Here is a 72,089-nt window from a genome sequence, read left to right on the forward strand (position 1 = left end):
TGTTTCTTCTGGATCATTTGAAAGTTTGAACTAGTTTGGAGGACTGGAAGATTTGTAGAAAAAACAGAGCCCACTATATCTAAAGGATTTGGAAATTTGATGAAAAGAGCTAATTATATATAACCTAACTGGAAAGAAATGAGAAGAAATGTCTGCAAAAGATTCTAAACAGAGTAATATTTTAAAGTCACTACAATAAAATAAAATAAAATAAAATAAAATAAAATAAAATAAAATAAAATAAAATAAAATAAAATGGCGGTCAGAAAAAAGGGTACACGGACAGCAAACACACATGACGGAATGATTTAAGTTGAATCTGAAAAACTGAATAAGAAATCTACTACACTTTGGAATACTCTCCTATGGGCCCAATGGGAGTCCATTTTTAAAAGTAACATGAGAATAGAGAAAATTTATTTTCAGGAACCAACTACTTATCTCCAGTTTCGCCTTTAGTTTTGCATCGTGTTAAGTAGAACAGTGCACCTGGACTAGTATCATACTAGCAGGAGTTGAAGTCTCAGCTCTGCCGCTTACTAGATGTGTGATCTTTAGTAAATTCAGAAAGCCACAATTACTCTATATATTGGCAAATTGAGCGCTAATAAAAAATACAAAAAAAAAAAGCAAAAAAAAAAAAAAAAGAAAAAGAAAAAGAAAGAAAGCAAGCAAGCTACATTTACCAATGGGGATAACGGCACCTACCTCACTGGGTTGTTGTGAGGCTCAGAGGAGGTAAGGGCTGTGAAAGTGCTTTGCAAATACTAAGTAAAAGCCTGTACTAGTGAAGTAGTCTAATCCTTTTCTTTAGCGGAGCCAAACTAATATAACCGTAAAGCAGCAGCTTATATTATATTCTTCTGAAACTTAACAATTTCCAAGTAGGGTTAGCATTAGAAAGTTATTTCATCAAGGAACAGACTGTGGGAAAGTTAAGGCTGCATAGTCGTGAAGATTATGTGCTTATCAGTGGCCTGGTTTAATGGATATGCTACTTGTCGTGTACTGTCGCCCTTGAAAGACCCCGCTAATTTTCTGGAGGTAAATTTGGAGTAAATGTATTCAATTAACTTCTCCAAGAACATTTTTTGGCTGGTAACTCTTAATTGTGTTGATCACCAGATCTTTCTCTCGTACGTTTCAAAATCATGGTCACTCCTTAATCTCTTTTTCTCTATAAGGAAAAACTTTTTAGATTTTGTCATCGAAAGTGCTGAAAAAGAAAAATTGGCATATATATTATGATGTATTGAGCCAAAACAAAAAATAGGAAAAACTAGGTGAAAAAAGGAACTTGAAATTTCTTTGTTCGATTTAATTGGGTTAATGAGACAACTGTTAAAATGGTTATATCATGTGTTGTGGATTTTTAAAAAGTATTGAATAGAATATAAATGATTCTCTTGGTGGGCATGCAGAGCATAATCCTTTGAATTTATTCTGGTTCGGTGTTGAATGTCTTTACTTCGTATATCTGTCTTTTGCACTTACTTATTATGACAAGTTTCTGAATTCTTACATCACCTTGATTTATCTTATGTGAATTTTGTTATGAAATTTGGTAAATGAACATCAATCTGTTTAATTTCTTCTGAAAATCCCAGACCCTTTCCCCACCACAGCAGTAGGTTCAGATTCAAACTGCCTTTTTAATTGTTAGACCCTTCTTTATTATGTAACAGATATATTTTGCATGTAAAGGAAAAAAAAACTGTTAATTTTTTTAACATCCTAATCATAGTGTGTGGAGAGATGTTTTGTGGTCACCTACAAAGGTTTTCTAGTTTTCAAGTGAATATAGTCTGTTAATCCATTTATAGCCAAGACTGAGAATGTTATAATATCAATCTTTTCACATAATAACCAGTGGGTTGTGTGAAATACTATGTGACTATAATTTCACATTAAAATAGGTAAAACACAAACAGTTTAAATTAATTTTTATGTTACATTTGGCTTTGGAAATAAGATGGGATCAATCTAGGTTTAGAAAAACAAGTGGAACCACTAGAGGAAGTACGCCAGATTGGTTGTGATTATTTCTCCCAAATCATTAAAAATAACATATACTTAAAACATTTTTTTTTGTTTTTACCCCATTCTTCACCACCTCATGTATGATTGAAATAATCACATCTAATTATTCTAGATGATGATACTAAATGGTCCTTTTCTAACTTATTGACATGGTTTTGAATAGAACATTTTTTTTTTTTTGACTACCTCCTTAAAGAGACTCCAGGTGCCAAATGTGTATACATGTTACATTATGCTTATCAGTGGGAGAACTCTTGATTTTTTTTCTTAAATAAAGAGTAAAAGATGAAAAGATAACATGAAATGGACAACAGAATATAAACTGAATGAGTAGAAATACAGTTAAAGAAATACAGTAAAGGAAAAAAGAAAAAGTTAAAAAAAAAAATCGGGTCCCAGAAAATCACTTTAGGATACAATAGACAATATAATACAGTAAAAAAGAAAGCATAGGGATTAAAGTCCTGAAGATAAATGGGAAAAAATAACGAGCTGTATTTTAGGCAAGGCATGAATAAAACAAAGTTTATAAGAAAACAAGATTTATTGTAAAAATCAAGAAAAGTGTGAAGCTATTTGCAATACCTTAAGGATGACTGAAATCCAAAAATATACAGGAAGAGGTATACAAAAGCAAAACCATGAAAAAACATTTTAAATTTTATTATATATTGTCGCAATGATCTCTATTTTTGAAAAAAGGCAATAATTGGATTAGCACCTAGCACGAAGTAAGGTTTCCAGGACTAATTTAAATCCATAGGGTTTACCTATTTAAACTAATGCCATCAGAGTGGAAGAGGAAACTCTTAAAGACATTATCTAGAGGTAAAGACCCAATCACCAGACATATTTGAAAGGTAACTTTCTTACAGCAGCAGCAATCCTAAAGCCTTTTATAGAACCTAATAGCGGTTAAGCAGCATTCCTGCTGCTGCTGGAGGAGTTATAGCCAATAACGGTGTATTGACATTTATATGGTTATGATGCTCTGACCTGAACTTGCTTAACTAGCGCCCTGGTAATCGCCAAGTGTTTCACATTTACTGTAATGCCCAGATAAAAATAGCAAAGTTGATTAAATAAAGTTAAATGTTAATATAAAATAATAAAGTTAAGTACTTCATATAAGGTTGTTCCTGGCCATTTGTTTTCCTCACTGAGTAAGTGAATGCAATTTATGAAAAAGTAGTCCTTCATATTATTTCCCTAAAGTTAGGCAGCATGAATAATTAGCCTTTACAAAGCAGTTATTAAAGCTTCACTCGCCTTGTAAATCAGGTGAAAATGAGGAGCAAGAGGAGAAAGTGAGATTGTTTTCAGACCGCTGTTTCTGTGCATTTTAAACTACTAGGTCTCCAGGCTTTTGTATGATTATTGTAACATATTAGATAAGGAAATTCGATTTATTTAAAACCCCCTTTTAAACATTTTCATCCTCTTCAACGACCAAAGACTCAGTACAAAGTTGAATATTTACTTACAGTTCCATTAAGTTTTCCTCTAAATCAGGCATTTCCCTCACTCTCTTATATTGTGATAATAAAGGTACTAATGGATGCTTTCATTGATGGGCCCCCTACTTAAGGAAAATGAAAACTAAAAATGATTCTGGTTCTTTAAAAGTTTATCCCTATGGCACCATCGTGTAAGCATACATATGGGACAGTAAAAATGGAAGACGACACATTAAATGACATTATTATAAAATGCAATACTCTTGGAATGATCCCTTATTAAATTAGGCTCTATGATCTGAGATGAATTTCCCCGATCCCTAATCCATCACTGGAGAAATATTAAAAGATAGGTCTCAACTGGTATTAGAATCGCACTCAGTCTCTACTTTCATTATTTTGAATTAGGGTGCTACTGGGGGAAAGCCTCTTAATGAGAATTAGAGTGATTCACTGGCCTTCTTTTGGATTTTGACAAGTAAAATATTAACTCTTCAGTCACAGCTGTCTGAATTAAAATACTTGGCAGCTGCAGATGCACAAATTAAATTGGCCTTTATGTTTCCATATTGCTGACCTCCTTAGAGGCAAAAACATCAAACCCAACAATAACAAAAAAGTCACAGTGTGTCATTTCTTGGAAGAAAATATATTTATTGAAGTTTTTATGTTTGCCTCGGTTTTAACATATAATTGAACAACTCTAGGACCTTTTTGAAGTGGAGTTTTGTTTTAATTATAAATTACGTAAACTTCAGCCACACATCAGTTAGTCTAAGCCATTAACCAGGTGTTAAAATAATCAGCGGAGTTATTTGGGTTTTTTTTTACCTGTTTAAATCCCGTTAATGAGATCTGTGAGCTGAATATCAGAGTAAATATTTGAGTTCAGCTTCAGGAAGTTTAAACAAATGTTTCCTTGGAAATATATACAAAGATTTATCCCTCCCTTCTGTCCAGCAATAGATTGAACTGAAGATGCGGAATTAATTTAGTGGGATAGACGAACCTCAATCGGTTTTTCTCCTAAACGTGGTGTTTATCTTTTTCTAAATATGGTGTTTAAATATAAACCTTACCTTAAAACCAAACAAATAAACACAGCCTAGATGCAAAAAAGGTCATTGACACCTGTGTCTTACTCAATGGAGTTAGTGATTTGAGTAAATACTTACTCAACATAGTAATTTATACAGTAATTCTAAGGATGATGAAAAACATGTGGTCTGTCATCACACCCTGGTTTCTGATTCCTCGGCCTCTCCGTAGTCACTGCAACATCATCTTCCACTCCTCTCTAATTACTGCTCATTGATCTGAACTTGTGATTGGTTGAGCAATGATTTGAGATGGACATTGATGAATGAATCTCACCCATCTTGCTTTACACCTCCGGTAGTGTGATGAACTCGGGGACACGTGTGGTGAATCTAGGTTTCCCCTAAAACTGAGAACAAAGAGGGTCAGGAAATCCCTCCCCACCTGCCTCCCCACGAGGCCCAGTGTATGAGGACGCACTGTCCTTGTGAGAAGTTAGGAGAACCTCAGGATTCGATGAACTGTAGTTCTGGAGACAGAGCGACGTTGACATGCCCCCTGAATCACGCCTCTACATCTCGGGGCAGGTGTGGACCAAATGCTGAATTACGGATCCTCTAATTAGTTTTACTTGTGTACACTGTTCCGTAGGCACAGACGTGTGCATCGGTCCAAGGGTACCGGTTCATCGGGAAGGATGCTAGGCAGGATACTAAGCGATGGAATTCAATGTTATTAGTTCATTCCTCAGTGCATTTAGGATCTTACCAAAACTTCTTCTTCTTTTTTTTTTTTTTTTTTTTTTACCAAAACTTCTTATTGGATTTTTTAGAGGTGATATCTTAAAATGTCTATTTTCAAAATAAATAAATAAATAAATAAGTAAAATAAAATCTCTATTTTCATTTTAATTATTTTGACTAAATTATAACTGCTTTTTACTATGCTTAAAAGGAAACATTGCCAAGCAGAATGCTTTTTTTTTTTTTAAAAAATGTAAGTATATAAATGTATACTTACAATAGACCAACATATTTAAAGTCTTAGTATTTGTATTCTTTTGGGGAACAAAATAGGATAAGCCAACAGTGTCTTGGGAACATTTCTGAATATACATTAGTGAAAAATATGTACTTCAAATGGATTGTTCTTAAGTTTATAAGAGAAAAAATAACTCTTTCGGTAGAAGATATAAAAAGTGAATTTGTATTGTATGTGATTATTGAGATGGTGTGTTGTTGCATAAAAATATAAAGTTGTTAGTATCACTGTATGTGTCTTGCTTTGTTTCAAGTTTCATTTTAGCCTGGGAATATGTATATTTAAAACATTTGGTATACGGGAACGCCTGGGTGGCTCAGTGGTTGAGCGTCTGCCTTGGGCCCAGGGCGTGCCCCGGGGATCCCGGGATCCAGTCCCGTCGGGCTCCCCGCAGGGAGCCTGCTTCTCCCTCTGCCCGTGTCTCTGCCTCTCTGTGTGTGTCTGTCATGAACAAATAAATAAAATAAAATAACACAAGTTTGGTATCCCCTGAAATCTTAGGTCTCACTTCCTTGTAATCACTTACGTCCAGTCATCGTGTAAAATAACCTGTTGCATTGAGAACGCATCCTTAAAATTATTGCTCAGTTGTTCCCAAAATACGGATGGGCCTCGCGGGTTTATCGGCAATTCTCATCCCATCATTAGTGAAAACTCGGAATACTGCTCGGATGAAAAAATCATTGCCCCAGTTCAAAGGAGAATGTGGCTCTGCAGAAATAGGTTAACGTACAGGAGCCTGTGTCCAGATGGCATCACAGTCTACAGCCAACACCATTAGGCCCAACCACAACCACGACCGCCCCTAGTCAGCGGCCTGTCTGCGGGGCCCTCGGTAGTGGAGCATCCTACAGACAGATCACCGAGGCGGGAGGCTCAGTCTGTGAATTAGTTCTACCAGAACTACTTAATGCATCTTTTCTGGAATTAAATGTGCATGGAAGGCTGCCATAGGGCAAGCCACAAGGTGGTTTAATTTCTTTTTTAGAACACATTAGTAGAACTCGATAAAGGGTCAAGTAATTTCATCCAAGTTGCCACTAGTTAGTTAAGAGAAAATGACAGTACTTGAGGCTGACATTGTTACATTTCCACAAATATATTTTATAAAATAGCAGTTTAAAATTTCATTTTTTTGCAGAAAGACTGATTGCCTAAGGAATACTTCTTAGCTTTAAAAGATTACCTCGCCTGTAGCTAAATAGGGCATTTTGATTAATATTTGCTATTTTGAGAGTGGGTTGAGGTCTGAAATGAGATGGTTACTTTGCAGGCAGGAGTGACTTTGGTTCCAAGGCTCCCCCAGTTTCCAGGGAGGCTGCACCGGGAGTAATTTCAGCGAATTGCGAGCGGACAGTGACTCCGCAGGGAGCCCTGGCAATCACGGCGGAAACAATGTTTACATCGATCAGCTGTCACGGTGATTTATGGCTTCATTTTGCTGTAATGGAGAATTAGTGGAAAGATTATCAGGGACTCAACACTTTGGCTTGTTACCCATGTCCAGACGAGCAATTTGTCTCCCTGAAGCAGCGAAATACTTGTGACAGCTCCAACACTTGCTCTAATTCAATCAAGAGAAAATGTTGGAATTAATTTGTTACAAGAAAATTTAAATATGTTCAGCAAACAGTAACCGCAGAGCAGAAGGCTGATTTATTGTGCTCGGCAAGATATCGATCCACTTCGATCTGGCCCATGTTGAGGTTTTAATGTGTAATAATTTCCAATTTAAAGCTCCTTTTCAAGATCACGGGTTTAAAGAGAGGGCAGGCTGGGTCTCAAGACCTGATTAGGAGCCTGTTGCGAGGGCTTTGTCAAAAGCCTGTTTGAATGTAAATTCCTGGTTATCTTCTGCGCTATCTTTAATATTCTTGACGTGGGTTTTATTGTGTGTCAAACCTCGGCCGGCTGCCTGCCCCCCGCTAACGAAGCATCCTGGGGAATGAACCTCAGGCCCCGCGCGACATCTCCAGACGCCGAAGCATTACACGTCGGAGAAGAAGGTCCCGCAGCCTCCCCGTGCCCTGCCCGCAGCCCCGGCGAGCGAGCGGGAGGCCCGCGGACGCGCGTGGGACCTGCGTGTGGCTTCTCGGTTTGCAGGCCCAGGCCCGGCGGGCGCCAAGTGCATTTGCTGCTTTCCGACTTGCCACCCCCCGCCCCGCTTCCCCCCTGCACCCCTGCTCCCCTCCTGCTCCCCCGCTCTTCCTACCTCTGCTCCCCTCCTGCTCCCCTGCTCTCCTTCTCCCCGCCCCCCCAGCTCCCCTGCTCCCCCTCCCCCTGCTCCCCTCCTGCTTCCCCACTCTCCCTCCCCCTGCTCCCCTCCTGCTCCCCTGCTCTCCTTCTCCCCGCCCCCCCCCCCGAGCTCCCCTGCTCCCTCTCCTCCCTGCTCCCCTCCTGCCACCCCCCCACTCACCCCTGCCCCCCAGCAACCCCCTCAGCTTCCCTGATCTCCCTCCCCCCTGCTCCCTTCCTGCTTCCCTGCTCTCCCTCCCCCCTGCTCCCCTCCTGCTTCCCTGCTCTCCCAACCCCCTGCTCCCCTAGCTCCCCGCTGCTTTCCCCAGCTCCCCCGCCCCCTCCCTCCCAGCTTCCCGCTCTCCCTCCCCCTGCTCCCCTCCTGCTCCCCTGCTCTCCCTACCCCTGCTCCCCTCATACTCCCCTGCTCTCCCTCCCCCTGCTCCCCCCGTGCTCCCCTGCTCTCACTCCCTCCCTGCCCCCCTCCCCCCTCAGCTTCCCCCGCTCTCCCTCCCCCCTGCTCCCCTAGCTTCCCGCTGCTTCCCCCAGCTCCCCTGCCCCCTCCCTCCCAGCTTCCCCGCTCTCCCTCCTCCCTGCTCCCCTCCTGCCACCCCCCCTCCCCCTGCCCCCAGCTCTCCCCATCTTCCCCGCTCTCCGTCCTCCCCGTGCCCCCCTGCGCTCCCTACTCCTCCGCCTCCCCCTCTCTCCCTCACCCCTGCTCCCACTTGCTCCCCCCCTGCTCCCCAGTTCCTCCCTCCCCCTACTTTCCCCCATCCCCCCGCCCGGCCTGGGGGGGGGGGCGGGCTCTGCACGCGGGCAGTTGCAGCCTTTATTTATTATTTATCTTTATTTTTTTATTTTTTATTTTTTTTATTTTTATCATTCCCCCCCCCCCCCCCCCCCGCTGTGCATCCTCTAGCTGAGCCCAAGCTGCGCGGGGCTCGCGTCCTCGTTAAGGTTCGGTCCACCCGGATGGAGCCGCGGCCTCCCACCCCCGGGTCGGCGCAGGGTCGGTGCAGGGCGCAGGGCGCAGGGCGGGCGTGGCTCACCTTGCCTTTTTTCATTTGTTTAAGATTTATTTATTTATTCATGAGAGAGAGACCCAGAGAGAGGCAGAGACGCAGGCGGAGGGAGAAGCAGGCTCCGTGCGGGACGGACGCGGGACTCGATCCCGGGACCGGGTCACGGCCTGGGCGGAGGCGCGCTGACCCCGGGGCGGGGTCCCTGCCTGCTGGTCTTTCCGTCCATTGCTTTATTGATGTGCGACTGACTGTAGCGTTGTGGGAGCCTCGGGGTGCGACGCGAGGGACGTGAGGGCCACCACCGCGCCCGGGGGCCGCCTTGGTGCGCGGCACAGTCCCCTCGTGTTGAGCTTGCGGCGGCCTGGGACACGGGCTCCACCTGCGCACTGCCCGCCCCGGCCTGCACCGCCCTGCGCCCACCCTGCACCCACCCTGTGGCCACCCTGCAACAACCTGCACGCGCCCTGCACCCACCCTGCGCCTGCTCGGCCTGCGCCCACCCTGCACTTCCCCGGCCTGCCCAGCCTGCGCCCACTCTGCACCCACCCTGCACCCACCCTGTGCCTGCCCAGCCTGCGCCCACTCTGCACCCACCCTGCACCCACCCTGCGCCTGCCCGGCCTGCCCAGCCTGCGCCCACTCTGCACCCACCCTGCACCCACCCTGCGCCTGCCCGGCCTGCCCAGCCTGCGCCCACTCTGCACCCACCCTGCACCCACCCTGTGCCTGCCCGGCCTGCCCAGCCTGCGCCCACTCTGCACCCACCCTGCACCCACCCTGCGCCTGCCCGGCCTGCGCCCACCCTGCACTTCCCCGGCCTGCCCAGCCTGTGCCCACTCTGCACCAACCCTGCACCCACCCTGTGCCTGCCCGGCCTGCCCAGCCTGCGCCCACTCTGCACCCACCCTGCACCCACCCTGCGCCTGCCCAGCCTGCGCCCACTCTGCACCCACCCTGCACCCACCCTGCGCCTGCCCGGCCTGCCCAGCCTGCGCCCACTCTGCGCCCACCCTGCGCCCATCCTGCGCCCACCCTGCGCCTGCCCGGCCTGTCCAGCCTGCACCCCCTCTGCACCCACCCTGCGCCCACCCTGTGCCCACCCTGCGCCTGCCCGGCCTGCCCAGCCTGCGCCCACCCTGCGCCCACCCTGCGCCCATCCTGCGCCCACCCTGCGCCTGCCCGGCCTGTCCAGCCTGCACCCCCTCTGCACCCACCCTGCGCCCACCCTGTGCCCACCCTGCTCCTGCCCGGCCTGCCCGGCCCAACACAAGGGGAAACGTGGCTGCTCTTTTTCCGTCTCATGGTTTTACTGCTACAAGCAGCACCCTTAGCTGCTGTCCCCGTGGTTCAGTATTTGACTCCAATATGCGTATTTTGGGGCCAGGGAGCAAGAATGCAATGCTTAGCCTACAACCACCCAAAGTGAGGTTCTTGGGCCTTCGCTTAGCCGGCCTCTGGGGACAGATCTAGGTGGCAGCCACCCGCGGGGACCCAGCCTACTCACCGAGGGGGCAGCTGCACACGTCCTGCCCTCCCAGGAAGGCCCCACCTGACCCTCCCCTCCGCTGGATCAGGGTTGCCACCGCGGACCGTAAGTACAGCAGAAGCAGCTCTTCTGAAATATCTGGACGTTGAAATGTTTCCTTGAGACGTTTGAGGTTGAACCACAGAGAAATACACGGATGTCCTCCCGCGGAGTGGGAGTTGGCCTGGGCGCCCAGCCGAGACCGGCTGCAGAGCCCCGCAGGCCCGCAGGCCTCGGGCAGCACACCCGGGGTTCCTGTGCTCGTGGGCCCGCGGGAAATCCACCCATTTTCTTATTTGCTAACTTGGAGCTGTGACCCGGGGAATACCTCAGAAAATGAGTATTTAGAGGTCGCGCCTCATCATGACTAAGTCAAATGAGGAAGTGCCCAGTACATCCTGGTGGCCGGGGAATATTTGTCGAATGAATGAATGAAGAAGTGAATTTGACTTTTGGTGAGTCGATGTGCTTCCAGTTCTTTGTTTCCCCTCATTTTGTCTTCTCACTTTTATTTTCCTAGTCGCCCATAGGCATTTCTTTCCTTTTTTCCCTTTAATATGGAGAAAGCTTTGTGAGGCAGTAAGAGCATCTCACTAGTAGGTGCACAAAAAGAGAAGTTAATGCCCAGTGAGAGAGGGCTCTAACCCATTCCTGGCTTAGTGAGGCTCCAATAACTCTCACCTACGAGTGTCTAAACCTGGGCTTCTATTTCTGGTAGTAAAGCCATGAAAAAGCCCGGTTTCCTAAATTCTGGAATTCTGTTAACGGAGTTTCTGTGAAACGATGGTTTCCTGGCACACGTTCTACATCCCACGTCGTGTGTTGTCTGTTGTTGCTGGACTTCCTGCTTGTCTCAGGTCCAACGACTGTCCCTTTGTGAGGCATAAACCCCCACCCTGTGGAAGGTTAACAGCCCCTGCCAGTGATGACCCTACGCTCAGTGACAAAACCACGTTATTACAATTTGGAAATCCATTGACTGGCACAGATACTAAGTTTAAAAATGGTGAGACCTTTTTTTTTTTTTGATGGAATATAAAGTTAGAATTAATTAATGGAAGTTTTCCCCGAAGTACTAAAAAATCTAGAAATTCCTACAATATAATAAAAGCAAATGGATGAGAAAGACAGTCATGCTGTTTAGGCCTGTGATACAATTATTTGACATTCAGAGGTTGTTAAGGGAATCATTTGAACATAGCACATTACTTATATTTATATGCTTAGAATGTTTTATTGTTGACATTTTCCAAAAGCATTATATTCCATTAATAAGCATGATACAAAAGATTTACTAATTCTCGAGTTATGACCTCATGACAGTCACTGGCTACTTTTAACCGCCTAGTAAATCAACAGGGAAACACGAATCGTTTAATGACATGAGTTTTGTAGTAAATTTGCAAACGCTAAGCTGCATGCCGGGTGATACCCGCAGCTGTGAGCGGGTTTGTGTCTCCTTAGACGGTGACTGTCGCTTTGTTGAGGAGGTTGCTATGTTTTGGGTAGAAGTACTTCGTTTTCAAGCTAGTAGCTTTTGTTTCCTGGTTGAAATTTCGAACCAACACTCGGGCTCAGGAAAGTCTCCTCCACCTGAGCAAACTGAACTTGAGGATCATTAAAGGAGGAAGAGAAGGCCGCGGGCCAGCCCTGAAGGTGCGTGCGCTGCGCTGGGGGAGGATGCGGGAGAGGTGTGTGCCCTGCGAGCCAAGCGCAGCGACAGGATGCAGGCCTGCTCCGGCCTCGGGGCGCTTCCCTCGGGGGTGCCCGCGCCCCCTGCCTGCCTGGCTGTGCCACCCCCGCCGGGGCCACCCTCTCCCTCCAGCCCGCACACCTGTGGCCGTGCAGAGCGCTCGCGTGCCCCCGAAGGCTTGCAGGTTCGTGCAAATTCTTGCCTTAGTTCCCGATGCTAAAGAGGGATCGATAAGCTGTTTTTGTTCCTGATTATGACACAGTTCATAGGCTGTGCATTCCGAGGTGAGAGGGGCTTTAGGGGATTATTTTGTCTAAACCCTGTCTCAAATGTAGGATCCCACTGTCAATACCATAAAAGATGCTTATCACCTGATTTTACCGCAGAAAGTTGAATTTATGGATGACGTGGTTCTGTGTTTTGCTGTAGCTGTTCCAGCAATAAACTTGTCTAGAAAAAGGCCGTCACCTACTAGGGATCAAGTTGTGTCAGTCGGGCTCGATGCTGAGCACAGGCTCTGCTTCAGGTTCTCGCTCTTCCTCTCCCCCCCCACCCCTCCGCACTCTCTCAAGTAAATAGATACATTGATTAATTAATAAAATAAATCTCAGACGGTCTCAAGGTGATCCTTCATCTTAGGGGTCAAGTCTAGCGTGTGCCGCGTACAACTTTGTATTCCAGGCCTATTCATTTATCTCTTTATGGAGAGAATGTAATTTATCATATAAATCCTGGAACGAAAGGTTTAGTCTTTCAAATTTAAGCTAAATGAAGCCTCTTGTAAAATGTGAAATTGAGAGAAAGAGGATTATTTTATGGACCAGAAGGAGAATGACAAGGGAAAGAAAGAAGAGTGTTCTAGTAGGAGCGAGGCTAATGCCACCTTATTTAAAGAGTTTCTCCTGGGTGTTAGCTGTGTCGTCAGAGGTACCTTCTGACAGCTTGTCACTTCTTTTGGGTGGGCCGAGGGGCCACAAGGAGGCTGTCAGGAGGACCCCACAGCGAACAAAGCAGAAGTAAAGGAGGGCAATGTCTGCATAAAAGGGCAAAAACATGGTATTTGCTTTGAATCTGCAAACTTAGGCCCACCCAAGGCTGATTTCAAATGTCACTTAAGGACGTACACAATTATGTGCATATTTTAAAAATTAGATTCTGGGTTTTATAGACGTGTTACTTCACTGACTGTAACAAAAGGAGAGCTTTTTCAAGGCTTTTATTCTAATAAGATTTTGGAAGCCAAACTATTGCTAGTCTATGTTATCATGGTGGTGCGAGATAAAAAAAGTAGATTACAAAGCCTAAAGAAAACATTTCTAGAACCACCAAGCAAGCTGCACCCTGATTACATGCACTGAATATTGTTCTTGGCAAGAAAAAAAAAAAAAAAGAAAAGAAAGAAAGAAAACAATGAATAAACATTTATAAGTTTCCTCTTCCTCTTTTTTTTGAGCATATGAAACACTGATCTAGTTCTAAATACAGATCTCTCCAAAAAGGCGTCCTCGAGGTACTAACACTTGCCCCCATGCCTCCTCTCCATTTGTTTCCCCTATTCTCTCCCCCCTGGGGCTTGACCAACTGCGACAGTCTCTGGCTCATCCTCCCCGTGTTTCTTTTTAAACAAAGGAGGGGACACATGTTAATTTTCTTATTTCCCCTTGATTTTTATAAAAGGTGTCATATCGTAGGGACTCTCACAATATATCCTAGAAGAATCCACCACCTCAGGTTATAGAGCTTTTCCTCATTCTTTTTAGTGCTCCCACGTGTGGACGGACCTAGGCGGGTTGACTCTGTCTTTCTCCCACGTGTGAACCGTTAGGTTGCTTTTGAGTGAAAGTTATTTAGTTTTTTATTTAGTTTCTCCTTTGGATTTTGAATTTGGCAGTGGATTTGAGCAGAACGTAAAAATAGATCCTGTCCTTCAAACCTGGTGACGCAACACATGTCACGAGCGATTTCACTTTTGTCCTCGTCTTACTTTGCTGAAGATTCCATCATAGAGCTATTGTTACGTTTCTCTTGCTTTTTAGGAGCTGTTGTGACTTCTGTGGGGATATCTGGCTGTTAGTGTGCTGGAACCTGCAGACTGGAGGAGGAGGAGGGGGAGGAGGAGGAGGGAGGAGGGGGAGGAGGCCTTGGTGATCGTTGTGAGAATCCACACAGACTAAATTTATGTGATATTGTGTTTGTAAACCAACGCCCAGCTGGCTGCCTGGAGTTCGAGTTGACTGTTTTCATTTCAGGTATTTTTCACATATGGAAAATGCAGCTTTCCTTTGGTCTGAAAAAATGTTAGGCTTGTTTATGGGGACAGTTGCCAGCCTGTTATTTCAGAACCTTTAGGGATGAGCAGAACGGAGTAGAAATTCCACGTACAATTCACCTTATGAAATAGTTAACTTAGCAGCAGGGCTGTCGCTACGCGCATCTCCCAACTGTAAAGCTACCGGGTAGGCAAAGACGGAGATGGCCCTTCTCAGGTTCGTATTGGGTCTTCAGACTAAATATTAATTAATATTTGTGTGAAGATATCTAAAGTATTTAGATATTTAAATATCTAAATATTTAAAGAAAAAATATGCGTTGCTATTTGAATATAACTAAGTCACGCCACAGGGGCACCGGGGTGGCGCAGGTGGCTGAGCAGCCGACTCTTGATTTCGGATCAGGTCGTGATCTCAGGGGCCTGGGATCGAGCTTCTCGCTGGGCCCTCTGCTCAGTGGGGAGTCGCTTGAGGATTCTCCCTCTCTCCATCCCTCTGCCCCTCCCCCTGCTTGTTCTCTCTCCCTCTTTAAAATAAATCAATAAATCTTTAAAAAAAAAAGTCATGCCACAGAGAGGGAAACCAATACACAATGTAAGCAATGAAAAAGAAACTGTAAATTTGAAGATTGTGATGCACCAGGAAGTATGTCCAACAGGAAGGGTGCTGTCAGGATGAATGCAGGTGGTGAGGAAGATCCTCCTGAAGCACAGAAAATGCGGGGTCTTCGGTCTGAGCCAGAGGGCTGCCTACATGCGGGCTGTGGGGAAGGTCTGTCTTCTGCAGAGACAGAAACAATTCATGAGGATTACGGTGTTTGTGACTTACTATGAAAGGTTTTGCTGCAATATGCATTCTGATTTTACCAGTTAGCCTCCATGGAGCCTGGCATGCAGTCAAAAGGGGGTCCTTGGTTGTGTTTTTGAGTATCTGCTCCCTGCGAAGGTATAAAATTGTCATTTTCTTGTGCGCTGATGAAGCAGGGTTCTGGAAATTGGAAACTGAGGGCCAGTTCCTGATGACACAACCACCTCCTCCCCCCACAAAAGCCAAGTTAGTTTGCATACTTTTGTTACCAATACATAATACATTGAAGTTAGAATGTGAAGCCCCCAATGAGATTAAATTCATCAACTTATTTTCTTTAAACCTCAGTGTTTTGGTGTCTCCAAACAAGGCGCTTTCCATTTAATTTTTTTAATTTATTTTTAACTTCTATGGTAAAAATTTCCAACCACATATAAAAGTAGAGAGAATCGTATGATGGAATGAATCTGAAAGGCTCATTAACTCCGTTTCAATAATTATCCAATATTTGGCCAGTCTTTTTTCACCTGTTTCCCCATAACCAGGCCCCACAACTTTCTGTTTGATTCTGATATTTTAAAACAAATCCCAGACATTATATCATTTAATGTGTAAACACTTCAGTGTCACTAATAGCGAGGATTCCTCCTCACACTTAGCACCATTGCTACATCTAACAGAATAGCCATCATCTACTACCAATTTCACACTTAAGTTTTACCATTTGTCCCAAAAAGTTCCTGCTGTTGCTTTGTTTGAATCAAGACAAAAAAAAAAGGCTCATAGGTGCCCCTAAAAACAGAGACTTAAATAGATATTTGTATACTCATGTCCATAGAGTACTATTCCCGATTCCAAAAGGTAGAAACAACCCAAGATTCCATAGACAGATGAGGAGAGAAAACAAAATGTGGCATGCACATACAACGGAATGTTATTTAATCTTAAAAAGGGAGCAGGGGCACCTGGGTGGCTCAGTGGTTGAGAGCCTCTGCCTCCGGCTCAGATCGTGATCCCGAGATCCTGGGTTCGAGTCCCATGTCGAGTCCCCACAGGGAGCCTGCTTCTCCCTCTGCCTGTGTCTCTGCCTCTCTCTGTGTCTCATGAATAAACAAATAAGATCTTTAAAAAAAAAAGGGAGGAGATTCTGACATAGGCTCCAGCATGGATGAGCTTTGAGGACATTATGCTAGGTGGTATAAGTCAGCTACAAAAGGACAAATACTATATGACTCCGGTTCCAGAGGTCCCTAGCATCGCCAAATTCACAGAGTCAGAAAGCAGAATAATGGTTACCAGGGGGCTGGGGGAGGTGGAACGGGGAGGTATTGTTTAAGGAGTACAGGGTTTCAGTTTGGATGATGAAAAAGTCCTACAGATGGACAATGGTGATAGTTGCAACACAATATGGATGTATTAATGCCACTGAACTGTGTACTTAAAAATGGTAAAAAATGGCTCTGTTTATGTCTATATTATCACAGTAAAAAGTTAGCTTCAATCATTTTTCAGTTTCCACTTTTAGAGATTTTTCCCCCCCTTTTTGATTTTTTTCATTATAAAACAATTGCATATTCCAAAGTGAAAGTTATCAAGCAAGTTTCTTTCATAATAACCAAGACATACCTCTTGCTCTCACGCCAGTCTCCACCCTGTTCCTTTGATTGCCATAGAAATAAGCATTATATTATAATTCATTGTTTTTGGTTTGTTCTACTATTGTTTCTTTTTGAAAATATATGGAAATAGCTACCTGTATAGATATTTGTGACTTTTTTTAGTGTAAAAATGGCAATACTCTGCAAACACTGCTCTGGACTTTGTGTTTTTCACACAAGGCCACTGAAAAACTAAGATTAGAGAAACTAGAATTACAAGTCACAAGGGAAGGCTTGGCTTCTCTGAGACAATCGTGGGAAAGGACTTATTTCTTCTGGAAATTTAAATACTCATCTTAGAAGCTTCAATGAGGAGAACCCTGGGTGGCTCAGCGGTTGGCACCTGCCTTGGGCTCAGGGCGTGGTCCTGGAGTCCTGGGATCGAGTCCCGCATCGGGCTCCCTGCATGGAGCCTGCTTCTCCCTCTGCTTGTGTCTCTGCCTCTCTCTCTCTCTCTCTCTCTCTGTGTGTTTCTCATGAATAAATAAATGAAAGCTTTTTTTTAAAAAAGAGGTATTTTAAAAGAAAAAAGAAGCTTCAGTGAAATCAGAGCACAAAAATAGGCCTTTAAGATCATATCCATGGAAATTTATATAGATCTTAATTAGTCTTTTTTAATTGTTTCATAGTACCCTTGTATGGAGACAGAAAACGGGGGAAAGGAAAGGAAGCTATGTATTGAGTGCTAGTTATTAGCTGTTGTTCTGTGAATATTCATGTGTTTATTTTATGTAATCTTTATGAAAAGCTCTTTGATGTAATATTACTCCTATTTCATAGATGAAGAAATAAGCTTGGAGAGATTGGAAAACTTGTCAAAGTTCCCTTAGTAAGAAAATGGAGTAGGGACTTGAACTTGGGGTCTGAATTAACTCGATAACGTATAGCCGTCGCTCTCCGCAGCTGGAGCCAGGCAAATCTTGGTTTAGAGGGTAATGGGAGCAGGCCGCAGCCCGGAGACTCCGTGGCGTCGGTAGAAACCTGCGCGCCGAGGGAATGCAGCACCTAGGTCACAGCACTAGCAGGCTGCCTCCAGGTCTTGGAGGGTTTGTCGTCAGAGAAGTCTGTTGACAGGTAGCAAGGACTACTGTCCTGGGCTTATTTTTTTTTTTTTTTAATTTTTTTTTTTTTTTAATTTATTTATGATAGTCACAGAGAGAGAGAGAGGCAGAGACATAGGCAGAGGGAGAAGCAGGCTCCATGCACCGGGAGCCCGACGTGGGATTCGATCCCGGGTCTCCAGGATCGTGCCCTGGGCCAAAGGCCCACGCCAAACCGCTGCGCCACCCAGGGATCCCTGTCCTGGGCTTAGACCCGGGTGCTGTTTTGGTGCTGGGAAGGAGACTGGCGGGGACAACGGGCCCAGACGGCAGCTCAGCCTATTTGTTAGAGCCAAGGTCATCTCAGAGTGCAGTGAGCCACGACGGCGGAAAGCTGAGTCCTCCCCCTTGGCCTGGACTGGAGCCGCTCACGTCACTTCCACGCGGGGTCAGTGGCAGCCTGAGGGGCCGGTGGATAGAGGAGAGATGGACAGGCTGGGCCCTGGCACCCAGTAAGGATCCTGCTGACTCTGACAGGTACCCGGCACCAGTGTTCTCCGGCTCTTCAAACCTGGAGTCCGAATCTAGTGCCCCGGGTTTAGAGTAGACACTGGCTAGCTCTCCAGGGATACAGGAAGGGCTACTGTGATTATATTAGGGTTCTTCAGAGAATCAGAGCCAATGGAATATGTGGCCAGACAGACAGACAGACAGACAGATATTTATTAAAAGGATTTGGCTCACACAATGATGGAGGCTGTCAATCCAGAATCTGCAGGGCGTGCTGGCGGCCTGGAGACCCGGGAGAGCCGATGTTCCCGTGTGAGTCTGCTCCCGGAGAGCCAGGAGGAGCTGATGGGCAGACCAGGTCCAAAGCTGGTCTCCTGGAGAATTCTCTCTTGCTTGGGGCTGCTTGGGCTTTTTCTTCAATTCAGGCCTCGAGCTGCATGAGGCCCACCTACACGATGGGCGCAACTTGCCGTCCTCAAAGTCCAGCCATTTATTTATTTATTTAACAATTCGATAAAAAGATTTATTTATTTATTTATTTATGATAGATGTAGAGAGAGAAAGAGGCAGAGACACAGGAGGAGGGAGAAGCAGGCTCCACACCAGGAGCCCGACGCAGAACTCGTTCCCGGGACTCCAGGATCGCGTCCTGAGTCGAAGGCAGGCACCAAACCGCTGAGCCACCCAGGGATCCCCAAGTCCACCCATTTAAACATTAATTTCATCTAAAACATGCTCAACAGAAACACCCAGAATAACGTTTGACCCAATATCCGGGCATCTCGTGGTCTAGCCAAGTTGACATATAAAACCAAGCATCGCAGTGATCTTGGTAAAGTGGATTCATTCCATCAGGCAGGATAAAATGAAAAAAGGGTTTAAAATCAATGAGGAGATGCTGATCCCCAAATCATAATCCCAGAATGTTGGCGCTGAAGGGACACTGGAGATGATTTATTTTAGCTGTTTATTTGCAGATGAGAAAACAAAGGCCCAGGGTGATTAGACGGATTTTGCCCAAGATCCCACACTCATTCATTAAATTAAATAAAGAAAAGAAATACTGATTGAGCCTCTTCCGTGTGTCAGGGGCGGTGCTAGGCGCTGGTCAGACAGTGGTGACCAAGACAGACACTGTCCCGCCTTTACAGAGGGTTTTTGATGAAAGGTCACTTACGCTGAGGTTTTGGGGTGGGTAGGAGTCAATCAGGGGTCACAGATCAGGGACGAGATGAGGGAATCACTTTTCACACATAAGGACCTGAGTGGGCAGGAGTCGAGTAACTTTGAAGAGCCGAGAGAAGTTCAGAATAAATTGAAAGAGGCAGTTAAAAGACTTGAAGACGCTGTTTACATTGCACTTTCCCCTAAAGATGGTCATTTTTCCCCCACAGCTATTTCTTTTTTTTTTTTTCCTTTTTTCTTTTTTTGCTATTTCTTTTTCAAAGTGCTTAGCAGTCTGAGCAGACCCGGTCTCCTGGCCCAGGACAGCAGGTGTCACCACGCCATCCGGTGACTCGGGGAACTAAGGCATCCAACACCCCAATACCTGGCCCAGGGCCACGGAAAAATTAAGATTAGGGAAACTGGGATCGAAAGTCACAAGGGAAGGCTTGGCTTCTCCGAGGCCATCGTGGGAAAGGAACTTGCTCCTGGAAATGTAACTAGTCCCCTCCGAAGCGTCAGAGTCAGAGTGGGAATCAGGCCTTCTCCCGGCCCCAGCCGCGGTGGTTCAGGGGTGGCTGTGACGCTGATCCCTGGACCGCGTGCGGCTCGGCAGGAGTCCCAGGGCTGAGTGCCCGTCGCCCTCGCAGTGGCCCTCGGTGACCTGCCGGGCCCGAGCGTGGGCTGGGGCCGCCCTGTGGCCCCAGGTGCCCCGATGGGCTCCGCCGCCGGCAAACGGGCTGCCCTGGGTGATTCACCGGGACGGAGGCTCCGCTGCAGGTGTCTGGTTCCCCGCCCGTCCCTCCGACTCTCATTTACCTGTGGGTTCTCTGAATGTGTTGAGAACATTTACCTTTTATAATTCTTTAATTTTTAATAGTCCTGTGATCGTCGCTTAATTACGCTTTAAGAGAGCCTACGGAAGAGAGCGAGCCCGGGGCTTACTGGCAGGCGCTCGGGTCTTCAGCACGTCTGACGAGCCAGAGACATAAAGACACGGGAAGACGTTGACGTCTTCTGGAAGATGAACCACATGTAATGGGCTTGGGCTTTGCTCGTGCTGGGAAAAGGGATGATTTTTCAAAACCACAAGATGTTCAGATGTCATTCAAATGTGCCCGTTACAGCTAATGCGTGTCTGTGATCGCTCTGAGCCACTTTTCAGTTTTCACCAATTCATTTTCGAATATGGGGTGGGAAGCTCTGCCCATCCTGTTGGTGTGAGTGGAAGGACGGTAGGCCTCGGGGAAGCAGAGACCTTGGTTCGGGTCCCGGCACGAGAGTCTCCTGGACATACGATCGTCCACGTGTCACTTAACCTCTCTGATCTCAGTTTCTTTATAAGCTTAGTGGGGATAACATTTTCCTCCCCGGAGATTTCTTGTGGGTTAAATGTAATGTGAAAGCCCCTGACACGACCCCACCCCTCCTTGCCAGTTCTTCTAATACTTTCCCTGGAAGTTTTCTCACTCAAGTCTCAAGCCTGAGAGTAGCTAAAATGTATAAAAATGTGGTGATTTGTTCACTTCTTATAATTATATTTAAGCATCGCATTTTATTTTTTTTAGGACTTAGAAAACGACACAGGAATTATTAAAGCAAGGCATCTATATCATCTTTTCAGTGTTTTGAAATGATTTCATGTTTCACATTAAAGGCAATTTGGAGGGCAGCAAATAGGCCACAATTAGAGAAAATTGAAGTGGATCATAACTTATTTAATATTCCTTTTTAGGCTAAGAGTCAAGTACAAGTGAGTTCTCGTGTATTTTTATCCAAACCACATTCAGAACTCGACTCGTATCTTCCTGCTAACTTCTATTATCTGTACTTGATATTCACATCCACAAACCCTTCTCTTGCTCTTTTTCCAAGTGAAACTAATTCAGAATCTTAAGGGGTGTCCTTGTTGAAACTGCAGAGCAACGATTTCCAACGTGGAGTGAACGGTTCAGATGGCTTATTGACATACGTAAGAGAAGAACCGAAATGCAATGGTAATGATAAGAGAAGGATTCCTTATATGTTTCAGAACTTCGTGTTACTCAAGATGTACTCATATATTATTTAATTGCTCCTTACAATGACTCCGAGAGGTTCTTCCACAGTAAAAAAAAAAAAAAAAAAAAGTAAAGGGTGAAAGCCACCAAGCTTGTATAATTCTGATGCCCAAACCAGGCAAGATAATGCAAGAAAAGAAAATTGTAACCCCTTCCATCTATGAATATAGATGCAGAGATCCTAAATAATGATTTTAAATTATTTTTTACTTTCTCACTGAAGCACAACTTATAGAGATGTATATAATCTTAAGTGCACAGCTCAATGAATTTTTATATCCGTGGACACCAGTGTAGCCCCAGATCAGGATATGAAACAGTTCTAGAACCCATCAGTTACCCCGTACAATCTTAGTTAATACAAATGGAACCATAGTATATATATTTTTTTGTTTCTAGCCTCTTCTGCTCCACATTAGGTCTATGAGATTCATGCATGTTGTTGTCTATGCAGTCGTTTTTCTCATCGCTCTGTATTTTTCCATTGTATGGTGGTACCACCATTTATTCATTCTACTTCAGTGTGTATTTGGGTTATTTTAAGTTTTGGGCTCTTATGGACAAAGCATCTATGAATATTCTTCTAAATATGTTTTATAAGTATTCATTTATTTGGGGGTGTGAACCCATAAATGGAGCTGCTGAGTCATTGAGCAATTTCCTAAAGTAGTTCAACCAATTTACACTCCCCACTATTGTATGAGAGTGTATACAGTTGCCCCACATCCTCCTCTCACAATATCTTGGAATTGTCAGTCCTTTTAGTTTTAGTAATTATGGTGGAGTAATAGTGTCTCATTTTGACTTTATTCTGCTTTTCCCCAATGATTAATGATGGTTAATATAGTTGAACTTCTTTTATATGCTCATTAGCTGTTTGGATATTCTCTTTTATGAAGTGCTTGTTCAAATCTTTGCACATTTAAGAAATTGAGTTGTCTTTTTCGCATTGATTTGTAGGAGTATTTTTGTTGGGGGGATACTTATCCTTTATTGGATATATGGATTGGGAATATATTTTCCCAGTCTACGATTTGCCCTTTTACTCTCTTAATGGTGTCTTTTGATGAACAGAAGTTCTTAATTATAATGAAGTCCAATTTATCAATCTTTTCTTTTATGATTAGTGCTTGTGGGTATTGTTGGGGAGATCTTTTCCTACTCCAGAGTAATGAAGATATTCTTTTATATTATCTTTTAAAAGTTTTATTGTTTTATCTCTCACATTTAGGTTCTATGATCCATCTTAATTTTTTTGCATGTGTGAGGTAGAGGTTAGGGTTTACCTTTTCCAAGTGGATATTTAACTGACTCCTCACCGTCTACTGAAAAGACTATTCTTTTCCTGCTGAAATTCAACGGTGCCTCTGTTTGTAAGTCAGGTAACTGTATATGTGTGGGTTTGTTTCTGGACCCTGTTCTGTTTTGGCCAAGACATTTATCTTTGCACCGTCTTTTACTTTTTTCATTGTTTTAGCTTTACAAAAACTCATGATACATGATAGTATAAGCCCTCCAGTTTCTTCAAGATTGCTTGGTTATTTTAGGTCCTTTGTATTTTCACATAAAGTTTAGAATCAGCTTCTCAATTTCTTTTTTTTTTTTTAATTTTTTTTTTATTTATGATAGTCACACAGAGAGAGAGAGAGAGAGGCAGAGACACAGGCAGAGGGAGAAGCAGGCTCCATGCACTGGGAGCCTGACGTGGGATTCGATCCCGGGTCTCCAGGATCGCGCCCTGGGCCAAAGGCAGGCGCCAAACCGCTGCGCCACCCAGGGATCCCAGCTTCTCAATTTCTAAAAAAAAACCAACCAAACAAACAAAACAACAACAACAAAAAATGCCTTCCTGGCATTTTGATTGAGATTGCATTACATTCTATGACAAGTTAGGGAGAATTGACATCTCACCATTTTCTTTCTTTTTCTTTAGTATTTTTTAAATTAAATTTTTTTTTTAGTAATCTCTACACCCATGTGGGGCTTGAACTCACAACCCTGAGATCAAGAGTCCAATACTCCTCTGACTGAGCCAACCAGGTGCCCCTCACAATTTTCTTTAAGTAGAAAAGTGTTTTGATAAAGTCTAACCCCTATTCACGATAATATATTTTTTTAAACAAAGGAGAGAAACATATGGAAGCATAAATGTCTAGGACTATAGAAGTTAACCTTAAAAATGAAGTACGGAGGAGACTTTTTCCCAGCCAGATGTTAAAGCATACTACAAAGCCGTAATAATAAATAAGGTATGGTATCGATCTAAGAGTAGACAGATCAACTACTGGAACGGAAGAGGCAGCACAAAGACCAAGTGCAATAGGAAAAGGGGCAAAAGATATGAGCAAACATTTTATAGAAGAGGAAACCCCAAAAGGCTTACAAGGATTACATACAAGTGATGCTCAAGGTCCCCGTCAGGCACGTGCACTCCGCGGGCCGGCCGTGGGGTCCTGCACACCCGGTGCAGAGCGCTTCCCCCAGAACAGCGGGGAGCAGCGTGTTAGTCCCTCGTGGGGGGCCGGGAAGTAGCCCCGTGTGCTGCAAAGCAGAGAAGCGAAGTGTAGTGAGCGCACACCCTGAAGTATTATACATCAGTTTTAAAAAAGATTTTATTTATTTATTCGTGAGAGATGCAGAGAGAGAGAGAGAGGCAGAGACGCAGGCAGAGGGAGCAGCAGGCTCCGTGCAGGGAGCCCGACGTGGGACTCGATCCCGGGTCTCCAGGATCACGCCCTGGGCCGAAGGCAGATGCCAAACCACTGAGCCACCAGGGATCCCCTGTACATCACTTAAAACCACTTTTAAATGTGCACGTAGCAGAGCGGATGCCGCTTCAAGAGGTGCGGCTTCGTGAGAAGAGTTTGGAATGAAAGAAAGCAGCACAGGTAACCAGGTGAGGCACCGCATTTCGCATTCTGCACCCAGGACAGGAATATATTCGACAAGAACGTGCCACGAAGGAGATGCACTCTGGATGCGTTAAGATGGTTGCTCATGAGGGGGTTTGGGGCTGGGATATGGGGCTTAAAGGGAAAAGCTAAACAAGCTGGGAACGCCATGCACACAGATATGGGGCGCACCCAGCCAAAGTCTTGGGTTCACTCAGCCAACCGGACAAGCCTCCTACGTACCTGAGGGTGAGGACGGCTCTGTGGGCACAAAGGTGACTCGGACATTATCAGCCATTGGGGGAAATAAACAGATACACTCACTATAAGATGCAAGTCCCCTGGATATCACGAGAGCCCCAGCGAGGGATGCTCTCTATCCCGACAGCGCTCCTTCTCCTGAACAGAATCTGGAGGGACAAGTGGGAGGTAGTCCGGCTAAGACCAAAGGGAAGGATGTCTTGAGAAAGAATTATTATTCGCCCCCTTTTTATTTTTGAAAAATCTTAACGAAAAGAAAAACCCTAAGAACTAAAAAAGACAACAAACCAGCAAAACTCTCAGAAAGTACCAAGAGTAATATGATAAATATGCTTATACGCATGACCTAAAATGGACAATTGTAGCATATTTGCTTCATCATTAAAAGTATTTATTTTATTTTATTTTAAAGATGTTATTTATTCATAAGAGACAGAGAGAGAGAGAGAGAGAGGCAGAGACACAGGCGGAGGGAGAAGCAGGCTCCATGCAGGGAGCCCGACGCGGGACTCGATCCCGGGACCCCAGGATCACACCCTGAGCCGGAGGCAGACCCTCAACTACTGAGCCCCCCGGGCGCCCCAGAAAGTAGAATTTCCTTTCATCCCAATTCCTACATCTGTCGCCTTCCTCCTTCCCTGTTTAGTGTGGATCCTTTCAGTCTATTTCAAAATAGTCTGAAAAAAAGCTTTTAATACGCTTACACTTCTTTAAGAGGAATCTACTGCAATACTGTCTACCAGAAATATAATGCACTTCACATGTATAATTTAACATTTTCCAGCACTCACGTTTACAAAGCAAAACGTACACATGCACCACAGTAGAGCATGTTCCATGATGACAGACTGAAATGTAATACCGTCAAACATCAAGGTTGTGTTTAATGGAAATAGCATTTCACATCATTTTGGTTATTAAAATTTAAATTCATTAAAATAAATAAAATGAGACAATTCAGTTTCTTCGTCACACTGGCTGCATTTCAAACGCTTAGTAGCCACTTGCCCTTACTGGGCAGCACGACTCCATAGGTGTTGCTTGTATATCTTCTGAATTTACATAAACTGAACACTCTATTTACCTTTTTGCAATTTGCTTTTTGCATTTAACGTTATGTTTTGGGATATGTTCACGTAGGTGCCATGTGGACCCCGTGTACTCTTCTGAACAGTTGTGTAGTATTCCATCAGAGATGGACTCAAATACCACAGCTTACTGTACTATACAATCACCAAATATTTTTTTATTTAAGCAATCCCATTTTATGGATATTTCGATGATTTATAGTTCTTGCTATTATAAATGATGCTGCAGTAAATTTCTAGTCTGCACCTCTTTGGTTGTAATACATAGAATTCCTGGGCCATAAACCATACTATAAACCATACTAATTTTTTTAAAGAATTGGTTTATTTATTTGAGAGCGAGAGCACAAGCAGGGGAGCAGTAGGGAGAGGCAGAGAGAGAAGCAGGCTCCCCACTGAGCAGGGAGCCCCATGTGGAAATCGATCCCAGGACCCTGGGGTCACGACCTGAGCTGAAGGCAGACGCTTAACCGACTGAGCCACCCGGGCACCCCAACTTTGGATTTTATAATCCATTTCATGCTGGTATGGGAATTCCAATCCCTTCACGCCCTTAGGTGACATATATTGTCACACTTAAGAGCAATGGAGACGATGGTCTTCGTTTTAATTTTTTTGGCTGGATAATTTAATCAGCTAGCTCAGAAAGACAACGGATGTCACGGTTTTGTTTTTTTTTTTTTGTTTTTTTTTTTTTGTGTAAATACCATATACTGAACATATCAACCTAACCTGAAAAATATGCTATTTTAAATGACTCCAAGAGAAACAGGGAAATGGATAACAATGAATCCACCAAAATTCTTACTTTTAAAAGCACAGGGCGAGCGCAGGAAAGGTGCCTTATTCATTTATATGATTATCTGGTCGCATGTCATCAGAAAGGACATGAGAAGGGCGAATGGTCTTGTCTTCTAAGGGATGGACCCAACGACTAGTTTATGGTCAATAAGTAGGTGTAGAAAAGAAGAGAAGAGATACGCGTGCCTGGAGAACACGTGATCACGACGAATTCACGCCCTGTTAGCGTGTCGGTAGTCGGCCTTCAGGCCTCTTGTTCCTCGGCCCAACATGCCCGGAGCGTGGCCGGCAAGGCCCTGCCCGCGGCCCTTCCCTCCGTCGCTCCAGGCCCGCGCGGCCCTCTCCTCCCGCCCAGCCCGGCGTCCTGTGGGCAAAGCAAGTCCCAGGCCCGCGGCCTTGCCCGGCTGTGCTCCCACGGAATTCCCCCGGGGCGTGCTCACCCCTGCGGCCTCCTGACGGCTTGGCCTGCGTCTCCTGCCCTCGGTCAGGCTCCGAGGCCCAGGCCCCTTGGTTTTGCCCTCCCCCCCCCCCCCCCCCCAGCTCCCGCCGCCTACGGTGCCTCTTGCCCACCCCACTCTCTCTTCTTAGAGCCTTTGGCTCTTTAAGTACTTGGGATGAATGAATGAGCATCGAGGAAAAGAGCAGCTTCTGTCGTGCTCAATATCCTGGCGTTGGCTTCGTCGCGGACTGCAGTGATCACGGAGAGTTTCGGTGTTTCTCCTGAAAATTGTTAAGGGTCTCGGGGGGGGGGCCGTGCTCAGGCTTGTATGCACTGTCAAGTATTCATGGAACAAAGACTGTGTGTAAGTGTTGTGGTGGGGGGCGGTGAGTCTACACAAGGAGCATCCATCTAAACAAGACATGGCTTTGGCCCCAGTTTACAAATTAGCAGACTTGGGGGAAAGTAAGCGTACCTCTCATGCCGTCTAAGGGAATGGGAGGGACCTACATTTAGAAAGTGTCTAGTGGGACACTCTGTAGGGTAGGGACTATCATGCCCATTTGGTATCTGGGGAAACGGAGGCTTCAAGAAATTCATCAAGGGCCAACCCTTAGGTCTGTGTGACTCCAAAAGGCAACCTTCCCGTTTGGAAGCAGGGATTCCAGAAACATACACAGAATGAGTAAATACGGGAAGCCCCGAGCCCTGTGTGACGCACCGTATACAGTGCAGAGCAACGTTGAGGAAAGAGCGGATTAAACCCAAGACATTTCTTTTGTTCGGTCTGACTCTCAGACTGAGATTTGGCTCCTCTTGGCTCCTGACTGTTTCCCTCAGGCAGCATCGGTCTCCTGCCTCATCCTGTCCTCTTTCTTAACTTTCCCTTCGGAGAAAGCTTCGAGAAGAAGTGACATTTAAACTAAGGTGGGTAGTGGCCACCAGGTAGACCAGGAAGGGCGTAGAAGGTGCTCTGGGAAAAGGAACAGGATGTGCCAAGGCCTGAAAGGTGCTGCTGGATCTTGGGGTCAAGGTTGTAACGAGAGGAGAGTAAATGAGTTTCCCGGGGTTGTCAGACATGAAGCCTTTCAACAAAACTGACTTGCCCGACGTGTCCCAGGACTCGGCATGTGGTTGTGTAGACCGTGCACCACACAGGAGCGCCCGGCGGGTGGCTGTGTAGACCGTGCATCACACAGGAGCGCCCGGCAGGTGGCTGTGTAGACCGTGCATCCCACAGGAGCGCCCGGCAGGTGGCTGTGTAGACCGTGCATCCCACAGGAGCACCCGGCAGGTGGCTGTGTAGACCGTGCATCCCACAGGAGCGCCCGGCCGGTGGAGGCTAAACTTGTGCTGTCCAGGCTGAGGGTCCAAGCCCTGGGTGACTTCAGTCCAGAGGAATTGAGGACCATCTATCTAATCTACCTGGACTGGGGGATTTTTCTAATTTGTCTTTTAAGAAAAGTTCTCTTTTTGTGATTTATTCCTCAGGAGGGGACACTTTTTCCTACCTTGTGCAGAGTCTCAGGTTGGCCGATTTCTGCCCTGCCTGGTATTGTTTAGAAATTCCTGTTCTCTAGGAAGAGGAGCTTCTCCCACTGATCTCAGTTTGAGTCTTTGGCAGGAAAGCAAATACCAAACCCAAGCCGGTAACACGGACAGTGAACACATTTTATCTTTCTCCTGGGAAGGAAGTATTTGCCACTTTATCCCCTTGGCTGTTCCTCTTCCTTCCTCTCAAACTGTTTGCTCCAAAGAATCCGAAAAAAGTAGAAGATGCAAGCCTGAGCTGGCTGCTGTCGTCCGCCCTCTGCGTAGCGGGGTGAGGGTAAGGCCGCGACCCAGGCGTCCACAGCAGGACACTCGGGATGGAGGCTGCCAGCTTGGGCCGCTCAGGGCGCAGAGCCGCCTTCCTCCTCCCCCCCCTCCTCCTCCTCCTCCCCTAAGTGACCAACACCTATTCGGATGGATGCGCACTCTCGTTCCCTTTTGTCTGCTCCCTCCCCCCCCCCAATTACCTGTACGTAGTATTACGTATCTTTTAAGTTCGAGTATTTTGAGAATTAATAGTATCCCCTTTTCTGATACGAGTTTAATGCAATCACAAAGTTCCACTGATTATTCTATCCACAAAAGCGGTTTTTATCAGCATTATCAAAGGTTGGTGTTTATATTTAAACTCTGTTTTCACGGTGGAGGATGCAAAGTCCTCTCGGCCCACGGCCCACGAAGCTGTCGGGACGTCTTTAACGTTAGTCCTTAAGTGAGTCAAGAGAGTCTGAGGCTAAAAACGTTTTTACAGTTTTAAGTGAGTAAGCCAGGGGCGCCTGGAAGGCTCCGCGGTGGGGCGTCGGCCTTGGGCTCAGGGTGTGACCCTGGGGTCCCGGGATCAAGTCCCGCATCGGGCACCCTGCAGGGAGCCTGCTGCTCCCTCTGCCTGGGTCTCTGCCTCTCTCCCTGGGTCTCTCATGAGTAAATAAATCTTAAAAAAAAATTAAGTGAATAAGCCAGATTCCACAAATTAATCTAAAATAAACACAATTTCTATGAAGGCATTTTAGTTCATTTTTTTTATATCCAGTTTTTGAAAAAAATAAGTGCATCTCCGAATACTGTTGCCAGTTTTCTGCTTATGGAGAAGAGCTGAAAAATAGGTAAGTGAAAGCAGCATGCATTTTGAAGGATGCCCTAGAATGTATTGCATAACTGTTTTTCCTGCCAGTGGACTTCTTTATACCCTTTAACAAAGAGCAATATAAAAATTACTTTGTGTTTTTCTGAGTAGACTAGTTGCAAGGCAGGGATTACAAATTCACCAGAGTAAATCCCTGAACCTACCTCTCTAGTTGGTAGCAGGAGATTGAGTGTAAGTATCGTTATGCAGCCAATAAGAATGGGTAGACTAAAAGCCCACATCTATGAAATACCCATTTTTTACAGAGGGTTTTACAATTTGCGTTAGTGGGAGTGGGAGTTTTTTAAGGGGCGATTATAAAATAAATCCTTGATTATTCTATCCCTTTTACAAATTTTCTCCTATTACATTTTTGAGGAAGAAATATGATTTTGCTTTCTTTGATTAATTCTGTTCCTTAAGGCTATTCAATATGTTGGCTAAGCCAACCTGTAAAGGCTCACTAACACTAATGGCTTCCAGAAATGGGGTATTTGACTCTTTATAGAATAAATTTTGGCAATATTTACTTAAGTATATCATCTAAATGTTGTTATGGACTCTCATTTTTGCCTGGGGAGGAAAGACAGATTACTTCCTCCTAGGATTTTTGGAAACAAATACTGACTTTTACATATTTTAGAAGTATTTTTCTCCAGTTTTTTTTTTCCTAAAGAAATTTGATTCTATAGAAGTGCTACATTTCTTATTTTTTATTCATTGAAAATAAGGAAAAAGAGCAGAGGATATTCTTATGGTGTCTGGAAAGAATTTGATTTTGCAGAATTTCTAACAATTCTGCCCGGAAAGGGCTTCTGGAGGACGACTTGAAGCAATTTTAGGTATAAAACTATTACTTTTCACTGGTCCTTCTTAAAATCAGTTGAACTAGAGAACAGTTGGTACTGATAGATTGGCTACAGCAGTAACCAAGTTTTATCTATGAAAATAATAAATATTACATCATTGCACTTTGATTGCCTTCTATGGCCCTACTTCTAAGTCCAATATCCACAAGAGAGAGCGACAGAGACAAGACAAGGAATAAAAACAAATAGGGTAGAAGGAATCATCCGGTTACCTTGGGTAGCTCATGGTACGGATGAATCAGCAGATTTTACAGACATCAATGACTCTGTGATGTTGATTACATAATTGGCTCAGAATTTTGTAGTATTGTGTTTAAGGCACAGGTGACGGACTCTGTCTAGGTTCAACACCTTATTGTGCCATGTTCTATCGATGCATCGGTTTTCTGATGTGTTAACTGGGATAATAATACACATGTTTAACATTTTTTGGTGAATTGAATGAACCAATTCATTTGGTGTCCAATGCCAAGTGCGTAGGGCACAGCACACGCTCAACTCAAGAGCTAGTTTGTTTAGATCAATACTCAGGGATGACCGAGTCCTTCACTAATAAAGGGACCGAGGGATGGGCAGTGGTCCCAGTTGGGGGGCATCAAACAGGGACATGCTTACAGGACAGGAAATGGACTCATTCTGAAGTGCCAGCCGCCGCGTGTGGATGGGGAAGGGGACGCAATGGTGTAGACCTGCAATCGACATGCGAGTAACAGGCTTTCGAGTCTAAGTAAATCCTCCTGACCGGGGTCCGAACATAGGTTTGCTTGGCCGCATGCGGGTTTGTAGAGAAAAGTGAAAAGGAACGGGGCTGGTTAGATACATGGTCAGAGGAAGGTTGGCTTAATTAGAAACAATCTATTTGGAAATAGGGAACTTTCATGTTCTTAAACCAAACAATGAGATTATGAAACAGGTATTTGTGAAGGTGATTCCGGCAGCAGCATCCGGGCTGGATGGGGAGACAGGAGGGTCCGTGCAGAGTGTTGGTAGTCCAGGGCCTGCACAGTGGTTTCTGGAAAGTACTACGGAATTAGAAAGCAGGAGAGCAATTCCAAGAGGCAGTTTGGATATGGCGCAGCTCGGTAACACGCCCGACGCGGGAATTAAAACAGCAAAGCTGAGAACCCCTTTGCTTATTATTGTATCTGCTTACCTATGAGGTAAATAGAACTTTCCATCCTACCGCATAGCATCCGTATTGGAAATAGAGGACCGGGTGGTCTTCGTCTAAGAACTTAAGGCTTCCGCAATGGTGCTAATCCTGGCCTTGGTCACTCCAAGGGAATCGCTGTTGAGCAAGTGCAGGGAGGGCAGTCATTCTGCACCAGGCGAGAGGACTGTGTGTGGGTGCGTGTGCGTCCACAGAGTGCACACGTGTGTCTGCTCCTGACTGGCTGGTGAGGGAGCGAGGACGTGAGAAGGGTGGAGGAGACATAGAGAATGGCCAGGAACTGTTATGAATGGAGATTTCCGATACAAAATGTGAGTTTTTGTATGACGTATTCTTTTTTCAGTGTTCTCGGACTTCCAGGCACAGGTGCCACATTTGCCAGGAGTGTTTTCCTGCGTGCGTGCGAGCGCGTGCGTGTGTGCATGTGTGCAATGATGGAAGGGGATGGAGATCTAGGCCTAGGTTGATGTAGTGCGACGAGGACCTGGCCGGGGAAGGCAAAATGACCCTCACGCTGACGCGGCTGGGCGGAGGGGGCTGAGTGCCAGGCGGGTTTATGGCACTAGGAGTCTGGGCACGGGCCGATCCCCAGATCCCCAGGGAAGGCGTGGGCTTCCCACCGTCGCGGGGCATGGGACCCGACCTGAGAGGGTGACTGGCTGGACCCTTGCGGGGACAAAGTGGACTCTGCGTGCTCGGCTTAGGAGGGCAGGCGGCGGCCGTGTGTTTCCGTTAGCATTCGGTGCCCCAGGCCCGCCCCGCTGGGCCCCAGCTGCCCTGCCGGCCTCCCCCTGCCCTGCCGGCCTCCCCCTGCCCTGACGGCCTCCCCCTGCCCTGCCGGCCTCGCCCTGCCCTGCCGGCCTCCCCCTGCCCTGCCGGCCTCCCCCTGCCCTGCCGCCCCGGGCCTCCGGGGAGCTGAGCTGCCGCCCGGCTGACGTGGCGTCTCCGGCCTCCTCGCAGACGCGGAGATGGGTCGGTGTGGGAGCCTCTGTCTTCCCGACTTACCTCCAGGACTGGGAGTCCCCCTCCCCCGACTTGTCAATAAAGATGACAGCTAGAGATGATCTCTCTAAGGCAGAGTAACATTTTAAATTTTTAAGTACTTAATGTATACTCCCAGAAATGCTGGGAAGGAAATCTGAGGCACTAGATTTTTTTTTTTTTTTTTTTTTTTTTAGATGAATGCTTTTAGGAATCTGTTTGGAGTCATCTCTGGGTCTTTGTCTCTCATTTCTGTCTAATTTTGTGGTTATGATGCTATTTGAAAATAAATGTCACAAAGCACAAACCAAATAAATATGTCATCTGACTTTTTAGCTTTTAATTATTTTTAGTGTCGTATTTGAATGATTTTCCTGCCTTTTAACAGGCTGTTCTGCTCCTGAAATAAATGGGGGATGTGGGTGGGGAATTAATTGTAAAGAAAATAGAATTATGTGGGTACGTGGCTGGTGACAGGTTAAGGGCAAATTTATCGAGTTTGAATCCTAGCTTTTCTGCCTCCAAGCCCAGTAACCTCAAAGATGCTAAGCCGACCCGGAAAATGGGGTTAACAACAGTACCTACCTCACAGGGCTGCTTCCATAACTCACGTGAGGTTCCCAGAACATTATTGGGCATCTGATGAATGCTCAGTTAGTAGTTTTTAATATTATTAACAACACTGTTTTATTATTTATAAGAAAAATGAGTCTACTAGAAAAATCAATCTCCTCATTTCATGGCTTTCCTCTGTTTTTGACTCAAAGTGTTACTTTCTTGGTTGTGCATCAGAACCAGTGCGTTAGGGGACCCCCCCCCCCGGGGGCTCTGCGGCTGAGCGCCTGCCCTCGGCTCAGGGCATGACCCCAGGGTCCCGGGATCGAGTCCCGCGTCAGGCTCCCCATAGGGAGCCTGCTTCTCCCTCTGCCTCTGTGTCTCTCATGGATAAATAAAATCTTTAAAAAAAGAACGAGTGGGTTAGTTTTTAAATGACTATTCGCTGTTTTCACAAATTCATAAATGCATACAAGTCTGCAAAACTTGTGCCTACTGTAGGAATGTTCTATTGAGCTTGAGGCCGGCCCCCTCCCAGGTCCTCTGCCATGGGGAGCTCAGGCACAGTAGGTGCGAGGTCTCCCCAAGGGTCTTCCGAGAGGGGGTAACAGGTTTTTGAAAATGCAACGTGGTTTCCGTTAAAGCATGCTCCGGTGTATGAGTGCTGTGATGGGGACGACGGCCCACCCCGCCGCAGGCCGGCCTGTGCTCCCCACCGCGAGTGGCCTGGGTGGGGCGAGGGGCCCAGGCCGCGGGTGTGCGGTGAGGCCGTGGTGCTGGTTCCCCGACGGCCCCGGGGTTCTTATGGGTAAAGTCGGGGCCGGGCGGGGTCGGAGGGGACCAGGCCGCTGCCCTGCAGGTGGAGGCCCCGCCCCGCCTCTGCGGGGGTGCTGCCCCCGGGGGGCCTGCCCCGCTCTCGGGGTGCCCCCCCCTCCGTCTCGGCCGCAGGATCTTCCGGAGAAGAAAGTGGGTCCTGGCCGAGCATTGGGAGAGGCGTGTGCCCCGCGCCCCGGAGGTGCACGCGGGCCCTGGAGGCGGGTCACGCACAGGTCACACGGCGGGTCGCGCACGGGTCACACACGGGTCACACGGCGGGTTGCACGGTGGGTCACACACGGATCACACACGGGTCACATGGTGGGTCGTACCCAGGTCACACGGTGGGTCACACACGGGTCACACACAGTCGCACGGTGGGTCACACACGGGTCACAAACGGGTCACACACGGGTCGCACGGCGGGTCACACACGAGTCACACGGTGGGTCGCACACGGGTCACACATGGGTCACAAATGGGTCACAAACGGGTCACACATGGGTCGCACGGCGGTCACACACGGGTAACACGGCGGGTCGCACGGTGGGTCGCACGGCGGGTTGCACGGGTCACAAATGGGTCACACATGGGTCGCACGGCGGGTCGCACTGTGGGTCACACACGGATCACACACAGGTCACACGGCGGGTCACACACGGGTCACACACGGGTCACACATGGGTCGCACAGCAGGTTGCACGGTGGGTTACACACGGATCACACACGGGTCACAAGGTGGGTCGCTCCCAGGTCACACACGGGTCACACGGCGGGTCGCATGGCGGGTCGCACGGTGGGTCACACACGGGTCACACACGGGTCACAAACGGGTCACACACGGTCGCACGGTGGGTCACACACGGGTCACACACGGGTCACACATGGTCGCACGGTGGGTCACACACGGGTCACACGGTGGGTCGCACGGTGGGTCGCCTGGCGGGTCGCACGGTGGGTCGCACAGTGGGTCACACACGGGTCACACACGGGTCACACATGGTCGCACGGTGGGTCACACACGGGTCACACGGTGGGTCGCACACGGGTCACACACGGGTCACAAACGGGTTACAAACGGGTCACACACGGGTCACACGGTGGGTCGCACGGCGGGTCGCACGTCTGGTCACACGGCGGGTCACACGGCGGGTCACACAGCAGGTCACACACGGGTGACACGGTGGGTCTCCTGGCAGGTCACACACAGGTCACCCAGTGGGGTCCCCGGGGGGCACCCTCCGCGGGGCAGCGGAAGCGGCGGGGCACGAAGCTCTTGGCTGCGGGGTCTGGTCCCCGCCCCGCCCCGAGATACGTAAGCGACAGGGCCTCTGCGACCTTCAGGTCCATAAAGGACAAGAGGGACAACGGGGCAGGTCGCGAGCGCCGGCGCGTGGGGCGCGGAGGGCGACGGGGGCAGCTGCGGGGCCGCGGGCGGGGGGCGCGGGGGGGCCCGAGGGGGTCCGGGGGGCGGGGGGCCCGGAGGAGCGGCCGAGCTCCCCCCAGCCGCGAGGACGCAGGAGCGCCGGTGCGGGAGGAGGCCGGAGCCGGGCCGGGCGGGGGGGCTGAGCGGGTCCGCCGGCAGGTGCGGCAGGTGCGGCAGGTGCGGCAGGTGCGGGGCGTCGGGAGGCGCGCGGGTCCCACCCCGGGCACGGTCGACAGCGCACGAGGAAAGAGCTGCCGGTCGCATTAGTAAGATGCGCGCGTGGACGACGTGGTCCTCCTGCAGACCGTCCCGCGCGGGTACAGGCCGCGGGGGCGGGGGGCACGGATCTCCCCCCAGGACCAGGACAGGAACGAGCTCCTCAGGCTGAATCTAGAGGACGCGACACCAGTTCATGAACAAAACAAACCCACCACCACGCGCGCGCACACACGTGCACACAGGTGCACACTCTAGTAGAACCACGGAAAGCCTGCACCGCGGGGTGTGGGCCTGGAGCTGCAGCAAGTGCACTTTTGGGGCGCCGGAGGGGGTGGTGGCTGACGCCTGGTTTAGGCCGAGGTCGGGATCTCAGGGTCCTGGGATGCAGGCCCCGCGCGCTGCTCACTCGGTGTGGGGCCTGCTGAGACCTGCTCTCTCCCTCCCGCTGCCACCCCCCGTGCACCCGCTCCCTCTCTCTCTCTCTCTCTCTCAACAAGGTACAGTCCCCAGGTGCGCATCACCCGCCCAGCCTGGACCGCTCAGGGGCTGACTACAGGATTTTCACACGCTTACCCTAGATGACTGTAGGTTCCACATCCCCAGAGTTAAATGTCATGGAAAACTCCACTCTGGGGTTTGTGCTACATGACGGGGACCTGGGAACGAGCTCAGGGCAATGCGGATTGCCTGACCTAATCTCCCACGCGTCTTCTTAATGAATGAATCCACGTAAGATTGGACTTGTTTTTTTTTGTTGTTGTTTTTGTAATTCAGAGATGGTGCAGAGTGGTGAAGAGCGAAAGATTTGAAGCCAGACAGATCTAGGTTAGAATCTCGGCTCAGGGGCACCTGGTGGCTCAGCGGTGGAGCATCTGCCTTTCGCTCAGGGCATGACCCCAGGGTCCCGGATCGAGTCCCACATGGGGCTCCCCGCAGGAAGCCTGCCTCTCCCTCTGCCCGTGTCTCTGCCTCTCCCTGCATCTCTCATGAATAAATAAATAAAATCTTACAAAAAAAAAAAGAATCTTGCCTCAATTTCATGCAATGAGCATATGAACAAATTCTTTGACCTTTTCGAGGAATGGTAATAATATTTACTACAGATGGTTTTATGGAGATTAAGTGAAATGGCTGATATACAACTCTTGGCACAAAATATATACTCAACAAAAAAAATGTATTCTCTTAATAATATGGTAGATTTGAGTACAGCATACGACGTAGATGCTTGCTCGAAAGCTAGCGAACCCAGAATCTATTTTTACCTTAATGTTGAGTAACATAGGACTCGGCGTACTGGTACTTGATAAATGGTCGTTATGAATGTGCATTGATTGTTAAGCCCTGTGACCTTGGAAAAATTATAGTCTTCACTTGACCTCAATTTCCACATAAAATAGGATTAACCTATATTTTTTCAGCATTTACTGTGCTCTGAGTCTTATTAGAGCACCTGGTTTCTGAAAGAAGGGTTAGGACTAATGTACAAGGAACTGGGAGAGGAGAGCGCAGGGCTGCACCCCTGCAGGCGCAGCAGGAGCCGGGAGCCCGGAGAGTACCGGCCTCTGGAGCCTGGTGGGGGGGGGGGGGGCTGGGTGCTGCGGCCTGGGAGGTCCCTTGGGCCCTGCGAGGAGCGGAGGCCGGGGGAGGCCGCAGTGCTTTGGGGCTGGGACCCAGCTGCGCCGGGGCGCCCAGGTGGCCTCCCGCACCCGGAGCAGAGCGCGCGCTCTGCTGTGGGTCTGAGAACCACACTGGAACATTCGAAGCTGTAATCATTGTCTTCAGGTGAGGAGAGGTGAGTAGATGTCGACTAAAAGGGAGTAGTTTCTAAAAAATATTTTATTTATTTATCCATGAGACACATAGAGAGAGGCCGAGTCACAGGCAGAGGGAGAAGCAGGCTCCCTGCGAGGACCTGATGCGAGACTCGATCCTGGGACCCTGGAGTCATGGCCTGGGCCGGAGGCGGGTGCTCCACCACTGAGCCTACCAGGCGCCCGGAAAAGCGGGGATTAAAGTTGGAGACACAACTGGAGGCCAGGACAGAATCCTCCCCGAGGATTACAGAGGCTTCAGAGGAGATGGGGTACGCGAACCCCTAAACCTCTTTCCTTCTCGTGGAACTCCGCAACCATCCACAGAAACTTCGCTTTTCCTGTTTCACCCACTAGGCTCCGAGTCCCTTGAGGTGAGGACCAAGTTTTGTTCCTTTCCCTCTGTGAGCACTGAATGCCGACACCTGACACTGAGTGCAAAATGCTCGGGAGGCGGATGGAAGTTTCTGGAGGTTCTAACCACACAGTGGTATTAATACTTGCTCTCCACTACGTTGATTCCTGCTACACATCTTGTCTGCTTGTAAAAGGCCTTTCGGTGTCCTGCGCGCTGAAACAGGGCGCCTGGTAAGAAACGGGGGTCAGATTTCAGAAGGAGAAAGCCCCCTTCCTCGCAGGCACTGAGGCCAGGCGGATCTGATGTTCGGGCAAGAAATTCAGATTTGGTTTCCGGCGGTGGTCACGGAGAGAGGATCACACTGTGCTTTCATTTTCTGATAAGCTGCCCACAACCTTCAAGTGCAGAGAAAGAGTTTTTTCCCCAGAAACAAACTTGAGGAGGCAGTGATCACATGGGAGCTCGTAATATTTCAATTAAATGTTCCCGTATAGGGAGGGATATTCAACTGGATACGGGGGAGCATAAAATAGGCTCCGGAGAGAGCTGGCACTGAGACCAACCCCGTTTCTTCCGGCTTTCCAGATGGTTCAGGGATGAAATTTACCCAGGGTTTTTTGTTTTGTAATTTCGGTGTTTTTTTTTTTTTTTTTTGGAAGTGCTGTGCATCTGGAAAAAATAACCACAAACTCAATTGTTTAAGAAGTAAAGATATTTAGGTACAGTTAGAGGATGGAGTTCATATTAAATGATTTTGCTTTGAAACATGGTAAATAACTTGGAAAAGAGCATAAAACACTTTGCAGGGCCATGGCTCATAAATCTGTAACATTGCTTTTATTAATTTGGAATCTTCACGAACTGAGATGAAGAAGAGAGTCCTTGAACTGATTTCCACATTATGCTGATTTTGTGATCCTCTGTGTACTAGAAGACCACCCAATTCATCTCTGTTGTAACTCACACCAGATTTTGTCCTGGATTTGAGATCTCTAGCTATGACACGCAACATATTTAAAAAATCTGTTTGATTGATAGTTTAATCATTGTTCACCATTACATCAGCAGCCAGGCCTCGTATTCCAATTTTGAAGGATTGTTTTGCCTCTGTCCCCGTGTCACACAAAGTACTTGTGGCTTGCCAATAGTAGATCTGATTGCAGCTTCATGGGTTTCAGACGTAGCTGAAAGTTTAAATTTTACGTTACGCTCTTGCGGTTACCTTTCAGACGGCCTGTGATTTCCAGTCCTCCTGCTGTGAAATAAAGTCGACCTCCCAATCGTTTTCATTGTGCGCTCTCGCCTCGTCCTTTCTTTCTTCCGTATTTACACGAGTGTCAACAATTCTGTGCTTTTGAAAAGCTGGTGGAAAAGCCAGCCAAGCCACCCCTTGCCTTTTTGGAGCTGAGCAGGCCGGCGTGTAATCACTTTTTCATCCGGGTGTGGTCGCAAATCCTTCCCTTTGGTTAGTGTCATCATTCTAGGTTTTCTATGGGATTTAACAGTCCTGCAAATCCCCGTGGCTTTCAATGCTGAAGGAATTCAACTGGGCCTAAAAAAATATCACTGTTGCTAAGTACGATGTTTAATTGAACTTGATTGTTTGGATTCATCCATCGACGGCACACGCGGCTCTCAGGCCAGGCGCTCAGTAGGTAAAGCCGGCTGGTGGGGGCCCGGCTTCTGGGGCGTGTCCTCTGACGTCCTCATTCCCTTTATGACATTTTTGGGTTTCCTCAAAACTCTCTCCTCCCACACCTATAGCAAGCACCTCGCCTGATTTGTCTTTTTTGGGTATATTCCAAGTTTTGACTTTAAATAAGAACCTTCGCCGAAGCGTAATTGCTGTACAACAAGCTGCCCTCGGTGACAGTATAATTCGATGATCTTTGACATACGTGTCCCCCGGTGGCCACTACGACCGGGACAATGCACGCATCTACCACCAACCAAGCCTTCCTTCTGCTTCTTTGTGATTTTCCTTCCCACCTCTCCCTGCGCCCCGCTCCATCCCAAGACCGCCTCTGTTTCCTGTAACCATAGATTTATTTTTTATTTTCTAATATCTTGAATGAATTGAATCAGGTAGTATGTATTTATTTTTTGGCTTTTTCCATTCATTTGAGATTCATCCACGCTGCTTTGCATAGTAGCAGTTCATTCTGTTTATTGCTACTACTATTCCACTGTACAGACATAACCACAATTTGTTTATCTAGTCGCCTGATAATGGGGATCCGGTTTGTTCCCAATTATTGGTTAATACAAATAAAGTTTGCTATGAACGTCACACACGAGTCTTTGGACATGTTTTCGTATTTCTTGAGCATTTGCCTACAATATTCAAATGGCTGGGTCACATGCCAGATTCACCTTTAGCTTTTTAAGAAACTGGCAAACCCCTTTCCAAAATTATTGTACCACGTTACATTCCCACCATCAATGTATGAGAATTCCAGTTGCTCCAAACCTTTGCCAACTCTTGATATTGTCAATTTTTTCCCACTTTTTTTCTTTTCAAATTTTCATTTAAATTCTAGTGAGTTATTAACATATAATGTAATATTGTTTCCAGGAGTAGAATTTAGTGATTCATCACTTACATGTGACACCCAGTGTTCAACACAGGTGCCCTCCATAATACCCATCACCCATTCAAGCCCGTTCCTCACCTGCCTCCCTCAGTTAACCCTCGGTTTCTTCTCTCTCTTTCTTTTTTTTAAAGATGTTATTTATTTATTCATGAGAGACACAGAGAGAGGCAGAGACAGAGGCAGAGGGAGAAGCAGGCTCCATGCAGGGAGCCCGACATGGGACTCGATCCCATGACTCTGGGGTCACGCCGGGCAGATGCTCAACCACTGAGCCTCCCAGGCTTCCCTTCCTTCAGTTGGTTCTCATAAAAAATCCCTTATGGTTTATTTCGCTCTCCCTCCTCCCCTCTTATGTTCGTCTGCTTTGTTTCTTAAATTCCACATGTGAGTGAAATCATAATTGACTTATTTCACCTAACGTGATACACTCTAGCTCTATCCATGTCATTGCAAATGGCAAGATTTCATTCCTTTTGATGGCTGAGTAATAGTCCGTTGTATAGACACACCACATCTTCTTTATCCACTCATCTGTCAGTGGACATTTGCGTTCTTTCCATAGTTTGGCTGTTGTTGGTAATTCTACTATCAACACGGGGGGGCATGTGTCCCTTTAATCTGTATTTTTGTATCCTTTGGATAAATACCTAGTAGTGCAATTGCTAGCTGGTAGGGTAGCTCTATTTTCAACTTTTCGAAGAACGTCTATACTATTTTCCAGAGTGGCTGCACCAGTTGGCATCCCCACCAACAGTGCAAGAGGGCTCCCCTTTCTCCGCCTCCTCACCAACACCTGTTGTTTCTTGGGTTGTTAACATTAGCCATTCTGACAGTTTTAATTTTATATATTCTAATAGATATATAGTGTCATCTTTTTTGTGGTTTTAATGCTTATTTCTCTAATGACTAACAATGTTAACTATCTTTTCATGTGCCATTTATGCATCTTTTTGTTGAAGTGTCTGTTTAAATCATTTGCCTATTAAATAGTTGTTTTCTTAGTATTGAACTTTGAGAATTCTTTATATTCTCTTGGTGTCAGTTCTCTAGCAGATCTGTGATTTGCAAATGCTTTCTTCTAGCTCATGGCTTGTCTTTTCATTCTTTAACAGTGTCTTTCTTAGGGCGAAAGTTCTTAATTTTAATAAAATTTAGCTTATTAATTTGTTCTTTTGTGAATCACGTATCTGCTATCGTAGCTAAGAAATCTTTGCCTAAACCAAGGTCACAAAAGTTCTCCCCTATAGATTGTTCTAGAATTTTTATAGTTTTAGATTTTACATTTACGTTTACAATCCACTCTGCGTTGGTTTTTGTACTTGTATGAGGTATGAATCTAAGTATCTTTTTTTGCATATAAGTATCCAATTGTTTATTGCCCTATCCTCCGCTGGCTGAATTGCTTTTATATCTCTGTCAAAAAATTAATTAATTATAAAAAAATAGAATCAGACCTATAAATACAGATAACAAACTGATGGTTGCAAGAAGTAAGGGAATGGAGAGAATACATGAAGAGGAGTAGGGGATACAGGCCTTCAGTTATGGAATGAAGTCATGGGAATAAAGGCACGGCATAGGGAATGTCTGGCAGAGATGGCAGTGAGGGCCCCGCAGCAGAGGAGAGGGCAGCGCCGCCAGTGATCGTGGCCAGAGCTGTGGTGCCAGTAGTAAGGTGAACGGCTAAGTGCCAAACTCCGAGCTTTACCTGGAACAAACGAACCTTATGAAAGTAGCAGTAACAAAGAAATAGACGCCTCCTCCTATGTGGATCCACTTGGCCCTCAAATAGAAAGACCAAAAACTGCAGCCAAAAAAAGAATCGACAATCGACGAGGATGATCTTGCTGATGAAGAATTAGGAGATGATTTGCTTCCAGAATAATATACACTTTAAAATTTTACTTACTAAAGGAAAGAAATTGCCTGACAAGATAACACTTATGTGAAATGTTGGATTAAACGCCCAGATTTTAATTTTGTATGCGTCAAAACCTTGAATAAGTGTATTCTATGAGATGGGTCTAAGTTTTGTTTTGTTTTATAGGAAATAAAGATATGTGGAACTAAACAAACCAAAAAAAAGAAAAAAAAAGACGAGTTGTAATAGCATTGTGAGGTGACCGATGGGAGCTACACTTGTTATGGGCATAAAGTGCAGTGTAGAGAGATGCTCAATCACCGGAAGCTAATGTAACATTGAGTGTTATTTGTAACACTCAATGTACAGTGTTATACTGTATTCAAATAAAAATATTTTAAAAACGAATTGGGTATATATGTAGGTCTAATTCTGGACTCTGGAAGTCAGGTTGCATAAGTTCTTCACCTTCGTGCCTCCTTTTCAAAGTTTGTTTTTTGTTTATTTTTGTTTTTGTTTTTGTTTTTGCCTATTTTAGGCTCTTTCCACTTCTATATAAATTTTAGAATAAGCTTGGCAATTTCTACACAAAAGCCTACTGGGATTTTGAGTGGAATTACATTGAATCTGTAGATCGGTTTGGGAAAAAAATGACAGCTTGAGGATATTGAGCCTTGCTCATACATAAACATGTGGTATCTGTCCATAGACTTAAGACTTCTTTAATTTCTCTAAGCCATGTCTTGTGATTTTCAGTGTATAAATCTCATATATCTCTTTTCTTCAAGTATTTCATATTTTCTGTATTATTGTAAACGATACTGTTTTAAAAAATGTTAATTTCCATTTGTTTGTTGTGATAGAAATACAAATTTTTAAAAGATTTTATTTATTTATTCATGAGAGAGACAGAGGCAGAGGGAGAAGCAGGCTCCCTGTGGGGAGCCGGACGTGGGACTAGATCCCGGGACCCCGGGGTCACGGCCTGAGCCAAAGGCAGATGCTCAACCGCTGAGCCACCGAGGTGCCCCTATACCTGTTTTTCTTATATTGACCTTGTTCATAGGTTCTGCAGGATTTTCTACATGAATTATTATGTAATCTGCTAATAAAAATAGTTTTACTTCTTCCTTGCCATGTTCTGATTTTAGAGGGAAAACATTCAGATATTCATCATTAACTAGATGTTCACTATAAATGCTCTTCATTAGATTGTTCCTTTCTAACCCAAGTTTTCTGAGAGATTTTATAATGAGTGGATGCTAGATTTGGTTAAATATTTTTTCTGCATCTTTTGAGATCATGTGGGTTTTAGTTTTTTAGTCTGTTAATATGGCCAATTATATTAATTGATTGTTTGAATATGAAATCAAACAATCTTAGGATAAAACTCAGTTATGGTGTATTATATTTTTATATGTTGTTGGGTTTGATTTGTTAAATTTTATCAAGAATTTAGTAAAATCTTGTCATGAATTTTATGTTTATGAGTGATATGAGTTTGTACTTTGCTTTCTTTGAATTGTGTTTGTATGGTTTTTGTATCATAGTAATTCTGGCCTGATAAATTGAGTTGGGAACTTTCTCCTGATTTCTAAATTTCTTGACAAGCTTATATAAAATTGGTATTATTTCTTTCATAAATGTTTGGTAAAATTCATCAGTAAAGCTATTTAAGCCTGAAGTTTTTCTGTGGGAAGATTTTTCACTGCAAATTCAATTTCTAGATATAGGACTATCTATTAAAAAAATAGATTCTTTCTTCTTGAGTGAGCTCTGGTAGTTTGTATCTTTCAAGGAATTTGATTATTTCATCTAAGTTGTCAAATGTATTAATATAAAGCCATTTATAACGTTTTTAAACTATCTTTTTAATATCTGCGAAATCTGTAATGATATCATCTCACTCATTTCTGATATTGGTAGTTTGTTTAGGTCTTCCTCCCCCACCCCAATCAGTATAGATAGAGGTTTATTGATTTTATTAATTTCCTGAAAGAACTGGTTTTCATTTTGTTAATTTTTCTCTATTCTATTTCATTGATTTGTGTTCTGATCTTGATTTGCTTTCTTCTGATCACTTCGGGTTTAATTTGCTGTTCTCTTTCTAGTTTCTTATGGTAGAAGATAAGATCATTAATTAGAGGCTTTATTTTCTTCTAATACAAGTATTTAGTGCTTGAAACTTCCCTCCAGTTATCGTGTTAGCTTGTATTTCACAGATTTTGATATGTTGTGATTTCATTTTCACTTACTTCAAAATACTAACTTCTTTTATTTCTTCTTTGATCCATTGTTTATTGAAAGTGTGCTATTTAGTTTCCAAAATATTTGGGATTTTCTGTCTTAATTTTAATTTAATTCTATTTCTAATTCTATTTTGTTCAGGGGACATACTTCGTATGATTTGGATCTTTTTAAATTAATCGAGACTTGATTTATGGCTCAGATTATGGTCTCTCTTGGTAAATGTTCCATGTGCACTTGAAAATAATCCTGTTGGTGTTGGGTACAGTCTACAATTTTCAGTTATGTCAAGTTGGTTGATATCCTGTTTTGAGTCTTCTGTATCCTTACTGATTTCCTACTTATTCTATCAAGTATTGACAGAGAATGTTGAGATCTTTGTCTACAATTGTTGATTTGTTTAGTTCTTGCAATTTGATCAGTTTTTGCTTCATACATTTTGAAGCTTGTCATTAGGTATATAAGCAGTTAGGCTTGTTATATCCTGTTGATGACATGACCCTTTTATCAGTATGAAATGATCCTTTTTCTTTTTGCCCCCAAGTAAGTGAAGCCTTTAAAGATGCCAGAAAGGGGATAAAAGGTAGCTGTCTCTTACACTTCCCTTCCAGGTGACTGGCTGCAGAGAAAGGCTTCGTCCTGGTGCCTCGTCCATGCTACTCCATGGCACCTCAGGGGTAGAAGATGAGCTCAGGGAATCTGCCTAACCTGGACCCTAGTCCCATTGGTGCCGACTGAGAAGCACTGAACTGGAAGGTCGCCGTCCCATGCTGCACTGTCATGTCTTCCTGCCCAATGTAGCTGAGCTCACTGCCATCCAGAACGGCCCTGGCTGTGTAGAAGGTGTCCTGCTCTACCTGAACAGGGTGTTCAAACCAGACCACGAGGGGGTTGCTGGAGCCATCTGAGACAAATGTGGTGAAATGACTCCCTTTGCAACTGCTGATCCTCTCTGCTCAAAAAAGAAAGAATATTTACTATGTCTGTTATTAATGCAGCCACTCTAACTTTTTAAAATCCATGCTAGGGTAGTATATTTTCACCGATCCTTTAACTTTTAACCTAGTTGTGTCTTTATATTTGACAGTTGTGTTTTTTTAATCCAGTCTAACAATAGCTATTTTTTAATTGGGTTATTTAGACCATTTATGTTTAATATGATTATTGCTACAGTTGGGTTTAAATTTACCATCTTGTTTTTGGTTTCTATTTTCTCATCTGTTCTTCATTCTCCTCTATTGTCTTTATTTGCCTCCATTTGGGTTGAATATTTTTAATGAATCCATTTTAACTTTCTCGTGGGCTCATTAACTTAATAACTTTGAATTATTTTAGTTGCCTTAGGGTTTATAGTGATAAGCTAGAGGTGTCACACTGCCCATATTGGATGCTGGACTTTATTTAGTGTATAAAAACTTCTCAACAATGTACTTACATTTCTCCCATCCTGGACTTTGTGCTGTTTATATCATACATTTTATTTTTACATATGTAATAACCTAACAATACATTGCTACCATTTTTGCTTTAAATAGCCAATTATCTTATAAATAGATTTAGAAATAAGAAAAAAAGATCTTTTATGCTAACCCTTATGAAACTGGTGCTCCTCTTTCCTTTGTGTAGATCCATGTGGTATCATTATCCTTCTGCCTGAAGGACTGCTGGTGATAAATGCTTTCAGCTTTTACGTGTCTGAAAAAGTCTTTATTTGTTCTCTATTTTTAAAGATATGTTTGCCATGTATAGGATTCTAGGTTGACTTAAAAATATAAAGAAGATATTGCTCCATTGTCTTTTGGTTTACTTCCAACAAGAAATCTGCTATCTCCCTTATCTTTGTTCCCACGTATGTAACATATCTTTTTTTCTGCTGGATTCTTAAAATTTTTTCCTCTTTATTAGTGGTTTTAAACAATTTAAATATGATATGTCTTGGTATAGTTTTCTTCAATTTTCTAGTGCTAGGGTTTGCTGAACTGCTTTTAAACTACTTGGATATGAATGTTTATATTTTTTATCAAATTTGAAAGAATTTGGTCATTATTTATTTAGATTTATTCAGGTAATTTTTTTTTCTGTCTTCTATTCTCTTTCCTTGTTTTGGGGGATGTCAATTACATGTGTATTAGGCCACTTAACATTGTTCCACAGCCTACTAAGGGTGTGTTCACTTTTTTTTTTTTTTAAATTTTCTCTCTGAGTTTCATGTTGGACAGTTTCTATTGCTATGTCTTCAAGTTCACCAATCTTTCCCCCTCCCCCCAAATGTCTAATGTACTCTTAACCCCATCCCACTATTATTCTTTTTAGACATTATAGTTTTGATCTCTAGTTTGACTTGAGCCTTTTTATATTTTCCACATGTCTATTTAACATGTTTAATCTTTCTTTTAGGTTCTGGAACACACAGAAGAACATACTTACAATAACTTTTAATGTTTTTGTCTACTAATTCTATAATTTGTGTCATTTCTAGTCAGTTTTAATTGTTTGATTTATTTTCTGGTCATGGCTTGGTTCTGAGCAATGCTGCAGCTCTACTAACCAAATCAGACCCTCTGGCTTGCACTTCAGTTCACCCTGCCCTGTGGGACCCAGTGATTTGGAACTGACAATCCACTTTGAGGCCAGCCCTCCAGCTGGGTGGTCTTTCCAACCAGTCCCTTTATGCTCCTGGCTTACTTCCCTCTTCTCTGCTCCGCCACTCCTCTTCTGGATCCTGGTAACCAAGGTTGCATAGGTTATGTCACTCAGTGAAAAGTATTTTTCTTTCTTTTGCAAATTAACCCCATTTATTTATTTTTCACAGATAAGATATATTATTTTTCCAGATTATAAATATAAGACATACTAATATGGGCAACTTGAAAATTTTGAAAAAATATAGCTCTCAAAATTAAAATTAAAAATAGAGCTCTCAAAAAATTAGTAGCATTTTTTAATACTTCTCTCCATTTTACATGGTTGATCTTATACTGTATGTACACTTTAAATTCTGCTTATTTTCAGTTATCATTTCTTGTGTCACTAAAAATATTTTAATGATTAATGCTCTTTCATCATGGAGGCATGCCATAATTTATGTAACTATTTCTCTACAATAGGACATTTTTATAGTTCGCTTCCATTTTTTCCCCTATTATATCTTTCTGCAGAATTTCCTCCTGAATTTGGGATTATTTCTTTAGGATAGATTCCCAGAAATGTAATAATAGGAATGAACCTTTTCAGGCACTTAAAATGTAATGCCAGATTACTTTCCAAAATGGTTATAACAATGTACACTTAAACTCAATCAGCATTTGATGGAGTTTTCAGTTTTATCTGATGAATGTTTTTAAACTTCACAGGTTTCTTCATTAAAGTGAACGATAATATTTAATAAACTTGATATCTACCTGAATTAAACTGTCAGTTGAGGAATTTATTTTAGGTAGCTAAAAAAAAAACATAGGGGAGAATTTTTCTTCTGCTTTCAGATCAGTTTTTAAAAATTCACTTGCATCCATTTTATAACCAAAACCAAGTACAACCTTTTGTTTTCATTTGGAATCCTACATTTGCATGAATTTGACAAATCAAATCATAGGATGAGCATGTTATATCTTCCTTAATTTGGGTGAGAGTTTTCTTTCATGATTAATGTCAAGAGTATTTGGGGGATCTGCTTAAGCCTGGTAGAAGCCTTTGATTTATTATGCTATTTGTTTTATTTATTCAGGATTTCTATCTTGCCTACTACTAAGCCAGATTTGAGGTGACTTTTACATAACAAGATAAAAACAGTAAGATAAGGGATACAAAGAATAGAGAAAAAATGTTAATGGGAACCTAAGTTAATTATTGTATCTGGATATTGATTTTTAAATCAGAGTTTTGTGGCATTTTTGCACATTAGTTTTTTAATTTTTTAAAATTTATATTTATTTATTTATTTATTTATTTTTGGCCTTGGGCTCTGCAGGCATCTTGTAAGAACTGAGCGGGATGAGAGAGCAAGTCAGACACTGGCTGGGGAGGTTGTGGTACTTCGGCATCAACCTCAGAGTCCTCTGGGGATGCTGGGGTCTCACTTTCTAACGGGAATGCTATCATCTATCATATTCACATTGTCCCAGGAAACCCCAGAGAGGGTACCCTTCCCTTAGAGGACACCTCTCCAGGAGCTCTTGTGGCATTTGGTGGGCAGCATTTCAGACTACCAGCTTCCGTGGTGGGATGACAGTTTGTCTTCGACTTCAGCAAGGGTCCTTTGCACGGTGGTGCAGCAGGAAGTGGAAGACCGCGGCCCTGCCACTGTGCTAGGGAGTCATTATCGCCAGACAGAGTAGAAGTGGGGACTGCAGATAATGGGCCTCTCTGGCTGTCCAGAAATCATTACAGGACTGAGGAGGAGGCAGCAACTGTTTTAAATCCCATTAGTGGGGCTGATGGGCTGTCTGGGACAGGATGCCTATCCCTGAACCAGCAGCTTAGAATAACTGCTCCTTATTAACCCTCTAATGCTGGACCTGTCATCGGTCAGGCTGCAGCTCCATCACTTTTCCAAGAAGGAAAGGATATTGTGTCAGGTGCCTCATACATTATCTCATTTAATTCTAGCACCCAACTTCTGAGGTTGATATTAACTCCTCCTTGCGAGTGAGAAGCCTGAGCTCCCACGCGAGGCCACGCAGCCAGTCAGTTACAGAGCCGAGGTTTAACCCGGACCGGCTGACCCTAAGCCTATGTTCCTCTCACATCCCAGTGGCTCTCCAACGCTGTGTGTGGGGTTGGGGGGGTGCCGGGGTATTGTGGCTCATGAGTGCTCTTCCCGGTGGGTGACATTTATGACTTGGGATCTGACACGGCCTTGACACACACATTTTTGCCATCTCGAAATACTCACATTTCTCTATATAGACTCCATTTTCAGAATTTGTCAAAGCTCATGCCATTTTAAATTCTTCTTCCCCTTTCCATAAAAAGCTTTCCTTTCTATTTTTTTTGTTCTGCAGAAACTTAGATACGATTAATTTTGTAGGCTGATTGCCAAGTATGATCTAATAAAAGGAAGATGGAGAGGAGCAGCATATCTCATTCTTTATTTTTCTTTCAAGGTTTTATTTAAATTCAGGTTAGTTCACATATAGAGTAGTGTTAGTTTCAGGGGTAGAATTAGTGATTCATTGGTTGCGTGTAATACCCAGGACTCATTCCATCAAGTGCCCTCCTTAATGCCCCTCATCCAGTTACCCCATCTCCCCCACTTCCCAGCAACCTTTTATTTGTTCTCTATATTTAAGAGTCTCTTCCGGTTTGCCTCCCTTTAGTTTGATCAGCTAATTTAAGTTTTTCCAAGTATCCTCTGATTTTTTTTCTTATGCTTAAGAGTTTTAATGTTACAAAATGAGTAATTCTAATTGTGGCTTTGGGGGGTAATTTTTATCTGTTTAAATGTCTACAGATTATTACTAAGAATTTTAAATCATTTTCAGGATAGAAATAATGATTACAAGGTGAATATCATAATGATATCCTCTAATAACTTTGTGCTTTACAGAGTTACTTGATAGCTAAAGGGTCACCGTTATAGGATATGCCGAATGTAGGTATCTTTAAAAAATGTTCACCTTTTCTTCATTATGCTATTTTGGGCATTGAATAATTCATTGCCAAAGCATAAAAATTCCTCAATAATAAAAACATGGTTTTAGTTAAGGACCACCTCATTTTTTTTTTTTTATCAGACTATCCTCAGGCTTGCAAAGCTAGATTGTATAAACTTGTTTATACTGAAGAATTGCCATAGTGCCAATTCCAATGCTTTTGCCACTTTGGTTCCACTTACTTTACAGAATAGTCATGAGGCAAATCAGTGGCCAAAACAGAAATAGTATACAGAAACAATCTGACTCTTAAGGAGTCTTTTTCCATGTGGTAATCAATGCTTAATTATATTCATTCCAGCTGTCTATGGTGCCATGCTAAGCCAGTTAGACTTTGTCTTCAACTTCTAAGTAATTTCTTTAAAGTAGTTTCCATGGCCAACATAGCTTGAACTCATGACCCTGAGATCAAGAGTTGTGTGCTCTATACTGAGCCAGCCAGGTGCCCCTGTCTTCAATTTTTAAGCAGTAGTGTTAGCAAAAAACTTTCATTATTTGGAAATCTTTTGGAGTGTTTGAGACTCCGAGATATTCTTCAAACTCAGCTACATGTTGGGATGAAAGAATGTTTTGGGCATGAGGGTAATAAACTACGCAGACGTGGGAATCCACAATCCACATGATTCTTAATCCACAGTGAGTTATCTCAGTGTGTGGATGTCCCACAGCAGATTTCTCTTCCTAAGACGATGCTTTTGCTTGCTAAAGTGGTATTTCTGAGGGGGCCTCCCCTTATACTGGTTAACACACTAGGCGTCAGTCTACTGACCTTGAGATGGTAGTAGTAATAGGTGTATACCCCGAATTCACAGATGAGGAAGGCAGCCCTGACCTTCAGTCCATGGGCATTCTTGACAGGTTTTAAATCATGGATAGCATTTCAATAGTTAGAAATAGGAAAGCAAACTCCAGGTCAGAAAGGATGGTGTATATCGGAGTGGTTGCAGGAGAGATGTGGTAGGAGCAAGAAGGAGGAACCAACCACTAGAGACTTGCAGGAGACAGAATGTGTAAGTTGGCAACTGATTAGACATGGAGGTGGGGAGAAGAAGAAGGAGAAAGAATGGATAAAGCACATTGGATTTGGTGATTAGGAAGTCATTTTTTAAAAAGATTTTATTTATTTATTCATGAGAGTCATACAGAAAGAGAGGCAGAGACACAGGCAGAGGGAGACACAGGCTCCATGCAGGGAGCCCGACGCCGGACTCGATCCTGGGTCTCCAGGATCACGCCCTGGGCAGAAGGCAGGTGCTAAACTGCTGAGCTCCCCAGGCTGCCCAGGAAGTCATTTTTGATGTCTAAATGTGCTGTGTCAATAAAGCAGCTGAAGATAGAAACCACATTATAGGAAATTGGAGGTGAGAGCGAGGACACAGAAGGGAATTCACTCTATTTCTCAAGAAATTTGTTAGCAAGCACTAGGAAGGAGAAAGGAGAGGGAATGGCCGACTGGTCAACTGAGAACTGAGCATGCTAGAAGGCAGAAGAGGAGGGGCCAGAGGCAAGTAGAGAGGAGCAGAACAAGTATAATTCATGGAAGGAGGAAATGGAAGAAAGGAAAGAGACTTTACAAGTGGAAGGATTAGCTTTGAACAGGAAGACAGATATCTGTTCTTTTGAGAGAGAAGAGAAAAAAACCAAGACCAAGCAAAGATAAGAGACATTGTGAAGTGGCCTGCGGGAAAGGCACTGGGTCTCAAATTTGTTGATCCTGATTTTGTGGAAATCTGAGGGGAGCTGGGGATGATGGAAAAGGCCTGACCCGTTTTTGTGGGGTAGAGGCCAGGGATCCACAGGTGATGAGGAGGATGACTAGTCATAAAGGAGTCCTAGCTGATGTCAGAGGGACATAGTGTGGGGTTATGGGTGGGGTGGGGCCACGCAGGTTGCGGGGGATGGGGGGACCCTCGGCTGCCACCATGCTGTCTGCTTTGCACGTATTGATGGTGTTAGTAGCCTAGGGAAGACTGCGTTCGGTTAATATGGGCTGAAAAATCATGCAATGGTATTTCGAGTCCATGAGCCTCTGTTCCACGAGTGCAGGTGCCTGGGGATGGGCTGCACTGTAGGTCTGACGGGATCTAGTTAGGACAGGCCTAAGCGCAGTAGCCTCAGTCAGGTGGCCAGTCCCACACTCTCCATGTCGGAGCCTACAGGGTCTATGGGACTCACCCAGGGCAGAGCGCCAAGCAGGGGTGTGGGCCGCATCTCCCGGGCTCGCTTTACGTAACCTGAGATGTCACTGAGAGAAACCATAAAGGGGAAACCTGCTCTGAGTGGGATTTAACAGAAATCAATCAGCACACAGAAAAGAAATGAAATATATACCGTCTTTCCTCTTTAATCCTTCTGTGGAGAAGAATCTATATAAAAATCTGTGTTTATATGGAGGCTTAGAACCGTTGTAAGAAAGTTTGAGTCATAAAATTTAAATGGGAAGAAGTTACAAAGGCATGGATGGCTGGAAGTAGTTGACAGGACAGGGATAATAGAAGTTTTATGGGTCAAGTGTTGCATGGCTGTTAATAGTTGAGGATTATAAGGTTAATTTGAGTAGACGAGGTATCTTGTGAGGATATATGTTTAACTGAAAGAATTTTGTTATTTTTATTTTTCAGAGAGAGAGAGAAGAGTATGTGAGTGGGGAGGGGCAGAGGGGGAAGGAGAGAGAGAATCTCAAGCAGGCTCCCTACAGAGTGCGGAGTCCAGTGCGGGGCTTGATCTCATGACCTTGCATCATGGCCTGAGCTGAAATCAAGAGTTGGACACTTAATTGACTGAGGCACCCTCATGCCTCTAACTGAAAGATTTGTTGTTGTTGTTGTTGTTGTTGTTTTTTGTTTTTTAACTGAAAGAATTTTATAATGACAAAATCGAATGAGCTGGAAGTTCCAAGTAGCTGAATTGTGATTTTAGGTTGTCTCAAAATCGAGGATAGTAGCTTAATTTCCCCAGGTCTTCCTTTCCTCAGCTGTAAAATGATGGGGCTGGTCTCAGAGGTGCCCTCAAGCTATAACATTCTATGATTCCAGACCCAGTATGAGCCCCTCAGGAATCATACAGGCAGCTTGTCTGGTTACACTCTTATCGCTGTACATTGGAGATGTGGTTAAAAAGAGCACTGAACAAGGAGTCGGAAGGACTATTTTAGTTCCAGTTCTGCCACTTGCTAGCTTTGTGCCAGAAGTTTCCATGAGCTCTAATGGTAGGCAGGGCAATGTCCCTCCCCTTGTTCCCACTCAGATATCCAGGTTCTAACCCCTGGAACAGGCGATATGTTAAATCACATAGAAAAGGAAATTTGCAGTTGGAATTAAGTCTACAAACCTTAAACAGGGAGATTGTCCTGGATTATAGGGTTTTTAAAGGTGGAGGAGGAAGGCAGATGGTAGGGTAGCAACATTTGACGATGGAAGGGGAAAGCAGAAGAGATTTGATGTAGGAGGGGGACTTGAGCCACCATCGCTGGCTTTAAAGGTGGAAGAAGCTAGCCACAAACTACAGACGGCGGGCGGCCTCTAGAAGCTGGGAATGGGCCTCAGCGGACAGCCAGCCAGGAAAGGGGGAGCTCAGTCCTAGGACTGCAAGACCCGAATTCTGCTAACAACCTGCATGAGCAGCGAAATGAATTCTTTCTTAGAGGCTCCGGAAAGAAGTGCCGTCCTGCCATCACCTTGGTATTAGCCTGGTGAGATCCGTGTCAGACTTCCGACCTCCAGAACTGATAGGTAATAGACTGGTGTTGCTTTAACCTGCCAAACTTCTGGTAATTCGTGATGGCAGGAATGGAAGACCTGTGCATCCACTTTCTTCATCTATAAATGAATAAGACTTGTAATAGTAGTAATTACAGCCTATTAGTCTCTAGATGAGGTTGATTATAAAAGATACAGGTGACATCAGCAAAAATGGCAGATAAAGGCATCTGAAATCTACTCCTCAAAAAAAAAAAAAAAAAAGCAGTGAGGAGACTGAGAAAAACTGTCAAAATCAATTTTTTCAAAATTCTTGGAATTAACCAAAGGCTTGCAACCATTGAAAGAATATTCAAGAAAAACAGTTGAATCTTGATAAGAACATTGAGCTTTTGGTGTTTTAACTTGCCCTATTTTCATTTCTCTCTCACTAGCTCTGCAGTAGCCTTGAAAACCAAACAAAATATTTAACACAAAAAAAGGCAGAAGTGGATGGAGAGAGGAGCAAACAAGACGCAAAACATACAGGTGACAAATAGCAAAATGGCAGACACAAACCCTACTTTACTGGTAATTACATCAAATGGAAAGGATTAAAAGGCAGAGGTCGGCAAAATGGATAAAAGACATGATCCAACTACATGTTGTCTGCAAGAGACACGCTTCAGATTCAAGGACACAAATAAATTGAAGGTAAAAAGATATGTGTGCCACGGTAGCCCAAAGAGAGCTGGAGTGGTTACGCTAAAAGCAGACAAAATAGACTTTAAGACAAAAATTGTTATAGATACAAAGAAAAACACTTTATAATGATGAAACAGTCAATCCATTAAGGAAACAAGTGACCATTATAGACATATATACACTTACCAACAGAGCCCTGAAGTAAAGAAAATGTGATAGAACTCAAGGAAGAAATGGACAATTCAGCAATACTCGTGGGAAGTAAACTAGAAAGCAGATCAACAAGGAAATATAAGACTTGAACATCAATATAAGTCATGTAGAGCTCACACCAAAGAACACTCTGGGGCAACACTCGAGTGCACATTCTTCTCAAGTGCTTATGGAATATTCTTTAGGATGCACCATATGTCAGCCCATAAAACACACATCAACAAATTTAAAAGGACTGAAATTATATAAGGTATCTTCTCCGATTATAATGGAATGAAATTAGGAAGAATTAACAGAAGGAACTTTGGGAAATTCACAAACACATGGAAGTCCCACAACACACTCCTAAATAATTAATGGGCAAAAAGGAGAAATTGCAAGGAAAACTAGAAAATATTTTGTAATGGAAAAAAACAAAATACAAGAAAACAAAATGTATGAGTGTAGCTAAAGCAGTGCTTAGAAAGAAATTCGCAGCTGTAAATACCTATATTAACAAAGAAGAATGATCTCAAATCAGTAACCCAATTTTTTACCTTAAGAAACTAGATAAGCTGGGGATCCCTGGGTGGCTCAGCGGTTTAGCGTCTGCCTTGGGCCCGGGGCGCGATCCTGGAGTCCTGGGATCGATTCCCACGTCGGGCTCCTGGCATGGAGCCTGCTTCTCCCTCCTCCTGTGTCTCTGCCTCTCTCTCTCTCTCTCTCTCTCTGGGTCTATCATAAATAAATAAATATTAAAAAAAAAAGAAAATAAATAAGCAAGAGCAAGCTAAACCCTGAAGAAGCATAGCATAGGAAAGGAAATCATATAGGCTAGAGTGGAAATAATGAGATAAAAAATAGGAAATAGAGAAAACCAACAAAACCTGAAGTTGGTTCTTTGAAAAGATCAACAAAACTGACAAATATTAAGCTAGACTGATACAGAAAAAAAGAGAAGAGATTGAAATGACTAAAGTGAAGAATGAGAGGACGTCATCACCAACCTTACGAGAACGAGAGGGCTGTGAGACAGTCGTGTGAGTAGTGTGAGTAATTACACGGCAGCGCTGCCACCAGCAGGATGAAGTGGGGGCAGGTGGCAGGGGCCTGGGCACCGAGCGCACTGCAGGGACCCGGGGACCCGTGTGGAGGGGCTGGAGCGAGAGCCAGGGTCAGCACGGCTTGGGTGGCTGCAGGGGGGAGCAACAGGAGTGCTCATCAGTTGGCAACCAGGTAAGCAGAGTACGGGCATCTAGCATCTACCTGGCTGGTCGTTTGGTCAAAAAAGGATAAAGTCACAGTACAGGCCCCCGCCGGGCGAACCTTGAGAATGTGACCTGAAGTGAAAGAAGCCAGACCCAGAGACTGTGCATCGTCCGGTCCCATTTATGCTGAAGACCTGCCACAGGCTGATCCTCAGAGGGAGGAGATGGTGGGGCTGTTATGGGTGTTGGGAGGGGGGAGACGCCCGAGCGAGGTGGCGGGAGCTTCATGCCTCGGTCCAGGGCCAGGAGCAATTGGGCACAAGCTGGGCGTCTGGCCACCCCAGGAGCCCACTGTCCCCGAAGCACCAGCTGCAGGGCTCGCTCTGGGGGGGCTCCGAGGAGGGCCTTGACCACCCTGCTGGGGGTGCTTGTCCTGCCTGCATCCGCACAGCGCCCTCCCCGCGCTGCTCCTCCCGCGCTCCCTGCAGGACACCTGCCATGCAGGTGCACGGGGGTGCCTGCCCGGGCTACAATGGGCTCCCCCGACTCCTGCGCTCCAGCGATTTGACCTGGGTCACAGGGTCAGGGGCCCGGCCTGGGCAGGGGTCGCCGTTGAGCCTGTCGAGCCCGCCGCCACCCCGCCTCGGGCCGCACTCCCACCACCGGCCTGTGTCACCTCCGGCAACGCGGGTTATGGCACGCGAGTCATCTTTCAATAAAAGGGAGAAGACGTGTGAAATGCTTCCTAGTATCTTTACAAAGATATTCCTTACAAAGGGCAGTGATTAAGTATATATTTAGATAGATTTAAATAATCTTTCTTTTTTTATAGGTTTTTTGTTGAGTACAGAGGCCGCCAACGTTCCAGGAGTTTCGGGGGTACAGCGCGGGGCCTGTGAGCCCGGCCGCTGGGTTGCGTGGCTGGGGCCCGGGACCCACCGTATTCCTCTCCTCGCCCCTCCTCCTGGGTCCCTCATGCCCTACCTGGAGGCCTGCATCTCCCTCTCCCCCTCGCCCATATGCCCACCTTCCACCCCGTCCCTCCGGCCACCGTCAGTTTGTTCTTTGCGTTTATAGTTCTGATTCTGCTTGTTTTATTCATTGCTTAGGATTCCACTTAGGGTTAGAGTCATGTGGCATTTCTTCTTGCCAGTCTAACTGAGCACAGTATCTTCTAGGTCCCTCCATGTTGTCTCCAATGGTACCATCTCACCTATTTTTATTGCTGTGTCATAATCCAGTGCATGTGCGTGTGCATGTGTGACATTTTCTTTATCCTTTCATCTGTCAGTGAACGCCTAGGTTGCTTCCATGTCTTGGCTGTTGTGAATACTGCTGCCATATGCATAAGGGCACATATTTTTTTTAAGGTAGTGTTTTTATTTTCCCTGGGTAGATACCCAATAGTGGAATTATTGGATTATATGGTAATTCTGTTTGTAATTCTAAAAAAAATTTTAAAAAGATTTTATTTATTTATTCATGAGAGACAGAGAGAGAGAGAGAGAGAGAGAGAGAGAGGCAGAGACACAGGCAGAGGGAGAAGCAGGCCCCATGCAGGGAGCCCGATGCAGGACTCGATCTGGGGATTCCAGGATCACGACCCGAGCCAAAGGCAGATGCTCAACCACTAAGCCACCCAAGAGTCCCTGTTTGTAATTTTTTGAGGACCCTCCACACTGTTCTCCACAGAGGCCACACCAGTTTGCTTTCCCACCAGCAGTGCACGAGGATGCCCTTTTCTCCACATCCTCACCAACACTTACTGTTTCTTGTCTTCTTGCTTTCAGCCACTCTGGCAGGTGTCAGGTGGTATCTCAGTGTGGTTTGGATTTGCATGCCCCCGATGAGGAGTGATTTAAGCATCTTTTCATGTGTCTGTGGGCCATCTGCATGTCTTCTTTGAAAAATGTCTATTTAGGTCCTCTGCCCAATTTTTACTGAGATTTTCTTTTTGGTGTTGAGTTGTATAAGTTCTTTAGAGACTTTTAAAACCAAGTATTATTGAAATTAATCTTAAATCTAATCTACTAATGTTATAAATTAAGATGGTAATCTCTGCAAAAAATACTTTAGAAAATATTTTCTTCTTTTCAATACCATATTTTACAACATTTAGTTTGAAAACATTTTTTGATGACTATAAACAAAGGTAGACGATCTCTAAGTTTTACTGCTTTAATTATCTTTCATTTTTCTTTTTTGGGGGCACACATGCTATATAACGGATACAAACAAAAGATACTTTTCAGATGTACCAATATTCACCTAAACACTCACAAACTTCCTTATTAATAGAGGTATATCCATCATCCCTTACTATTTGATGGTACTTCTCATATGAGATTTAAGATGAAAGTAATCCCTGACCTGAAAGAACAAAACGGGAGGTCAGTACCCATGGATAGTTTGAGAAGTAGCTTAGAGTAGGTGAATCAAGTCTTAGCTTCCTTTTTGAGAACCAGCTGCAGAAATGGGGGCTTTATTCAAAACAAGACTTGGACACTCATCACCTGTACATTCTTTCACTTAAAAATTTTTATTTTAAAGATTTCATTTATTCACTTGAGAGAGAGAGAGCATGCAAGTGAAGGAGGGAGAGGGACAAGCAGACTCCGTGCTAAGCATGGCGCCTGACACGGGGCTCGACCTCATGACCCCAAGACCATGACCTGAGCCTGAGCCAAAAGCAAGAATAAGATGCTTAACTGACTGAGCCACCCAGGTGCCCCCAACCCCAACTTTAAAAATTGAGATATGTGACATATAACATCATGTAAGTTTAAGGTGACAACATTCATTCTTTTTTTTTTTTTTTCTCACACAATTTCAACCACTTTTTACTGTGAGGACATGGACACAGACGCCAGCGCAGAAGGGAATTCTGTGTTAATGTATTGCTTCAGTTTTGGCTGAACGTTAAAAAGTGGTAAATCTCTGGTATGTTTTGAACAATTTGGTTTCTTCCTCTACAAATAACAAAGATTGGTTCTCATCTGTATGAGCCCAATATATGTTTATGCTTTTGTTATAAAGTCTATGCCAGTGGTTCATTTTTGTCTTATTCATCGAAAATCGTTGATTAGGGTGACTTTATAATGAGTGAGTCATCGTCGGTTTATTTTTTATTGCAAATAAAATAATTTTATCCTATTTTGCTGATGGCCCACCTAGAGCTATAATGTTATTATTAGATGTCTCACAATCCCTTTCTTCATGCTATTAGATATTATTATTTATATTATTTGTTTATCATTTGAAATCTATATTTTAATCCATCAGCCAAACAACTGACAAGTGTTTATTCAATGCCTCCCCTCTATCTGATATTATAGGGAAAACCAAAAATGTAAGCCTTTGAGAAACTTGCATTTTTCTTAAGGAGTCAAGACTTATGGCCATGGAAATAGTATTTTTAAAACTAGAGAGAACTTTGGAGAATACTTACTTAAAGATGAGAAAACTGAGGCTCAGAGACGTTAAGTGACTGCTGAAGGTCACAGCGCCGGTCTATGGTCGATTGGGCTAGAACTCCACCATGTTATTCAACTTCCTCATGTAACAGGTGAAAAAGACGATGTGACGGTATGTGACTAAGTGATAATGTATGTAGGTCCAGCTAAGAATGACTTCATAAGTGAAGGATAAGACATTGGTTTGGCTGATGGTGGGTAAGCAGGCTCCCAGAGCAGTGAGATCTGAGCTACAGGATTTGGGTAGGTAGAACGGAGAGAGAGAAGACCTTCCAGAAGAGGAATGCTGATGATTGTGGGAGGAGAAATGCTGGTGCTGGAGGCTGGCGCAGTATGGATTCTGGAAGAGGCTGCTGGGCGTCTTGGTTAACCTCTAACTTAGAAGCATCCACCCAAACGAAAGGCTGGGTATGGGCTCCACGGGAGGCGGTGTAAGCAAGGTAGCAGAAAAAGCACAGCATTCAGAGCAAGAAACATCTGGCTTCAAATCTTGGCACCTCTGCCTAGGAGTTAAATGCTCTTGAGAAAGTTCCTTAACCTCTCTAGGTCTGTTTCCTCATACAGCAAAGTGGAAATAATAGTATCTGTTTTATGAGGCTCTAAAGGATGAAATGAGGGAATGGGTGTGAAGAGCCTAGTACTGTGCTGGGCGCAAAGTATGTCCTCAATGTACTCTCGGTATGATTATTGTTGTTGTTATGTTCTAAGTGCAGATCACCCCCAAATTTGGTGAGTGACAAAATGCAAGTTTCTTCTGAATTGCTGTAGTTTTGGGCCCCATGGAGCATTATATGGATGTGGAACCTCAAACAGAAATGGTCTTTGCCTTCGAAGAGTTTCCAGTTGAAATGACAGCGGCACGTACCTTTGCCGATAGATGCTCACAAACGTAACCAACACTGTCAGCAAGATGGGTCACGTAAGAGTAGATGCTAACGAGCCCACGGAAGTCTGCATTTTGAGGAACTCATGTCTGATGGAGCGTTCTTACTTGATATACAAACTGTGATGGAAAGCTCGAGTTCTCATTGATTAATTGGCTTATACTGTGAGAAACTATAGCCTTTTCTTCTTCCTGTGGTGAAGTCGTCTTTCATGATCACTCACGTGCCAAAGAACATTTTCCTCTGATTGGTGGAGACAGTGAGATACAAAGGAGAGACGCCTGGGAGAGCTGGAGGGGTGCGAACTTTGCTGAAAGACCTAGTTTGAGTGCCAGCTTCCTTCCCCTTCCTGGCTGAGTGACAACGGGCAATCCAGTCAGTCTTGCTCCAAATGGACATCCACATCCATGGAGTGGGGCTACTTCTGCCTCGTGAGGTTGTTGCAAGGATTAAGCCTAATAACGTATCTGGGTATGTTTTGTGAAGGTAAAAACGCTGTGTGAATATTAGTATTTATTCCCGGCGGATGGAAAGGGGCATTGTATTTCTTGGGAGAGTTTCCTTTAGTGCTGAGAAAATGACCCAAGGAGTATTTTAGACTTGAGATGCACAGAACAGAATGACTAATGTACCAGAAGCTCTGCAGAGAGAAGAACAATAGCAACAGCTGTTACTTATTATTAAGCATCTAGTATATGCCACTCACTTTCTATATGTTCTCCCCAAATATTACCCTGGTCCTTCAGTGGACTTAGTATTTCCATTTTACAGAAGAGGAAACAAATAGGGAGAGGTCATCTGACTTTCCCAAGGGCACACATAGAAAGTATCGAGCTACGATTTCAATCCAGGGATGCCTGACTTTAATAGACCACATGCCTTTAACTTAACATATAGCTCAACGTCGTAGTAGACATCCCGTGGGCAATGCGTGTGAGAGATACATCTCCCAAGAACCCTGCGTTTTTTTTATTCATTGCTCTAGAGACATGTAGAAAATAATAATAAGTATGCCCCACGATATACTGAGGACATATTTTTGGCCCAGCATTATCTGGGCTTATCATATCTATTCCCTCACTTAGTCCTTCATGATGGAGATATTACTGCCACCTTGGTGATGAGGAAACAGACCCACAACTGTTAGGAACCTTGCTCAAGGCCATGTAACTGCCGGGCAGAGGTGTCAGAAATTGAAGCCAGTTGTGTCTTACTCTGGACACTGTGCTTTTTCTATTACCCACCTTGCCGCCATTTAGGTCTCCATCCAGCCTTCTCATGCTGGGATGGTTGGATGACAGTGCAAGTGGACGAGGGTCTAGGATCCAGACTGCTTCAGACTCCATCACCAGCATTTCCCCACATGGAGCCTGCAAGACCTTCTCCATCTTCACTCTTCCCACCTCAGTTCTGCACAGCCTTCAAGACCTCGCTCAGGTCAGTACCCTCACCTCCCTCTTCTGTCCCACACCAGGGGTGGTCAGACACCACACCCCAACCCTCTAATTCAAAGGTTCCTCTAAAATGCTAGCAGTGATAAAGATCTTTAAAAGGATATTTGTCATGAGATATAAACTGATGTATCTAGAAAACTATTCCAATTATGCCTGTTATTTATAGAAGTAAATACCACTGGTAAGTTTTAGCAAAGCACTTACAGTAGAGTGGTTTGGATTGAATCCAAGTTGTTCACTTGTTAATATATTATTTACATTAACAAAATCAAATGATAGGCTGAGCACCAAGTCCCCCCCGCCCCACCAATACTTGGTGTTTACCAAGGCTCTTGCCCTTCTTGAAAATTATTTGTCAAACATAAATTTCATGATACGCACCACAATTTCTGAGACCCTCGATGACAATTGGAAATGCAGATACAGGGGATCAGCTAACTTGAAGGACAACCCACTCAATCAATTTTGCATCATTACCCATGAAGCCCTTGTCCACTGTTGTTTAGAAAGATTTAAGATGAAAAAAGGCCATGACTTATTGCTGTTTTATATACTCCCCCACTCTGCAGTCTGCTGGGTTGTTTGCCATGGATTACTCATCCTCTCCCGGGTGGCTCTCAGCAGTGGTCAAATATTTAAGATGTATATATTTCATCAGGACTCTATGACATACTTCCCCTTCAGTGCCTTCCCCCCTCCTAGCCTGAGTCATCACACACTTGATAATCTATTAAAGCATTAACCTATTTCCATTTTAGTTTCCCTTTTCTTGCAGAGCGAGATTTTACAATATGGCCAACCAGAACGCATCCAACTGTGACTCAGGCGGGCACCTTAGAGCAGCGGGCACGGGGTGGGGGGGGAGGGCTGCCATCCAAGCATCGTGGACCGGACGGCCTGGTTCTTTCCCCACACTGCTTCATCAGCCACCCCTTGTGACTTCGGGGTGGGTGCTGTGGGCAGAACCTGGCCCCCGGGCCTTGTATCCATGTGGGTCCCACACGCGCCAGCTCTGCTGTTGGGGAAGCTGTCGTCCAAGTCTTAGTTTGCACATCTGAGCAAGAGGCTAATAGTGCACCTGCCTCACAGGGTTGTTGTGACAATGATATGAGACCACAGACATGAAAGTACTTCACAAATTCTGTGTAAAAGGCTGGCCACTTCATTGTTGGGCCTGTAATTATTAAAAAGCTCATCATTAATTCAAAATCTGCCTTCCTCTGAATTATGCCCATTGCCTTTCATTCTAGTAATAAACATCAATGCACCAATCACAATGCTGCCACTTATTGAGCACTTACACGCGGGGTGTTTTAGAGGACTCACGCACGCGGGCTTCACAGAGTGATACGACTTTTGAAATTGGCAGCATGACGCTAACTGGTGCATTGAAAGAAGCTTCGTTATTAAAATACAATAATAATAAAGCTAGTAGATACCTGGCAGGACGCGTCGTGCTTCTAACCCCACGGTGTGGCTGCGTCACTCAGGAGGTCAGCAGGAAACAGATGGGCCCTCCGGGGCCTCTGCTCACCGCAGTGCGGAGAGACTAGGGAATCCTGATACAAGGCGGAGTACCCAGGGCTGAGGCCCGGGAGCCTGGGCGTTGCCTTAGGCAGAAGGAACGAGAGGAGGGAGCTGTCACCGGTCCCAGGAGCCACAGTGCTGGGTGCTGGGTGCTGGGTGCTGGGTGCAGGATTGCTTCCCAGGGACTGTGGCCACAAGGAACCGGCTCCTGGCCCGCGGCCGGGAGGGACAGAGGGAGCACTGCTCCGCCTCCTCGCACCTCTGCTCCGGCCGAGGCCCCGCTGGCTGCCCTGGGTCCGAAGGGCGGAGGGCGAGGGGGGCCGGGAGGCGCCGGGCAGCCTGGAGCTCGGTGCCCTGGGGCCCAGGCGGGGGAGGCCCTGCAGCGGGTCAGCCTGGGTGACGGCGCAGGGGCTGCAGCAGAGAGAAGGAAGGTAAGGGATTCGTTATGCAGACCTCGCTTAAGATCGGGTGGTTTCCAAAACTTTGGTTTTCTTTGGTTTGGTGGTGACGCAGAGCTTATTTTTCTTATTTATCTTAAGCGCTGACGCTGGGCTGCAGCCACCCCTGCCAAGCCCTGGGCTTTGCCCTAACACGCACTCCTGTACCGCTGGCCCCCGGATGAACGCCAGGCTTGGGGCCAGGGTCCCCGGGACAAGGGAGCCGCCTCCGCTGCCAGGGCCCGGGACTGGCCGCCAGGTGGGCGGGTGCTGGGTGGGTGCCCATGGCCGTGGTGCAGGGCGCCCTTCCCACCGGGTCCTGGTGCCTGGCCCTTCCCACTGGGCCCCGGGTGCCTGGCCCTTCCCTCTGGGCCCTGGGTGCATGGCCCTTCCCACTGGGCCCCGGGTGCCTGGCCCTTCCCTCTGGGCCCTGGGTGCATGTCCCTTCCCACTGGGCCCTGGTGCCTGGCCCTTCCCACTGGGCCCCGGGTGCCTGGCCCTTCCCACTGGGCCCCGGGGGCCTGGCCCTTCCCTCTGGGCCCTGGGGCCTGGCCCTTCCCACTGGGCCCCGGGTGCATGGCCCTTCCCACTGGGCCCTGGGTGCATTGCCCTTCCCACTGGGCCCTGGGGCCTGGCCCTTCCCATTGAGCCCTGGGTGCGAGGCCCTTCCCGCTGGGCCCTGGGTGCATGGCCCTTCCCACTGGGCTCCGGGTGCATGGCCCTTCCCACTGGGCCCTGGGGCCTGGCCCTTCCCACTGAGCCCTGGGTGCAAGGCCCTTCCCACTGGGCCCCGGGTGCATGGCCCTTCCCACTGGGCCCTGGGGCCTGGCCCTTCCCACTCGGAAGTGGAAGGTCGTTTACAGCCTGGGTCTGGGACCTTCTCCTCCTCTAGCCTGGACTTGGCGATTTCCTGCCTGTGCTGAGTCAACCTGTCTGGTTAGGTCTGCGCCCCTGAGATAGGGACCCCGGGGGGAGGAGTGAGCTTGCAGGGATCCCTCCTGGCCTGGCCGAGAACTCAGACGAGCAAACCCGCAAGGGCTGACTTAGTTTTCCTCCTGGGCTTCAAACCTTCTTTATTTTTTTAAACTTGTGACCATTGTTTTAATTTTTATTCGGCAAGTGTAATGAGTATTAAGGAACTTCTCAATACTTCAGCAGGCAAGATTGGACGGTCCCCGCACAGGACAGCTCCGGGTTTTAATCGTGCGCCGTCATGCTGTGATGCCCCGATGTCCGCCCTGAACCGCGGGAACAACGGGAATCTGCGGAATGCACCTGATGGTGTTTACTTTGGAAACCGGGGAGTAGACAATATTCCCTCCAACACCACCTCCCTGTCCCCCCCGCAATTTTTAGAACTTGACCCTTTTCCGGAGAGAATGTGGTCTCTCCGTGCCTGGCCAGACCCAGGAAGGGCCTCCCCTTGCCAGGAGGGCCGTGCCTGGGAACCAGGGCACCGCGTGGAGCACCCTGCAGGTGCTGCCAGGGACGCCGGGGCACCTCTGGGGGTGCAGCCCGCCTTCTCTGCTTCTGTCCATATTGCTTGTGAGTGGGCTCTGCGTCCAGGCGGCCTCTGCAGGCCCGGAGCCTGTGGGTGACCTCGGCAGGGTCACGAGCCCTGGGTGGCTCAGTGTGGCCCAGCCCGCGGGGCGCCGGGTTACAGTGCAGGGTTGTAGCACAGGGTTGCAGTGCTGGGTTGCAATGCTGGGTTGCAGCGCCTGGATTTCAGTGCCGGTCCGGTTCTGCCGCCCCAGGAGGTGCAGCGGGAACAAGGCCCCGGCGCCACGCCTGCCCGGGACCCTGGTTTGCGCGCCCAGACCAGGCCTCCCTGCAGCTCTTTGCCAGCACTTCCGAGAGCGCGCGGCGAGGCGCCCCATGCGGGGGGCCTTGGCACAGGGCCCGGCACACAGTGGGCGCCTGCTGTTTGCGGCTGCCCGGCTGATCCTGCACCTGCACCCCCGCTGACGTAGGCAGGGGTCAAGGCAGCGCAATCTGCCTTCATTAATTAAGGAGTATAATTACCTCTCCGGGAGTCATTTGCATTTTAAAGAAGCTTGTTAACTCAAAGAGCTCTGTAATTCGGAGACTAGCAGGCACTGTGATACAGGGGTACGGGACCCCCGGGCACGAGATGCTGTGGAGGCGGCCGCCCGCGGGTGGGCCTTCTGCATCCTTCGTCCGGGTCCTGAGCCCTCCCATGTGACCCCCAGGTCGGGGGCCCGTGGCCTGGCGCGGGGGGGGGGGGCGGGGGGCAGCCGTGGCCATTCACCCCCGTGGAGTCTCTGCAAATCTGGTGTCTCTAACCCCGCCGAGGCCCGCGCTGTTTGTATTTATTCAGTGATGTAACACAAGATGCACACACAATTTATTTGAAAAGCACGCCTTTCAATTTCATGCTGAGCCTAATGCAGGAAGTTCAGGGTAATGCAATTATCATAAAATGGTAGCAGAACAACGTTTTGTTTTAGGTTGTGGAATTAGCAAGTAGAGAACCAGTTGGAAGCCGACCTTCTCAAAGTCCTTTGAATGCAACGCTGATTTGGAGACCAAGGCTCGATGGCTACGCGGGCTTACTCTTCTGACCCAGCCCCAGAGGACATGGAAAGAGCACAAACGGTCTAATGAACAACAGTTTCAGACACAAGCTGACCAACCGTCTTGATGAAATGACAGGAAGTCCACCTTGGGTTTTCCAGGTCAGAAATATGTGATGCTACACAACTGCGGCACTTAGGCGACATTTAGGATTAGCTAAAAATCTGTTGAAATCCTTACATTTTTTTCCCTGCTTAAAAAAAAAAAATCCGGAAAACATCAAACTTTTTCTGGAAGTTGAAGTAAGGAAATTAATGTCAGTGACAGAAATACAGCGAATCTAATTAGAAGTCCCCGGGCAGCAGCTCATTAGTGTGGTTAGTTAGTAAATGAAATTTCAGCTGCAGTGAATTAGACTATGTGTCTTCGGTTATTTTTTTCTAAAAAGAATTACAAAACGTCTACAACTGGTTTTTGTTAGGAGAGTTTTTTTTTTTTTTTTTTTTTTACTTGCAAACAAAAAATATTTAGGGTCTTTTGTCACAAGGAAAGAAATTGCCATTTGGGGACAGATTTTCTGAAATGTCTGTATGTTAAGCGTGGGCCAGAGAAACAAAAGGCATTTTCTCCGGTGACAGGGAGAGGCTTGCATTTGTTTCTTAGGCTGCTCAGCTTCACGTGTTTCTTTTGTTAAACCCTTTAGTTAGTTAGTTAGTTTGTTTTACCCATTTGTACTTAGTGATTGGATTTCTCCAAAAAAATAAAAAAAAATCTCAGCCAGGCTGAACAATACAGTCCTGGTATCAGATTTTTAGGGTAGGTTGGAAAATTTGTCAATTATTAAAACGTGACACTTGTTTCCTTTTTTATGTCACTGCCATGGGTGTTTATACTTTGGCTGCTGGAGAGTTCATACCTTTCTGGAGAAAGCCTGGAACGCATCGACTGGGTCCTCTGTGTCCACAGTTTAGCCATGATTCCAGTGTTTTGGGGTCTGCAGGTTCAGACTGGGGATGGTCTTTCATAGTTTTGCAGCTGGAGGTGACTTTCTCCAACAGGGAGTAGTTGGCAATATGTGGGCACAGTTTCAGTTGCCACAATTCACAAGTTGGGGTGTGGGGAGAGGGAGGGACTACTGGCGTCTGCTGGGTAGTGAGCGGGGGTGGGGAGGTGCTGCCAAACATTATACACGATGAAGAATAATCTGGCCCCGGGGATGCTGGTCGGCTCAGTCGGTCGAGCACGTGACTCTTGACCTCGGGGTTGTGAGTTTGAGTCCTACCTTGGGTGTGGAGACTACTTAAAAATGAAATCTTAAAAAAAAAAAAAATCTGACCCCAAAGGTCAGTACTGAGGTTCAGAAACCCTGTCCTAAGTCATCACAAGCTCTCACTGAAGGAGCAGACACACGTGTGATGGACGGTCCACTTCTCGGCTGCGGGGATTGCTGCGGAGGGCAGGACGGGTGTGCGTGGGGCCGGGCCGGCGCTCCAAGGCCTCTGAGGCTTGTCCCCGAGGAGGCTTTTGCAGTGACTGTTTCCGCCTCTATGCTCCTCTTACAAGATTTACATTTCCAATTCATGTCTCCGCGGCGGTCCTTAGGGCAGAGGCGTGGAGCGCAGAGTTGCACTGTTGGCAACTGGCACATTTTCTAGTGTGACTGGTCCCCAGCATCAGCTGCCGAATAGTCTTCAATCTCGCTCAAAATCTCGTATTTTTTTTTTTTAAGTGGAGAAAGAACCATGTGAGGTCTTGAGTGAAGAATCTAAACCATCCTGTGCCCTTTGCTGTGCGTCACCTCCAACAGCAGTGCGCGTGTATCACAAGCAACGTGAAGCCAGGGCCCTGCGGGCGGGCGGGAGCGTGGCCCACGGGCTCTGGCTCCCCTGCCCACCCCCTCCGCTGGCACCGCGCTCCTTGTATGCACGAAGCGGAGCAGGACAGGTTCTCGGAGCCGGGACGGAGGTGTTCGTGTCCCGAGAAAGGGGACTCGGCCAAGCCAAGAGCCGGGAGCTGCCCCCGGTGCTGCAGCTGCCGCACCCCGGGCGTCGGTGTCCCCCCTTGGTGCCGAGCTGGGGCCACCCGCACGCTCCCCTGGCAGCCGGGGGCTTGGCAGCCGCGACACACGAAGAAGCGGGCACCGATGTGTGTGCCAGGTTCCGCCTCACCTGTTCTTCTCCACCCTTAGGACGTTTGCAGTGACGCCGTTCTTACCCAATATTTCTAAAATTCTGTAAACGCTTGGCTGTGCAGTTTGACTCAAAAAATAGAAACACAAAGAATAAAACACAGAATGCAGGGAGAACGTTCCTACCCACCCAGGATTCTTATTCTTCCCTCCTCTTACCCTTATAGATATTGATATTGATAGAGATACGTATATGCATTCCTCTTAATAGCTTTATTGAGGTATCATTTATATACTATATAACTCACCTATTGTAAATGTGGAATTCAACGGTTTTTAGTAATTTATGTAATTGTGCGGCCGTCACGATCCAAGTGTAAAACCCTTCTGTCCCTCAGAAAGGTGTTTGTCTGTGGTCGCTTCCTGCTCCAACTCCCAGCCTTAGGCAATCACTGATCTGCTTTCTGCCTCTATAGTTTGCCTTTTCTAGAAACTTCCGGGGAATGGGACAATAGGTAGCCTTCCGCTGGACATAACGCTTCTGAGACTCCTGTTGGCCCGTGTTTCAATCGTCCATCCCTTCACACCGCTTGGTAGTTTCCCATTAGATGGATGCGGCACGTTGTCTTAGCCTGTTAGGGCCGCCGTAGCGAAACACCGCAGACGGCCTGGGTTACAGACAACAGAAATGTATTTCTCCGAGTTGTGGAGCTGGGGAGTCCAAGGTGACGGTGTTCACGGGTCCAGTGTCTGCTGAGCGCCTGCTTTCTGGTTCTTAGATGGCTGGTTTGTTTTTTTGTTTGTCAGTTTGGGGTTTTTGGGGTGTGTCCTAACATGTCAGAAGGGGTGAGGGATCTCTGTGGGGTCTCTTTTTTCTTCCCTCTTCCCCTCTGTTCACCTGTTTTGTTTCTTAAAGTCCTCACGTGAGTGAAATCATATGTATTGGTCTTTAACGTGTTTTGCTTAGCATAATACACCCTACTTCTAACCACGTCATTGCGAACGGCAAGGTTTCATTCTTGATGGCTGAGTAAGTAATATTTTAGTGTGTGTGCATGTGCGTGTGCGTGTGCGTGTTGCACCTTCTTTATGCGTCCATCAGTCGATGAACAGTTAGCCTCTTTCCATGCTTGGGCTGTTGTGGATAATGCTTCCACACACATCAGGGTGCATGTGCCCCTTCAAACCTGTTTTGTGGGATCTTTTTCTATAAAGGCCTGAATAGGGACGCCCGGGTGGCTCAGCGGTTGAGCAGCTGCCTTCAGCTCAGGGTGGGTCCCAGGTCGGGCTCCCTGCATGGAGCCTGCTTCTCCCTCTGCCTGTGTCTCTGCCTCTCTCTCTCTGTGTCTAGCATGAATTAATAAATAATTAAAAAAAGAAGGCCTGAATCCCATTCATGAGGGCCTCACCCTCATGACCTAATCACCTTCCAAAGGCGCCCACTTCCAAACACCACCACACTGGGGACTAGGGTTCAGGACAGGAATCTAGGGGAATACAAATCTTTAGTCCATAGTATACATTCTGCTTGTCCTTTACCAGACGCCAGGCATGTGAATTACTTCCACTTTCTGGCTCTCATGTTCTACTATGAGTATTTGCTTCTAAGGCTTTCTGCGGATACGTTTCATTTCTTTTGGGTTTACACCTAAGAATTGTGGGGTCACACTGTAAGTGCCTTTTAACTTTTTAAGAAACTGCCAAGCTGTTTTCTAAAGTTTGCGTTCCCACCAGCAGTTTATGAGGGTTTTAATTTCCCGACATCCTCACCCACTCTTGGCAAGTCCACCTTTTTGATTATGACCCTCGTAGTCGGTGTGAAGTAGTCTTCCTCCGCGTCCAATGCCGACTTCCTTCCTTCTACCCTCTCGTTCTTTTCTTCCCAACTTGTGCCGTCAGTTGTTTGGGCAAGTGCTGCAGTTGCACAGATCTCTCTTTCATGACTTGCCATGTGGTTCCATCCCAATAATATTGCAAATAAAGGAAAATATCATAAGTCGAAATGCATTTAATACAGCTCACCTATCAAACAGCTTAGCTTGGCCTGGTCTACCTTAACCATGTTCAGAACACTCATTAGCCTACAGTTGGACAAAATCCTCTAACACAAAGCCTATTTTATAGCATCGAGGATCTAATGTATTGAATACTGTACTGAAAATGAAAAAAAAAATAGTGGGTCTACGGGCACAGGATGGTTGCCAGTGTATCAGTGGTTTGCCCCCGTGGTCATGGGGTGGACTCGGGGTGCGGGGCGCTGGCCAGCAGCAGGAGGGTATCATGCCATGTGTTCCACCACATTTCACTGGCTACGGAAAGATGAAAATTCAATAGTCCAACAACAGCTTCTACTAACTGTGTATCGCCTCTACACCCTTGTAAAATTGAAAAATCATAAGTTGAACCATTGTAAGTCGGGGCCATCTGTATTCACTTATATCAAATCTCATTGCTGACCAATTCTTAGCAGACAAATAGTCAAGAAATGATGCTGGTGTGGATTCAAAGACTAATTCCCTTTGGCAACCCATTCTATTCTCTTCATAGATGTTCCTGTGTTCCTTCCAAATGCTCTAGTTTCACATGTAGCAGAGTAGAACAAGCAGCTTTTAGGGCCATGAAGCATATCTGTTTGGAATTAGTTTAATAATGTGGATCCGAGGACGCTACAGGCGCACCTGTAAGCAGGTCCCCCCAAGCATGGAGGAATGCTGCGGCGCCTCCACGACCCTCCAGCGGGAAGATGTCCGTGATGCCTTCAGTCGCGAGGGCAGATTTACTTTTGCTGGTGTTCTGCTCTTTTGTTTTTCTACCCTGAGTGCTTTGTCCTTGGCCCGAGGGGTGAAACTGTGAAGCCGAGTTTCTCGGAGTTTCTCCGGGTAGTGCCTGAGCCTAACTCGATTTAGCCTGGCAGTTTATGTGTCAGCAATCCACCGGGAGCCAGGCTTCTCCACCCTGGATGCCATTTAGGGTCACTTACTGAGCTTCAAAGCCCTAACTCTCGTCCCAGTCCTGCGCCAGACCATTTAAACCAGAGCCTCAAATGACTTGGGAAATGCGAGATGGCCAAGGGCCTTCTTTCCTGTTCCTAAAATAGATATTTCAAAATTCAGTACTTGAAGTTTTGAAGATATGGGAAGAAATAGGCAAAATAATCAGACTAAGAAATAAACAGGCATCCCCTGAAAGCCATGCTTTAGAGGTAGCTCACAGGTGTGGAATTAGATCTGGATCTGGGGGGCTCCTGGGGGGGTCAGGGGTTGAGCCTCTCCTTTCGGCCCAGGTCGTGACCTCGGGGTCCTGGGATCGAGTCCCGCATTGGGCTCCCTGCATGGAGCCTGCTTCTCCCTCCGCCTGTGTCTCTGCCTCTCCCTGTGTCGCTCATGAATAAATGAATGAAATCTTTAAAAAACAGAGAAAGATCTGGATTTGGACTCCGATGAGCAGGGTGATCATTCTGGCCCTGTCTTTGATGACTAGTCATAGGTTAGTCTGCTCTTAGTTGGGCCCTTCCTGCCTGTAACACGGGGGACTCATGTTTGCCTCGTGGTTGTGCTAGAGCCAAAGGGATGGTCTACCTAGAAGTACTTTAA

At 45.8% G+C, this 72,089-nt stretch overlaps 1 long non-coding RNA gene across 1 annotated transcript; it reads left to right on the top strand.

Annotated features, from left to right (window-relative positions):
- Nucleotides 1-10,421: 10,421 nt before the first annotated feature.
- LOC140613772 (uncharacterized) lies at nucleotides 10,422-48,036 on the top strand. Its single transcript, XR_012014629.1, has 2 exons — nucleotides 10,422-10,813; nucleotides 45,237-48,036. It is a non-coding gene; the product is annotated as an uncharacterized lncRNA (long non-coding RNA).
- The last annotated feature ends 24,053 nt before the right edge of the window (nucleotides 48,037-72,089 follow it).

This window comes from Canis lupus, chromosome 22, assembly GCF_048164855.1.
Source record: "Canis lupus baileyi chromosome 22, mCanLup2.hap1, whole genome shotgun sequence".
Classification (NCBI taxonomy): domain Eukaryota; kingdom Metazoa; phylum Chordata; class Mammalia; order Carnivora; family Canidae; genus Canis; species Canis lupus.